Here is a 72,089-nt window from a genome sequence, read left to right on the forward strand (position 1 = left end):
TACTGTCACCACTGTGACTCTTTCTTCTGTAACAACTCTTATGTAACACTTATTTTGTAACACTTAACTGTGTCACACAACTGATCATCTGTAACAATTCTTCTGCAACTGTGACTTCAACCTTTGTAACACGCAAACTGTTATAAATTTTCAATAACATTTGTTTTTACTTCTTTGCGCACGACCCTTCAGTTCTTCACGGCATCATGAGTAGTTTTAAACCAACACTAACATCAGCACTTCAGGTCCTTCACAAAAACAACGATGAAAGCAGTAGCTACTTCTTTATTTTTCTCAACTTCTAAATCCAACCACCATTAATGGCAGCATGATCGATCATTGATCGTACTTCATCATTATCAGCAGCAACTTTTCCTCCCGAGCAACATCTTGACCCACAGACTCTATGTCCGAACAATAACCAGTACCCACACTTTCTAATCAAGCCGGGACATTAAACAATACTCAACATCAAACCATAGAAACCAGCTGCATCCTTCAACCTCATGGAAACAGCAGCAGAACCGTTTTTTTAATACTGTCTTCGTCTTCTGTTCACCCACGACTTGCAGTCTTCAATCTATACACAACAGGTTCCTTTTCTTATCATTCTGTCAAGCAACAACAGCTCGACAATCTCATCAACGAAAGAAGACTCCAATTAATGGCAGCAGACTCCACGGCTTCCTTCTTGTCTTCAGATTCACGTGATAACCCTAACCCTAACGATTCAGCTAACTTATCTCAGTTCTCTTCTCATATTAACAGCAATCACCACCTTCCATCAAAGGAATTCAATGGCATCAATCTAGTTTCAGTCCCTGTTTCACCATCTGAGATGAATTCAGCTCACGTCTTTTCACAGCCTTCTCGTTCAGGTCAATTAATCACAACGGCAATTTTCTTTCGCAGCCTTCTCGTTTCGGAAAAAAACTCAACTACGTAAAGCAGCAACTTCTTTCTTCTGAGAAACATCAACGACTCTCTTCTTCATGTAAAACTCCAAACTGTAAACCTTACTTTCATAACAGCAACACGGCTTGACAAGCCTTCATGAACAAACCCTAAACATCTTTTGCTAAGCAACAAGTCACGAACAATAACCTGATCTTACGCCTTCTTCTCAGCAGGAACCAAACGCAGTTCCAAGACTAACTCTTTTCTCTTTTTTTTAAAAAAAAACTCTCGAACCCTTGTGAAGACACCAATGCAACAACAAACTTCTAACTGAAACCCTAACAGCAGCTTCTTCTCCTTTTAATGGAAAAACAATTCTTTAACACAAATGAAAAACTTGTTATCTTCTCCAACTCTTTCTCCTTTTCCTCTCCCTTCCTCTCACATGGCTCTGATACCAAATATAGGAACGAGTAAGAAAGTGGAAAGAACAACACGGAAGCAATAAAACGACTACATTGATAATCAATTTCGGTGTACATTCTCTCATGGCTTAACAGCCTACTTATAGTCTCACAAACTTGACAATCACTGAAAGTACTTTATTAATAAAATCAAACTCTAAATAAAGCACACTTCTAGAAACACAAAGAAACTCTAAACATAGTAAAACTTTGAAACAAGCAACCGACACAACTTGCTCTTCTAGTTAACTCCAACTTCCAAATATCGCACAGTGTGTCAACATCATATGTTGATCTAATTTGACCGCGTCAACTGCAGCAGTTAATCCACAAACCACATCACCATATCTTGATTTAACTTCCAACAGTTTTTAACCCACTGTTTTCTTATTAATCAAAGTGTTTTAGATTTCTTGGTTTTCTATGAAGTGAGTGTATGTGGTTATTAGATGCATGAGATAATGAGCATGGTGTAACGACATAGCTAAATAGTCAAACTAGGTATATTAGATGTAAATTCGGCTGATTAGTGTGATGTATAGTCTAAATATATTAGGTATATTAGGTATAGTCTAATATATATGCGAAGCTTTATGATCATTAGATCCATTTTATGGGTGATAGTTGCATTAGCCATTTAAATCCCATTATAAGGTCCCCAGCTATTGATTTTCCGAGTGAAATATTTGTTTTCTAGGACGGAAAATGGGTCATTTGTACGAATATTTTTAAATCACGGTTCAAACGGACGAGTAAAAAATAATTTGGCCAAAAAAAAATAGTAAGGATGAAACTGGTTTCATCTTACCTTAAATTTAAAAAATAGTAAGGATGAAACTGGATATATCCTGTGTAAATTAAAAATCAGAAAAAATATTTGAAAATGGGCACGATGAAACTGGTTACATCCTGTCTATTTTTACATTTTTGTCCATTTAAACAGTATCAAAATCTAACTGTCCATTTCACCCAAAAATTATTGATTTTGATCTTTTTAACCAATTTTGTGTTTCTAGGATGTAGTGGACATGGAGATAATGGTAACACCTTCAGTGTTAGTAGTAGTGGATACGGCACAGTGCCCATCGGGGATATCATTAGCTAAGTACCAAATCCCGTGTATCACGTTGTGAACACAAAATTCCTAAATTTAAACGAGGTTTTGATGAGCACTAAGAGCTTTGTGGAATTTCAGACTGAAATGAGGTTAGATTACTAGTACCTGTTGGTCGAGATAGATTATTATGGGGTTAACCTGTTAGCTACAGTACAGTAACGGTGAGCCTGGTAGCTTGATTGTACAAATAGTTAAATCCCGGTGTCTTTATGTCTATTTTTATTGCTTGCTAGGTGGTCTGTGCTGGGTATTGAATAGATATGTGTAATTAGTGGTATTTTTTTTATCGATGTACCGGAGGTGATCGGTTTATACTTTGGGTTAGCTAATCAATTCTAGAAGTAAGGCTGCAGGTTAACTCCAATTCTAGAAGTGGATTCCATGTTTGTCAGATTTTGACAAGCTAATTTTATTTCTTATTAGTAACAATTTTAGTTAGCCTGGGCTAAGAATGTGTTCGTATGAGGTGATTATATCTTTGTACGTAGGGAGACCTTGGCTAGGTGGCTTTTTGTAGGTCACTAAAGAGAGTGAGTTGAAACTCTTTCCTAAAGAAAGGAAAATGCCGATGCGAATGCGTACCTAGTTGGTACAGCATTATACGTACAACCATATAAATATATATAATATGTTCGTTAAACGTTGCGGACATGTCCCGGATATATTTAATGAGATTGCGCATAGGTTCCGGTATTGCATTGAGATATATGATTTTGCTAGAAATGAGTTTTTTTGGTATATTATACTGTTAAGATTGTTAATAGAGAGGATTTAGATTCTTTATGTAGTGACTTCTCTAATTTTAATTATTTTTCTTGTGACATTTTAGATTACGATATATTTGTGCACCATTTTTATTTCACTATGTCGGTGATCGAGTGAATTTACTTGGAGTTTAACTCCCGTTGATTACATTTTTCAGGTGTTGTTAGGGATTGTGAAGGAGTTTGATTGATTCTAGTATCGGTGGATATTCAGAAGATATCTAACTGAGGGTGGACATCTACACTTCTTCTTTTATTTTATATATTTTTTTTCGTTATTTAGTTGTGAGGCAGCGGGGATACTTTTTTTTGGATAGACATCATTATTATTTTTCTCTTGTTACTTCGACGTTATTTAAGGATGGATTATATTGTTGAAGTCAAGAACGCCATAATTACTCGACATCGTTATTTTTTTTAAGAAATAAAATTCCCTTCTGCGTATTCAATTGTAGTGATATTGTGTTCCTAGTTTTCTGTGGGTTATGTACCCCTTTGCAGGAAATTAACAACGTACTTTCTATTTAATCATCGGCCGGGGTTATATGGAAAGTAGGGTTGTTACACTATCTATCACTCAGAAGTCTATTCTATTCTATCTCCTAATGAGACTAAGTCGTATAGCTATATAGACTTTTATATTATACACATTTGATATTTCAAGCTGAGTTTATCTTGCTTATCTGTTTCTCGAAATATGTGTTGGAAGCTTTTTGTTTTATCTATGTTCATCATATTCTTGACGAGTTTAGTTGGAAACAATTTATTTGTTGGAAACTAAATAATAAATCAAAAGATGATCATGTGGATATTGCCTTGAAACATCTTACATGATTTGTGTAAGACAATCATTTGATGTCGTCTTGGAATGTTTCATATTGATCATTCGATCACTTGAAAATTACTTGAAGCTAATAGTTTGTGTGAGACAGCTACTATCGCCTTCTAATGATTTTTCAATGATTAACATGGGAGTTTAGAACAATTAACCTTTGTCTGGATACAACACAGTATGCAAACTGTTTTGGTATGATTTAGGTTCGGGAACCTTGTTTACATACCTAGTATGTGAACGGTTTTAACTGTTAAAGTCCGGGAACCTTGTTTGCATACCAGTATGCGAAGGGTTCTACCTGAGTTAGGTCCAGGACTGCTATTTGTATCAAACGGCTAGACAAGACCAAAGTCTGGAAGCTATAGTTTGCATACCTGTTTGCAAACTTAGTGGTTTAAGTTCTAAAATCGGTTATGTATGTTTTTCATACTCATGAATAAATACATTTATGAATTAAGGAATACAATCTTTGCAAACTGTGGCTTAATATTTATATATTGATTCTTACGAATCAATCTGATTTTGTTTCAATTGATTCATATATATTTCTATGAGATAGTGAACAATTGAACAACTCTATGTGGAACACAATTAGATTCATTTAGTTATCTTTCATGATTGATCATCATAGTTGATCTAGATGTGTTAGATGAATGTGGTTAAGACAAAAGTGTTCATATGGCTAACTTCGGTTAACTGTTATTGAGCCAACTCAATATACACGTTTAGATACGGTTACCCATATCTAAATAAAGGAATATTTCATTTTTGTGTAACAAGCTAAGACCATCTAACGGTGGAGAGATATTGCTTTGGTTTTAAGCAGACTTAGCTTGAATCTTAAATCAGGTTTTGATCTAACGATGAATATTGAATGCTTTGTTACTAAGCTATCTTAGCTTGGATTGAAAGCAAACCCCGATTTGAAAGACTATATTATGGAGAACTCTAGAAACTGGAAAACCCAATCCCGGCACTTTCCTGTGCCCTAGTTGCGACTAGAGTCGATTCTCCTTTAACCTAGGTTTTTCCAAAATAATTATAGGTTAACGACTTGAAACTTCATTTGGGATTCGTGAAGCCATACCCAACTATTTTCTCTGTAGTTACATGTTCTGATTTTACTTGTTCTATCGTATTAAGTACAATCTTCTCTAAGATTTGCTCGAGATTTATCTCCGATAGGCAAGATATAAAAAGTAATCACAAATCTATTTGTCTCATTCTTTGTGATTCCACAATAACTTCTTCTACTATCATATAGTTAAGTTATTGTGAGGTGATTTATATTTTTATCTGCTCTTCGAGAGTATAAGACCGGATTACCAATTGGTTCCTGTTCACCTTGATCTATCAAAAGACGGAACAAAAACTTCATAGGTACTTCTATGGGAAACAGATTTATCTATCAGAATAGACTTATCTGTGGGAGACAACTTTATTTATAAGTCTTTGACTTTGGATCGTTGAAACTCTTAGTTGTGGGTGAGATCAGCTAAGGGAATCAAGTGCGCAGAATCCGGCGTGGTTCTAGAGACGTAAGGAATGCGACTGTATCTTAATCGGCATGAGACTTGGTTAGGGCTCAACTACATTCCAGTCTGAAGTTAAGTTGTAGTAAGCTAGTATCTTTAGCGGCTTAATACAGTGTGGTGTTCAAATCTAGACTAGGTCCCGGGGTTTTTCTGTTGTATATTTTCAATAACATAGAAAATAAAATGATTTTTGTTTTAGTTTGCCGCTATGACCGGGGGAGAGTCTGTGTCTAATTAACACAATGAATGTTAGTTGGAGATGAAGAGGCACCTCTAATGGGTGTGATGGTTCACAAAAGACACAACCATTCTCATTAGACACCTTATGTGTCTTTTGGAAATGAAGAGGCATCTCCAATAGGCATGAGTCCCCTATAAGTATTGATGATTGTTTTCCATTCAAGGATATATAACATCTCAAAACTCTTTGTTTTCTCTCTTACAAGCATCATCAGAAACAAAACCGGTGTGTTCTTGATTGGGTCAAGATCGTACAAGCTTTGAATCAAACACTGTTGTGGGGCTTCAAGTATCCTGACGTCGATATTCATTGACCTGTTTGTACTCGCCAATTCAATTGGATAAAGGTCGAATAATTGTCGAAAAAAATCTTTCATTAGAACCTTGAATCCTAATACAACATTCTTTTCTTCACCCTGTTTTAGTGTCAATTTCCAACAGTTTTCGACAATTGATTTCCAACAGGTGGAGGGTGAAACAATAAGTTTAAGTACGTCTCCGGATTGAGTTTTTGAAAGTCACGGCATCTGGGGGAGACGTTTATGGCATATGTACGTCCGTGATTGGGAGATACAGAGAGTTTTTTGGTTTAACACAAAATTTGAAAAGAATTTTTGATGTTACCAAGGGTGGACAACGCACAACGAAAATGAAGACAAAGGATGGTTGGTGCCTTGGTGGAACATGATTCTATCATCGTGTTTACGATAAGTATCTCATTTCTCTGCCTTATATAAGTTTTTGATATATAAGATGATTCGTGCTTTAGTTCTTATGATGGTGAATCCAGGATCCATGCATTTATGAAATGATGACTAAATGATTTGATTACTAAGATTCTAATTGATTCGTGGCTCCTTCTTCTAGAATGAGAAGTGAATCTTTTACTTGGATTTCATATTGCATGAAGGAACATAGAATTGTTGTTCACTGATTATTGATCAATGGCCATGATAAACATCCGTTCGCATAGGGATACAGAGCCGATAAGATCCATATCCCTATTGAAACATCCTTGCCTCTTCTAGTAACCGTTTGCATCTGTTTGATCTTCTATGTGTTAAAAATATTTGTTAATTATGATGGGTAAATCTAGAATTATCTAAATAGCTAACTATAAACTACCCATGGGCTTACCTTGGATCGGCCCAGTCTAGAGATATCTAGACTCTTCTCATTCTCCTAGTTACGAAGTCCGTCATAGACTCTAGAGTGTTTTATGTCTCTAGGTCATTCGGCCATGGTCTAGAAAGTTCTGTTCTAAACTAGTCTTAGGTCGGCAAATGTTGTCCAGAAAGTTTCATTTTCAGATTTTTCTGTTGGTCGGTGCACAAAGCCTATAAATAGGCGACGATGGGTTCACTTGTAATCATCATAAAAACTCAAGTGAGTTGAGAGTGAGTGAGAGTGAGAACTAAAATAGTAAGAGTCAAAGTGTTTATAAACATAGTGAGTCAAAGTGCTACACTAAAAATTCCCTTTATAATATTTTCATTTCCAAATTAATATAAGCCTCACTTTTCAATTAACCAACATCTCTTTCCCTAATTTCATTTCCATAAACCCATCACACTTCCGCATTGCGCCAACACTATGGATCTGTTTGGCAGCTTGGATATAAAAAACGTTGTCCAGTTTAGGGTATTCCTTGGTTTATCCAAGGCTATCATGGTAATGGTTATTTTAAATGGTGTTTGTTTTCCACATTGGGTTAATGTAGTATGTTGTTTGTCAATAGACTTGTATACAAGCTAAATTAGTTAATTAAAAAATAAATAAAAGCCTGAACCATATAAATTTATGGTTTTGAGCATCAGAAAATTTTAAATAAATAAAGTAGTTATAAAAATAATTGTCTAACCCAGGAAAGGATTAAGGTATTCCAGGTTTTACATGGAATTCCAAAACCCCACCTTTTTAGCCTCCTAAAATTTAGGTAGGATACATTATTTTTATCTTGACACGGAATAAGCACCCACACAAACACAGTATACAATTATTTAAGGGATAACCCAACCTAGATTAGGATATCAAGGCTGCCAAACACGATCTATGTGTTCGTTGATATTGTCTAACTGCTTTTCAACGAAGGGACGTAACGGTTGCCAATATATGTCATTTTTAATTAAATTTTTTACAAGAGATATATATCTGTTGAAGGCTATTGTATTTTTTGGTATGCAAGTGAAGTGGGCTGACTTCATAAAGACGAGATCATGAGAAAGACAATGGGAATAGCAATGGAATCAGATAAGTACATTAATCTCACTTTTATTGTGATATCGTGTCATGAGATGCCATATTCTAAATACACTTAAATTAACATCTTGATACAGAGGTGATATCATTGATCTCTGAATACCTCTGATAATAGTGACAGTGTATCTGATAGCAATTAACTATTTGCGTATAATTGAATAATCAATGATTTGGTGGTTAATGGCCTTATTAGTAATTATTTTCTCCTTGTTTATAATCAAGTATGAACATGTTGATTGAATTAAGTAGAAGATGACCGGAGAAACCTTTCAATAGATTAAGAATGAACAATTTCTTTTTCTATGGTAACGGGATTTGAGGTAGTTGTCAAAACTACTAAGAGAGGTTATGTAGTGGACCATTAGGCCAGAACCAAATCTGAAGATTACTGTCATATGGATTTGAAGATTCCTTCGTGGAATTAAGTGTTGACATAGATCAGTAAGATTTATGTGATGATGCCCATTTAATAATCTGGTTAAGCCTTTACTCCAAACCAGTGAAACAGGTGCCCAAACAAGACTATTTCACTTTGATTTTCCTTTTTTGTGGATGTGCAATTATGCTTCTGACGTACTAATTATTATACTGATATCCATGGGATGTGAACTTACGTACATTTAATTAAATACGCTCTTAATATTTAATCTTGTTATGTAAATTAAATTTTACTGGGATCACACAGTGATCGTTCCCTATGGATATTTAATTTGAGAATTTCTTTTGGAATTGCATGAGTAGGCTTACTCTGTGAATTTTCTGAGATAGAAATATTCTTGAGGGCATTTGATTCATGCTTAGAACCAAAACGGAAAGATACTTTATGGAAGGGTAGCATACAAAAGAGAGCCAAATCCAAGAAGGATGGTATGCGTACCGGTCTTTGGATTTGAAGTGTTTCCTTTTGGAAATGTGAGTGACATGTTTGGTGGAAACTAATACTATATACAAGTCTGTAAGCCCGCTTCATGACATTTAATTGCAACTTGGCAATAGTCATGAAATGGAAGGGAAAGATGCTATATGAGTGTCATGTATACTTTTATTGTGGTTAGTAATTCGTCGATAATCGTTGAGAAAACAATTTTAAGACATGAGCATAATTCTTGCATTAAGAATTATATGGTTCCAAATCTGGAAATTGGCATGTCTTAAATGACATCGAAAGGAAAGTGAAAATTCCGGTTAATATGTAACGTAATGGAAGATCGGACGGCCGACCAAATATCCAACGATGAAGGGTTACGATATTACCGATGCATAAATTATGAACATTTGCATTACATAATGTAATATGTTAAATAGACATTGTCTATGTCTTTGGGTATAAATTTGTAGATGGTTGTGCATGAGTAGAGGAGTTACTCATCATAAATATTATACTTGTTGAGATAGCAAGTACACAAGTTGCCTACAAATTTCTTTTGCCTCTAGTGAATGCAAAGTCTATAATGACTTCTTGTGAATTAACTGTGAATGTTACGATTCCTAAAGAAGTTACAACTATTTTGTAAGATTAAATAAGAACATTTTTTATAATGTTGTCAGAACTAATTGCATAAGTAGATGTAATTAATGAGGAGGAATGGCTTAGAACCTAATTGTAGAGATCCCATTTTGGATGAAGTCATCTCAAGCGGTCTTGATTAATTATGAATCAGGATATGATCTATAACGTAACAAAGACTTATAATGAAAAGTTAAGACGCACAAGTCTTGGATATTGAACGGTAAGTCAATTACTCAAGAAATGAGTAATTGCAGTTAACCATTGAAACGGAGAAAAACTTGGCAGACTTGTTTATGAAGAGTCTCCCAAAGGAAATGATTTCAATGAAGTATAAGGAGATGGGACTCAGGTCTGTGAAAGAAGTTCGATCACCAATAACGGAAACCCAACTTATGTTATATTTTGAAAAAGATAAACTAAGTTCAATGTGGTACTAACAAGTTATTGCAGTGGTTATGGTACACTAAACTAAAATTTCTCATTGTCCTTCTAGTGTAGTGATTTTGCATGATCTTAGGGATGGATGAAGATCCTTAATAAGTCTAACTTTTATCACAGGATGTCCCGCAGAAACACCTTCGAGACTTACCTATATGAGTATTTGGAAATCAGGTCGTTTCCTATGAGAATAAGACCGTTCTCATAAAAGGACTCATGAATCCAGGAATAAGCACAGGGCCATTAATGTGCGAGCTAAGGAACACACTACTTCCTGAAATCAATATGTGTGGAGGTTCCGGTTTTATCACAAGGGGTACTTGGTTCAAGATTAAATTCACCATAGGACCTCGATAAAGCTTTGAATATCTTACACTAAGTGAAGGTTCAAACCCAAAAAGTACCTATCATTTATGTATTGGTTCCAACGATGATGCTTTGTCTCAACTTACCTTGAACTACGCTGGCTTCATCCCACTCGGGTACGTAGGCAGTCACTTGAGTGATGCAGCCACTCCTGTTTTATAGGTTTTACTTTATTTTCGTGTTTTTTTTGTTATTGAAAATAGGGGGAGATTGTTGGATATTTTCAATAACATAGAAAATAAAATGATTTTTGTTTTAGTTTGTCGCTACGACCGGGGGAGAGTCTGTGTCCAATTAACACAATGAATGTTAGTTGGAGATGAAGAGGCACCTCTAATGGGTGTGATGGTTCACAAAAGACACAACCATTCTCATTAGACACCTTATGTGTCTTTTGGAAATGAAGAAGCATCTCCAAAAGCCATGATTCCCCTATAAGTAGTGATGATTTTTTTACATTCAAGGATAAATAACATCTAAAAACTCTTTGTTTTCTCTCTTACAAGCATCATCAGAAACAAAACCGGTATGTTCTTGGTTGGGTCAAGGTCGTACAAGTTTTGAATCCAACACTGTTGTGGGGCTTCAAGTTTCCTGACGGCGATATTCATTGACCTATTTGTACTCTCCAATTCAATTGGGAAAGGGTCGAATAATTATCGAAAAGAATATTTCATTAGAGCCTTGAACCCTAATACAACATTCTTTTCTTCACCCTGTTTTAGTGTCAATTTCCAACATTTCTGCATTTGCGGTTTCCTCGTTAACAAAACTTCTGGTGTATGTGTTAATTCTTTTCCACATTATATTTGTTTATATAATTGAAATATCACAGGTTGTGTGTAGTTCAATCAATTGGTAAATCCGACCTTGATTGTTGGATAGGAATTGATTGGCACTTGAGCCTTGGTCTATAGTACCTCCCAAGTTATTTCTCATATCAATCGGGCTCTCAGATTTCTATTTGTTCGATTGCATATTGTATTGAGAAATTGAGAAATAACTCTTTGATATATTTCTTGATTGAGCTCGCTTTTAAGTTGGTGCTCTCAGAATTATATTGGAGTTAGTCCATACAGATTGTCGAACGAATTATTGGGTGTGGTTGTTATACATATGCCTTTTCAGGTTCCCCATATGGTTATAATCAAATGACAAGGGTTGTGTTTTTCAGCAGTTTCTAAATATAAGCAAGTGTTGTTCTGCATTATACCTTGGCTGAAAAAAGTTGTTCATCCGCCAAAAGAAGTCTCCTATTGACATTAAAGTATCATTTACCAGATCTTTGCATCATCTATTGCCATCAATTCCAGTATCCTGGCAAAACAATAAATATGAAACAGAAACTAAAATTAGATATAGATCTCATAAGAGAGATAGCTTCATTCAGTAATTTGGGTATTTCATCTTACATGTTCATTCTCATTCTGCAACACATACATTCTCATTCTAGCAAGACAAGTAATTAATTCACTACGGATTCCATAGACCAACCAATTGAACCAGGATTTGTTTCATCATTCATTCGCATACCTAAGTATAAATGTGTAGTTTTTATATTGAAAGAACTGCTTGAGGCAAAAAACACACATGGTTCTTATGTTATAAGCAAATGACAAGGTTGTGTATTTCAGCAGTTTCTAATATAAGAAAATATTGTTCTGCATTATACCTTGGCTCAAAAAAAAAAAGATCACCCACCAAACGAAGTCTTCGATTGGCATTAGAGTAGCCTTAACCATCTCTTCGCTTCAGATGTGGCCAACAGTTCCAGTATCTTGACAAAATAACATGTAAGACCCCCCCCAAAGTTTTTCTCAGGTTAAACTGAAACCATTGTTGAACTCAGCACTTACAGTGCCTAGAATACTGAGATTCAAGTCTTCTATACCTCAAGTTTGCCTTAATAGCAATAATATTTTGGCTACTAAATAGAAATGCCTTCCATAGGTGCCTTAATATGCTCTCATTCACTAATACACCTCACATGCACACATGTGAAGTGAAGAGTCTGTCTAGGGCAGCATAGTCATCTGGTTTACAAATTGGACATAAAAGAGAAAATGAATCTTTTTTCTCTGATTATTGTTTTGGGTTTTGGTTTGGTTCTCTCGTATCTCATTCTCTCCATGAAATCTTGTATAAGGAGCTTTGTAAAGATTCAAATTCCATGAATTCCAGTTGAATATGTTGCTGATGGATTTCATAAACGGAGTAGGGGATATCTCTCTTTATTTTTTCCTATGGAAACTATTTTTGAAGTGAATGATTTTTCTTATTCAATTCATCAAAGTTGTAGTTGATTTCATCACTCCAAATAATGATATGGATAACTTGTTATTACCTTCAAATTCTCTGTTTAACAGTTTAATTTTGTTAACTACGAACTAGGGTTCATGATTAGAAATTGGAATTTTTGTTATAGTTCATGTTCTTGTATAAATTGATGAAATGGGTACCTCCTAAACATCATGAATTGCTCTCATATCGATTTGGTTGCAGTAATTATGGGAATTTCTCATGAACACTGTTGCTTGAGCATTTTGTATTTAAGCCCTAGAATGTCTGTTTTCGTTTAACAAGATCCAGTGGTTGGATTGAGATGAAATTTGAGTATGTCATACTTCCTTATGTTATATATGTATGGATAAAATTTCAATACGATCACAGGAACTATTCCAAAAATTTAGTAGACAGAGACTGCAATGTGCTGAATTCAGTCTCTTGACACTCAACTGTTTGTGTGGTTTCTCAATATCTGCTTAACGTATAAATATGAAAATTTAGTATGATGTCCACATACATTTAGGTGACCTACTGTAAAAATTTCATAAATTTATGACCACTTTTGGTACCCCAAAATGTGGGATAATGGTAATTGAATTATGTGTGTTGATATTGAAAGCAGTTATGTTTAGATGTGGATATCTTTTTAATGAGTTGTTATAATATGTTAAATTTTGGATATGTTATATTTATATGAGTTATATGGATCCTGTAAAAAAAATCAAGATGATCAGGCGATTTTTGGTACCTCAAAGATTCAATAAATCGTGGATGCATTTTGAGAATCAGAAATCCAGTGCAGTCCCGTTCATTCTTCTTTACCTCATTAGGTGGTGTTGAAATGTTTGTACTTTTCATGGTGCTAAGATAGATTGTAGACTATGCCTCATCACGATAGGTGTTCTAGTACTGTTCTTTCTGAAATGAGGCATAATGAAGGACATCTTACCTAAAACTAATGTCTACACTCTTCTATTGTAATTACTCTCCCCACATACATCGTCTAATTTATGTGATATATTTTATTTATTTATTTATTATGGATCTTCCTGAAAGTTTATGTGGACATAGAGATCGTTATGTGAAGATGAAGGTGGGTTATGATATGTCAAGGTACAGATTATACACCATTTCACCGAGCTCGGAGTAGCAGGGTAGTGGTGCTTGGTAAATACTCGTAATATACTACTACGAGATGTCTATGAAGGTCTACATAATTGGCTATAGTTTGGATTGTTCTACCGTCGCTATGTGGACAGTTAGCTCGTCACATTAATACCTATTACTATTAGTTGTGAGATAGTGTGACTTGTTCTTGCTTATAATTAAATGTGCTAGAAATGATCCTCGTATCAATTTAAAGGCTTCAGTGTTTGACATATTTGATTGATCTTTATGTTTTGGTAGTCGTAGAAATATGGTAATGATAACTTTAGTGTTCCCACTAGATTTGAGTAGCCTTATAATTTAGATATATTGACTCCACTTTGACAATGGGTTGTGTATTTGAATCGAAAGGCTTTGTTTATTACATTGGGATTGGATGAAGTATCCACTTCAGTTATAAATGGTCGGGGGGTCTTTGAAATTGTGATTTGTTTAGCAGCTTGCTAGTATGCGTATATCTCTTTTGAGCACTGTGATGGCTTATCTTTGTTGTTACAGTAAGGGTATGATATGGAAGTTACATTTGAGGGACAAGTAAATACGTCGACATACTTAGTTTAGTAGGTGTACTTAGTTACTATGAGGACCTGGACTGTGTAGTGCGTAATATTAATCCGTTAGTTGTGGAGTTGTTTCGGTGCCAGACTAAGATTCCGGTTGTTCAAAAATAATAGTGTTATGCAGAGTATTGTTTGAGCAGTGCCTGTTTCCAGTTAAATCACTCTACTCAATGAAATCTGTATTGTTGGTTGTCAATGGAGGTGCTAATCCATTTGGATTTGTATTGGATTTGTTCGGTTCATTGGCTGATTGGTGTATATTTTAACCTTAGTAGTGGATTTAAACACCTTACTATGTTTCATGTTTTATTTCCAATATGATTGGAACTTCTGCCTAATAAATTCCTTTGTAATAATGGTGGTGATCGGCACCTAGTTGATTCACTTAGTTGTTTCATTTGATGTGAACTCTACCTTTTGTACATGTTGGGTAATCTTTAGTTCGCGTAATTAATTACATAACCTAATTACATTTTTTAAAGTGGAACAGGGATGCTGATGATTTAAATATTATATCAACTAAGGTTCTGTTTGAGAAGGCTACTTAGAAAGTGGTCGATATAGTATAAATGGAATTCATCGAATCTTAGATGTATTCCCTTATGTTCATATATTCTGATTGTCTTTGAGCTATTCTATATATTTCTACTAGCAATAATTGTCTATTCGGTTAATACTGATATTGATTATGTATTTCTACTAGCAATAATTGTCTATTCTGTTAATAGTGATATTAATTATGTTGCTATTGGAAATTTAGAAGTTAGGGACAGTTGTTTCTACATAATTGTACTATTCGTTATTAGAGATAATTTCTGCTATGTTCGAGGGTTCGTACTATCTATTGCAAGAGATGATTGCTACTTATCAAAGTAGTTCATACCATCTAGTAAGGGATAGTTACTACTAGTGTGGGTAGTTCGGGTTTAGCGCATTATTAACTAATATTAAATTTTGATTTTGTAGAATTTAGCCCACAATATAAGAGTAGACAAAGTTTTAATATTAAAGTCATTTCTTTTCCTCTCAACATATTTATCTAGGTGAATCAATTATTTCTTTCTAATTACTGATTCGTACCTAAAAATTTAGGTACCCTTGCCAACAAACTACATTCTAGCCATATCCAAAGATAAAATCCAGGTTTCCCCTGATGCATTATAATAATAAAATTTATATATGTTTTTTTCATTTTTGGCAACAATATGACATTTAATAGGGACTAGGATATGACCCGTGCCATTACGACTATGAGTTGTTTTGTTGCGAGACTACCATGAACTGAGCGTGGGAAATTTGGGGGAATGGTAATCTTTCTTAAACTGAATTCGAAGCTTTGATCGGTATTATTAACATTTGCGGGATTGGTTTCTTGTTAAATGGTATTAGGATGTCCATATATGAATATACACTGATATATATACATCAGAGAGTATTTTTTTTTTTGGTTAAGATATCCATGTATGTGTGTACACTGGAACTCTACCCAGATTCATATATGGTAATTAAGATAACCATCCATTAACAGTTGTTGCAAATAATGCCAACAAACTTGAAAACTTAAAGTCCCAAGAGGGAACTTGTAGAAATTCATTGTTTGAATTAACTTGTTGATTACATTCCAAATTACAAATGTAGTTCATTCAATTGTAATTTCTTTTCGAGATTCAAAAAGTTAAATCTGATCTGCGAACCCTTCTTTCATATCCCTAAAAAGTGTTATATCTGCATCAATTATTGAGATAATTGACTGTTTTCAATGTAAAATTGGCATGGTTAGACATTAGTAATACTCGTACCCATGGTAAAAATGTTTAATCGGTTGGGTTAATATAATTGATGGCCAGTCATTTTATGGCCATTAAACATATCATTTGCATAAATATGGTAATTAACATTCATCATTCCCTAAATGTTCTAGGTTTGAGAGACGTTACATTGGTTTATGAAGCCTCTTGTTAAATAATGATGACTATACATTTATGGTTTAAACTAACATATGAAAAACGCCCAGCTTACAGCGTCACAAAATAGAAAAGAAGATAATAATGTAAAACATTGAATCCTACAATATTCCCTTGGTTATTGGTAGTATGAAGCGTCTTTGAATATTTCATAACGGTGAAAAATGATGCACCTGATGAAGTTGCATACAACATATGCCAAGTATGCTTTTCCTTGCAAATTAATAATACAATCTTGTAGTCTTATTATATAGTAAAAGAGTCGCATTAAATAAAATTGCAGATCCAAACAAAAGAAATTTACCACTCTAATATATGAATCGATAAATGATACATGTATATGAGAGTTTCTCTTTGTCAGCATATGCGTTTGAGACCTAAAAGTAAATAAGAGACCCAGTCTAAATACCAATGGTATGAAAACTTGCAAATGGAACTGATATTACACCTTGACCTAAGAGTACATAAGAGACCTAAATTTCAGGCTTAGCAAGATGGTTGACTATGTATAAATAATTTAAGATGATCTTCTAAGATAATAACCATTCTTGGTTTCAACTGCATATAATCATTATTTAACTATGCATGAAGAATCTAGGATAAAAAAAATACTCACTTTGTAAACCATCAAAAGGTTATAAGTATGAAGTGATGTAATTTCAAGGTTTATATGATACAAAGAATTAGAAGAATAACAAATATAATCAAGAAACTTCAATCTATTTGATACCAACATATACACGACTCTAATCAGATTAAGAGTATGAACTCTCCAACGGAAATAACGATACAGTTAAGAAATACCATTTACCGACCCAAATTAAGGGGGCATAACAATGAAACCGTCATTTTCTTCGTCATTTATTTTCACTCCACGTAAACCCTATAATTTTTGGTTGAAGAAGTCAAAGTCGTATTGGACAATTCCGTGTCCATATAAAAATAAAAAGTATTGTGTAATAAAATATAAATTAAACGGTATGATGTGGTATTAAAAAAACACCTAACAAAAGAAAAAAAATGAATACCTAGCAATCATATATTTGATCAGTATCATTTGACTATAAATGAAAAAATAAAATCGAGATAACAAAATAAAATATTAATGAAAAAAATAAAAGAGAGAAATTGAACTGCATAAATGAGACAAAAATTTGGCGCGAGGCACCATGAATCCATGGATGTTAAACAAAAAATTAAAGATAAAAACTAACAACAATTATCTCAATCAACCGAAACAAAAGTGAGTCATACCTTGGAAATAGAGTTGTGGAAATGATGAACCTTGGGAAATAAGTTTGATTATAAAAGCGATTAAGTTAATGGGCGTTTGATTTTGAATAAAAGTAACGGTTGACATTAAATGGGAGGAATAACTCCCAAATAAATGCACATTAAAATCTATTGTGCATGAAGAATCTAAGATAAACAAATACTCACTTTGTAAACCATCAAAAGGTTATAAGTATGAAGAGATATAATTTCAAGGTTTATATGATATAAAGAATTAGAAGAATAACAAATATAATCAAGAAACTTCAATCTATTTGATACCAACATGTACACGACTCTAATCCGATCTCATACTCTCCGACAACAATAACAATACAGTTAAGAAATGCCATTTACCGACCCAAATTAAGAGCATAACAATGGAACCGTCATTTTCTTCGTCATTTATTTTCACTCCATGTAAATCCTATAATTTTTGCTTGAAGAAGTCAAAGTCTTATTGGACAATTCCCTGTCCAGAGAAAAATAAAAAAATATTGTGTAAGAAAATAGAAATTAAATGGTATGGTATATATGGTATTAAAAAAAAACTAACATGAGAATAAAAATGAATACCTAGCAATCATATATCTGATCAATATCATTTGACTGCAAATGAAAAACAAAATCGAGATAACAAAATAAAATATTAATGAAAAAAATAAAAGAGAAATTAAACTGCATAAATGAGACAAAAAGTAGGTGTGAGGCACCATGAATCCATGGATGTTAAACAGAAAATTAAAGAGAAAAACTAACAACAATTATCTCAATCAACCAAAATAAAAGTGAATCATACCTTGGGAATAGAGTTGCGTAAATGATGAACCTTGGGAAAGGAAATTGATTATAAAAGGGATTAAGTTAATGGGTGTTTAATTTTGAATAAAAGTAACGTTTGGCATAATGGAAGGAATAACTCCGAAATAAATACACATTAAAAATCTATTGTAATTCATTGTCTTAAGTAAAATCAATACGTGAATTAATGTGGACCCTTCTTTATATGCCAAAAACGTGTATTTAAAATCTTAAATATGTAGCTCAATCTGGACCATTCTTTATATGTCAGAAATGTAATTGAATAACTTAACTATGTGCCTCAATCTGGACCGTCCTTTATGTGTCCAAACTGTAGATCTCCATCCACATAGAAAAACACCATTGTCAAAAAAAGAATTAACCACCAGGAATTGGTGGACCCTAGGAACTCAAAGTGTATTATTGTATTGTTCCCTAAACCTCTTTTTTTATTGCTTAAAAATAATCTCTTGAAATCAGAAAATGAAAGATTATATGCGAGTTTCAATAAGACAGTTCCGCGTTGCTTGTTTTGATTATAATGCAGTTATTTATATACTGCAGGTTCCAAGTAGATTTGAATGGAGGAGATAATAGATAAAATGATGAACTTACGATTCATGTTAGAGACCAATATTTCTTATTCATATAGAGGTCTGCAGAATAATCTCTTTGTAAAGCTCCTGACTATAGTTTTATGAGCATCAGTTGGAATAAGGTAGTCCATATTTTATCTACGGCCTATTATGCAATTATTATTTAAATGTTCGCCCCCAAAAGTTTATTGCATATACATATTGTTAATGTGGATTCAAAACCAAGATTATATTCAAGCTTTAGTGGAAACAAAATTTTATCATATTGGTTTGGGTTTTTTGAACGTGCACAACTCCATATAACAAAACAATTTTTGGAATTCAAAATAAAAATGTAATTGGATTTGAACTAAAATATGGTTGTGGGATCATTTGCATCTAAATCTAGGATCTAGAGATGAAAACAATGTAACTTTAACAATCTTAAGTATTGTGTGGAATGTATTGTGTGAATGAATATCAAAACCATTATTTTTGCTAATACAGAATGCCATTTTAGCCAAAAAAAATGTGGAGCACTGATGTATCTCCAGACTTGATCATATCATGCATATTTTCTGAAGTTGATTACTTAGTGCATAATTCAAGAATTGGTTGTTAATCATCTGATTTGGGTGAAAGCTTCTTTTTTTCTATGCATGATTAGACATAACCACATATACAAGGGTCAACTGATTTCATTCATATGCGAATTTCAGTGATGATATTTTCGTAGTTACTTTATGTGTTGGAACTATCATATTCCTGATATTTGGTGCGCATTGTATAGGGGCCAGATCACTTCTGATTCACTCTCAGGACTAGAAAGTAGCTCATCGTCGAACAAACTGTAGCGGTTGCTAGATTCCATTGGGTTGCTGATGAACTTGAAATACTTCAATGTGTCCACAAACAAGCTTTAGGGATTCCCTGACAACATTTCTAATTACGGTAATTTTTGGGCTTTCTATTTTTTATCGAGAGTTACTTTATCTTTTCAAATATTAAGTAGGGCTATGCTTTTTAATGCAGATCAATATAGATGGATGTAAGCTTTAACGAAGAGTTATATCATTATGAACCTGGACTATTTTCAGACAAAACAATTTCGGATGTGTAGGCTTGGGGAAAATTGGAATATACGTTCTCTCACTGGGAACATGCACTGTATTAAGTGATAAACCATTTTAAGCACCATCAAAGAAGCAACTTGCAAAAAGTACACTATGGTCGGAGAATGAATGAAAGAGGATTTTCTTTTTTTTTTTAAAGAAAAACTAACATAGGCTTTCACTAAAACTCAAAGATATTACAGGGACCTTTGAAACAAGTACTTGAGTACATCAGGTGGAGTGTACCACCATAGCATAACACAAACAATACCTAGCAGAATTAGGAAGCGTATCAGCTGCTTTATTATGCACTCGACTCACACGCTAAACAGAAACGTTAGACATACTATGAACAAACATTAAACATTACACAAAAAAAGGGATTCTCTTTCCATGGAATTCTTCGTGATTTGAAAAATTGTAATGGATATAAGGCAATTTTCTTATTAATATTAGCAAGGGAGAGATGTCACAATATTAGGCTGAAACCATATGAGGTTGAATCGGAAATACTAAACTATGTTAGATTAGTTTTTGTAAATCGGTATAGCTTTGTGCCAGGTGATTGTTAAGCAAAAATGTCTATATATGCTAATTGCTTACTGGATTAGTATTGTCAATATACAATAATGTAACACTGAGTTGTATGAAATCCACTGTCTTAGCAAATAGGTTAGCAATAATGGAGCTGAGCTATCAGTAGAAGAGCAACACCATTAGGCTGCAAAAGCATCAGATCCAACAGGTTTCTTATGTTGTTCTCCTTTTAGTTTTAGGAAAAACTTACCGTGTGCACCGAAATTTTGATATCCAACTACTATTTTCATGTGTTAATGTGTGAGAAATTCTTCGACTGTTTAACGTGAGGTTTGATTTTGATATTAACTAATAGTAAGGACCGCCCAAAGCCCGTGCCGTCATATCCTAGTAACTCTTACAAAGGAAACAAATTTTTGTATCTAATGAAACGACTTATATTTAACAATCGAAAATAAACTTTGGTTACAAGAAATTCATTGTTTATGTCTTAAGCAATCCAACCTTGATTGATTACTATACATTGGAGACATCAGCCACTGAAAACTCATAATATCTTGTCGATCTAAGGTTCGACTTTGAAAGACTTCACAAGGGATCTGTGAAGCACGTGAAAAACCTTTCTTGAAAAGATAGGTAGTTTCATAACATGTATCTGTATTTGCTATTTTTAATTCTTACTTATTGTAAGGTCATTTTCGTATGATATAAGGATATTCAAGAGTTACTGATCAAATCCAGATTTGATAAGAAACTTAAAAAACGATTGAATATAACTCTTATATATTGAAATCATGTTTTTAAGTTTTCCATAATAATTCATATTGGACTTTGATTTAAATTTATATTTTTGTGTAGGTAGTTGACAGATATCTCTATAACTTTTAAATAGCTAGAATAAGCCATAGTCTTGGGGATTTGAATTCGTCTAAATAAAGGAATAAATTTATATCTCCTGATCTAGCATCAGAGATGAAATCAATGGGCGTCTTGTTTGTTATCCTTGTAATTTATTTATTTCTGATACCGGGGTTGAAATGTTGAATCAGTTGAATAATATTATAAAGAATGTGTGTGGTGTGATTCGATGAAGGGAAATTCGTTGCTAAACATCCAAAAGTAATGAAGTTGCGGGAAAAAAACTTGTACCCAAAATGATGAATTCATATTTGAAGAGATCAAATTTTTGTAATGTATATAGCATCTAGGTTGGGACTTTCTTATAGCCCAAATGCCTGATAGTTTTTCGCGGAAAAGGAATCACCACGTAACGAAATAAAATGTGAAACTTAAAAAAAATAAACAAATTAATAAGCAATTCTCCATATGGTTCATAGAACCACTTTGGTTCCATAAACGAACAACAATCAGTCTTCAACTTATGTGCGCACAACAGCTTTGGCTCCCTTCATTGCTTGCCGCGGCTTTTGGATTGGCAGGCCTCCTTCAAATCTGATACAATTTCATGTTTCATTGGGGATGGTTCACTTGAGGGTTTTGAAATATAAACTTGATTTCCAAGGTTGTCCGGCAACAACTTGGAAACTGTGAAGCTGGGAGAAGTTTTCCTCCTCATGTTAAATGCTGAGTGTGATTTGGTAATCCTTCCTGACATGCACACGTAATATTTAAACAACAATTATATACCAATGGTTTATTATGCTATGAGATTATCTTAAAGAATCTAAATAGGTTTTTGTACCTTTCCCGTCATCACGACCACTGATGTTGTTGCTAAGACAATCTTTTGCATCTCACTATCAAGTGGTACAAAAATGGTTGAACCGGAGCAAGAACCTATGTCAAAAAAGAGGTTAAGTACTGACAAACAAATAAGCATAGTTTTCCTCATTTCCTTATTACCGGATCCGTAGGTATGTAATGATTAATAATAGCACCTGGGTATTGGTTCCTATATCTTTGCTTCTCACTTGGTACTCCATTGGTCACCCTCCTCTTCAACCACTTTCGTGTTCCAGTTGTTGCATCCCCATCAGTACCACCAACCAATGCTCAAATGTTTCAGACCAATGTTCGCCTATAATCTTTCATTTAAAGGGGCACAAGCAAGCTAGGTACTTAAGTCAGAATTGATAGGTACGTGAGGAGGTATTGACAGTCAATTGTATAAGGATTACGCCTTCTACTAGTGGATATCTTGGGCAGCAGAGGGATCTAGTCCTGAGCAGCTAGAGTTCAAAAAGGGTAGAGGTTTCAAGATAGTAAGTCCTAATATTACGGAGTTTTAGTGATCCATGCAGTAACGGGATGCCTTTTGAAAAAGAGAATTTCTTGCTGCTTAAAGAGAGTCTTCTATGGGGTAAGCTCGGACTGAGATAATGAGATATTTAGCATACTCGTATTAACTGGGATGGGCTCTGATTTCAAGAGATTATTTTTAAGCAATGAAGAAAGCGGTTCAGGGAACAATACAATAATACGCTTTGAATTCCTAGGGTCCACCAATTCCTGGTGGTTAATTCTTTTTTTGATTATGAAGGTATTTTCAAATTCATCCGCTTTTCCTTTTTGATGAACATGAGGCTACTCATATTAGCTAATAAAACACATCTTCAAACTTCAGGTGCCTAACATCATCTACCAACTGCTCAATCTGGACCATTCTTTATATGTCAGAAATGTAATTGAATAACTTAACTATGTGCCTCAATCTGGACCGTCCTTTATGTGTCCAAATTGTAGATCTCTGTCCATAGGGAAAAACACCATTTTCCCTTATAGACTAGGGTATGACCCGTGCCGTAAGAGCAAGTCTTATGGTGGAATCCAACCTATTCCAAGTGTGGAAAAACCATGGAATGTCAAGTCTAGTGGCTTCCAAGTTGGGGTTTTCCACATAAAATCCAAGCAAGGTTCCATGGTTTGGTGGAAGGGTCCGTGGAATCCATCTAAACGCCAATAAGAATAGCGTTAAACGCCAATAAGATTGGCGCAGTAGAGGAAAAGAAACGCCAATATGAATGGCGCTGAACGCTAATCAAAATAGCGTAAGTCAAGCGCCAAAAAGAATGGCGTTTACCGCTATTAACAACAACGTTTCCTTAGCGTCATTAACAATAGCGTTAAGCGCTATTAAAAATAGCGTTTCATGTTATTTATTTTTCTTACACTCTTGTCACATCACTCCTGTTTCCTTACCTATAAATTGAAATAAAAAATCTTTAAAAATACAAAACAAAATTTATAAATTTGAAATTGAAACAAGATTTAAATTACCTAATTTTCATTTCATAGATTAAGTTACATGGATTAAAAAAACTAAAAGCGACATTACATGGATTCAAATAACTAATATTTAGAATTTAACATGATCCGATTTTCATTGTCAAGCTTCATCATTTCCGAAAGTGGGATGGTTCTTAAGAATTTGGTACACATGATCATATGCAAAATCTTTGTTGTTTTGTTGAGAATATAGAGTTTTAGCATGTGCCTCCTACAAAATAAATAAACATAATCTCTCATTTAGAAAATTAATGACTTAAAATATGGATAATTGAAAATAAGAGGTTCCATTGAATAATACTTATAACTTCTTCTAACGTCCATCCTCCTCCGATATTTGCATAAATTGAATGTATGATACCCATGTAAACTTTGGTTTGCTTTTTTATCACCGACCACCTATTTTGAATACTTTATCTTGTTCTTCCGTTTTCATTACCACCCGCTTCTTCTACAAAGGCTTGAAGCACCCTTTCCCAATAGTTGTTGACTCCTTGATTTTGTCCAACAATCGATTGGAGACTAATTCTCATCCAAGCTTTGGTGATTGCAACATCTTCATTTGTAGTGTATGCCATACTTGCACTTGATTGAAAGAAGGTTTGGAATTAAAAATATAAAATCAAGAGAGATAAGAAGCAAAGAAAATCTTGAAATTTTGGGATGGTTTGATTTGTGTTGAAGAAGCCAATTTTTATAGATAAATTTTAATTTTGAAAATCTGACCGTTGAAACGCTATTGAGAATAGCGTTAAGCGCCATTCTTAATGGCGTTTATTTTGAGTCGTTGATTAGAAGGAGCCGTTGAGAATCCAATGGTGTAGAATAAAACGCAATTGAGAATATCGTTAAGCGCCATTCTTATTTGCGCCAAACGCCATTGTTAATTACGCTAATCACAAAAAACATCCAGGCGCCACTCGACTTCTCCAATCCTATACTTAGTTTTTTTCCTAGTCTCTCATTTTTTCTTTTTCCTCTTGAACAAACTAGTTTTTTGGTTTCATATTTTTAATCAAATCAAATCAAAAAGAAGATAAAATTGAATGAAATTGAAACTTGATTGATACTAAAAATACTACATTGATTCCACTACATCAAATTGAAAAATAAAAGATAAAAACATAATTGAAGCTACATAGTTCCTTAAGCTACATGGTTTCATATATTGAAATGACGAACATTGCTAGTGCTACGATAACCATAGTTTGCACCAAGTGTTCTAGGAGGATAACCATGTTTTTCCAAAATCTTATTTTGTTTATCCAACATAAATTGTTGCTTCCATTCCGGCAAGGTCTCAACCTCCACATCCAACACTTCGAGTTCATGTTTCTCCAAAGCTAAATCCAAGGATTTCTTGTTCGTTTCTGCAATAGCTAATAAATATTCTTCTTGTCCATCCAATCTTGCCATCTTCTTTGAATTCTCTTCACTAAAATGTTTCAAAATACGGTCGGTTCCGTCATTGATGGCCGATAGCTCCGAAGCTTCCCTTTGTTGAGCCCTTTTTCCCGTTGGTCGACGAGGGCCATCCTCTTCAAGCCATCTTGGGTCGCTTCTTGTCGGAGCACTAATTGTTGAAGCATTAACACTAGGAGCCTCCGATTCATCTTCCTCATTTTGGGTAGGATCAAATTCTTCGGGATTGAATTCGGGAACATGGGCTTTGAAAAGTCGGTACACTCTTTATTTCCAAAAGGTTTTCCCTTGCTAACCTTACTATATTCCAATCTAGCTTTTCTCTCCTACAAAAAAAAAACAAAAACCCAAGTTAGAAATCCTTCAATAAAATAAAATGATATACATTAAGAAATCCTAATAAAACTTACAAGATCATCAATTCCGCATCCGCTTGCATTGTTTCTATGCAAATTTCTTAAGATACCAACCCACTTTTTGACATCTTTTTCAAGGTACCAAATCTATTTTGCAACCTATGAACACTCATATCATACTTATTCCCAAAGCTGCTTACATAGGTATCGAATTCCTGCTCCAAAAACTGGTTTGATTTTTGATCAACTCCGGCAACACCATCAAGTGTAATGCTTATCCAAGCTTTGGTGATTGCAACATCTTCAGGCGTAGCATATTTTTCCATGGTTAAAAAAAGTCTGAATTGCAATGAATTTTAATAAGATGGAGAAAAAAATCTAGAGATTCAAAGGTTTTGGTCTGAGCTGAGAAGTGATCAATTTATAGGGAAAATTTCGAATTCAGAAAAATAGCCGTTGAAACGCCATTGTTATTAGCGTTTTTTTGTGAGTCGTTGATTAGAAGGAGCCGTTAAAGATCTAATGGTTAGAAATGAAGCGCAAATCTTAATATCGTTTGGCGACTTGACCCCAATCTAAGTTACGTCTTTCATTCTCAATGACCATGTTATGCAAAATCAAACAAGCCTTGATAATAAAGTTTATATCCTTCTTATCCTAGTAACATGCTGGATTTTTAGTTATGTGGAACTTGTTTTGGAGAGTTCCAAAAGCCCTTTCAACATCATTTCTCTTCGCTTGTTGGTATTTATTGAACAACGAATTAGCTGGCTGATTTGGAAGAAGAATTTTGAATGACTGCACTATACAAGACAATCGTGGATATATATTATTCTCCAAGTAGTAACCCTTGTCGTAGCTGTGGCTATTGATGCGGTAATTACAAGGAGCTGCTAAACCATTAACCATCTTATCAAAACGTGGAGATTGAGCCAAGACGTTCAAGTCGTTGTTCGACCCTGGTGTTCCAAATAAACCATGCCAAAACCACCGATCATATGATGCCACGACTTCTAAGATCATGGTAGGTTTTTTCTCATGCCCACGGAACGTACCTGCCCATGTTGTTGGACAATTCTTCCACCGAAAATGCATACAATCAACACTTCCAAGCATTCCAGGAAACCCTCTAGCCGCATTTTCTGCCAATAATCTTTCCGTGTCTTCTCTTGTAGGAAGTCGCATGTACCTTGGACCAAAGAGGCGAACAATTACCCTGGTAAACCTCTTCACATACATATAGACGGTTGGCGCTCCCATACGAACATAATCATCTGTGCTATCAGCGGCTATACCTTTACACAAACATTTCATTACGGCATACATCTTCATGTGGGGAGAGTGACCAAGTTTTCCGGTGCAATCAACTTGGAAATCAAAAGCAGGATCCACAACAACAATCTCACTTAGAATACGTAAGAAAAGAGGTCGATACATACCCAAACATTGGTGGAACTTCTTAGGGCCCCAAGTACAGTTAGGTCCAAAGTAGTCATGCATCATTCTTGCATTTCCATCCTCTCGGTGTCTTTCCACAATTTGTCGCGTCAATACTTCTTGAGGCACCGGTTGGAAGAGACTATGCATTCTTTGAGTCATATACTGGTACACCACAATTGTTCTCTCCTCGATATCATCACCAATGCTAATATCGATACCATACGTCATTAGTACATACCTCCTTAGCGTATTTTCATCGTCCATTTTGCACCTGTAATCAAAACTCAAATATTGTAAGCATTCCAAGATTTTTGAATTCATACAAAATAGAAGACATTCATGCACACATTCATTAAAGAAAAGACATTCATACAAGTACATTCCAAGTTCATTGAAGACAAGTTCATTAAAGAAAACACATCCAAGTTTCATACAAAAGAAAAGACAAGTTCCCTCATCCTAATCCTAACATCCTTGACATTTCATCTTCACTTAGACCAATCCCACCACTATTCATCAATTGAGTTAATTGTGACTCTGGAACTACTTCTGGAACTACTTCCTCTTGTGGAACATAATGACCATGTGCATCATCTGATTGACTTGTGGATGGTCTTTTACGGCTAGACCATTGAGAGTTGTCTCCAAGATCATTACATGATTGGGTTGACGTCGATCCTTTCCCAAGAGCACGTGCCCGATCTATTTCAAACCAATACTGGTCCTTTGTAAGATTTAACATAGCCAACCTATGCGCAAAATCTTTCCATTGCTCCTGAAAAGAAACATCAAGATAGCAAATATATTAAGGAACTTTTAATGTGTAAAGAAAATCATAATAATATGGCAAAAAAAAATAATTGAAGGAGTTAAAACCAAAAATTACTAACCCTTGTTCCCCAATTAACATCATACGTAAATGGAGGAGGATCGGGTGCTTGCAAAGGCACTTGAACACGGTTGCCTTCACTGTCTGAACGTACGGTACAGAAAGAAACTCTTGGAAATTCAGGTGAAGCTTGTGAGACGTTGTCATACTTATACCGTGATGGATGTATTGGGAGGACCTGATTCACCAGAAATGTCGGATCTTGAGTACTTGCAGCTCCAACTTCATCTCTGTTTTCTTGACGATATATTTCTGGGAGCAAAAATCCAATAGATTTTTGCTTCCACCACCACACATACATGCTCTCATCAACATTCTTATAGTCTCGTCCTTCAACCACATCAATAGGATCATGGGAGGTAGCAAGGTCTTCCAAACGTTCACGTGGACTTCTTGGAATTGTTATAAATCCCCTTGTTTGCCTTAAAAACCGTTCACCAAGATACATGATACTAGTTTCGCTTTCCGGATTATAGAAAGCCACTCTTTGATTGGAGATTTCACGATCATGCACTATATCAGGATGATATTTATACATAGTAGTAGACCATGGTTTCCATTTCGTTCCAACAATTGTCCTCAACTCAATTTGTTGGCGATCTGTATTAAGAGAGTGTTTGGAAGTACCCCTTTGCAACTTCACTAGACTATCTTTCTTAAATATCATAACTGCAGGCCATACATCAGTCGGTACACCTTCTTGGAGAAAAGGCGTCAAAGTACGAAAATATATGTAAAACCAATATTCTAAAACCATCGCCATTCCACACATGTTTTTTCCACCTCTAGCAACCGCACTCATGCTACTATACAAGTGACTAAAACAAGCCGAACCCCAATCATAATTACCAATCGCATTCAAATCACGCAAGGAAGCGATCCAACCTTTACTTGCTCTTGTAGTGGTACGTGCCATTATAACTTTTGAAATCACCCATAATAAGAAGTATCGAGTCACAATCTCCCAATTTTCATCATTAATTGGATTGTCCTTGGTATAGTTTGCGAGGCAACTAATAGGAAATTCAGGTGAGTGCTTGTTGTAGTGTGCATACCCATGCATAGGTCTAAAGTAGGTATCCTCTAGTTTTTGATTTTCTATACTTTTCCATCTATTTGTAGCGGCGTGTTCCAATCTTCTACGACCATTTTCAATAGGAATTCCGGTTAAGTGAACAAAATCTAAAGGGGTGAAACCAATTTCAAAGTTTGGGAAATGAAACGAACTGGTGCTATACCACCACCTCTCTATGATTGCATAAGCTAGTTGTTGATCATCTCTCTTAATTCTAATTTCAAAAAATCTAGCAAGGTCGGAATTTTGAAGAACTTGACTAGCACTTTCATGAACCACCACACGATTATATAAATCCTCGAGGTCTTCTAGATTACTTCTAAACGTGATATCATGTTGTGTATCAAGTGGGTCTATACTTGTAGAGATATGTTTCTCATCCGATTCTTTTGAACTCAAGATCATATACACATCCATATCCATAATCTATACAAAATCATCAAATAAAAAGAATATATTCACACAATACACTTAAATTGTTTACATAATGTAACTAAAACATGTTAATTAATTCATTATCTCATGGCAATTTCACAATGTTCATCATCTAAAACCCTAAATTACACAATGTTCATCATCTAAAATCCTAAATTACATGTCAAATTCGTCATTGTTAGAATCAAAATTGTTATCATTCATCATACAATCGAGTATCATGCATACAATCAACAACAATATCAACTAAAGCCCTAACATTTCATCAAATCATAAAATAAACTCAAATTATAATTCAACTACCCTCTCTTTGGATTCTCAGTCAAAATGAGAAATTGAAGTATGCTTAGATTCCTTGTGACGCAAAGAACAAACCTTTTAAAACAATTTCATTGATTTGAACCATGCTCTAAGAATTAAACAAGGAGGGTTTTAGGTCTCGGTTTTTCTTTTTTTTCACTCGAGTGAGATGAACTGGGGAAGAAGAAAAAGGGTCGATGGTTTTACTGTATAAAAGAATCAAAAAGCGCTATTAACAATAGCGTTAGGCGCTATTAACAATAGCGTTATTTAAGCGTTGTTAACAATTGCGTTTGGCGCTATTAAGAATAGCGTTCTGACCGTTGACTTGGGTCAAGCGCTATTCTTAATAGCGTTTTCCATGCGCTATTATTATTAGCGTTTTACGCTATTCTTATTGGCGTTTCTTGTATTCCACCGTTACACTTGCACTTCCATCCACAATTCCAAGTGCTGAGGTGGCGTGGAGGATGAAAGATGGATGGATTCCACGATAAGACTTGCTCTAATGGCACGGGCTTTGGATTGTTGCTAGACAACGTAATCTTATATTAACTTATGTTTCTGCAGAGCTTTCTCTTTCTCTTGTAATGTTATTTTTTGGACGATATATTTTTAGGTTATATATTGTTCAAGATACTACACTCCCTGTATTTAGTTCAAGATATATGTTAATAATATGCACCACAGATTTATGTGTAACTGGAAATGTCATCAAGCAAATTTTTAGTTACTCCCTCTGTTTTTGGAAAAGAGATTTTTTCATTTTTTTCATTTTAACCTAAAAATAGGCCAAATTGAAAAAAATGAAAGTATCTCTTTTCCAGAAACGGAGAGAATATAATTTATCGTTGAAAAGTATGAATATCCCTTTGTTACTCTTAACTAATAACAGGATATGGAGAAATATTTACAACAGTAAACCAAGCCCATTTACAAAATCAATATATCAGTAGACATCGATACAATCATGCATGTTTTTCTCCTTTGAAAAGAAAACAAAATTGCATTGTCAACAAATTCAAGTCAGCGGGTCCTGAATCCTTAATAACTCAGAATCCTTGTATATGCTCTTCATGGATCCATTTATCCCGTGAAGGGAAAAAATGTGGACAGCAATCAGAAAGACTATTCCACTAAACACAAACTAAAGTTTTAAATGCACCTAATAAACAGATTATAGCCAAAGATTATTCTTGTAGCCAGCAGAGAAAAATAGTCTTGTTCGAGTTTTTAACTGAAACTAGATTTTATGCCCATGCTACGCACCGGGCGGATCAGAAAACCATCCACCATCATTTTTTCTTGTAACCAAATTTTTTGGTTTGGCGTGATGTGACTTCGCCTTGTCCCATCGTGCATTTTTGATTTGATGTGGCTTGGTTTCGCTCTGTCGCTTAGGATTTTTGATTTGGTGTGTACATTTTTTATTTGGTATTGTGCAGTTTCGACTCGCCTTGTCGCTAAGGATTTTTGATTTGGTGTAGCTCGGCTTCGCCTCGCCCCATCCAGTCTTGATACAATTTTGATTTTGTGTCGCGTGGCTTCACCTTGCTCCGTTCCCATACATTTTTGATTTGGTGTTGCACGGCTTCACATTTTTGACTCTTAACCCAACAATATAATTGTATGTTTTTCGGAACCATATCTATCCGTTTTCGTGTTTAGAAATCTACAATTTCTGGAAATACTGTGACAAAAAAAGATTAAAATCGAGTACAATATGTAAAAACTAAAACTCCAAATATGAATCTACCCGATTAAATCAAAGATTGCCCTGAAACAACATTAAAAATTTATTGAAAGAATAGCCTTGAAGTTCTAGGGGTTTGCACTCTGCATACAGCTGTGTAGCTTAACTCAACTCAATCTGATTATCACAGTTTGTCCCACATTCAACTATAATTGCAAATTCCAGCTTAATGTTATTATCAGTTGAGACTGGATAACACCGAATTAGACAAACTAACTAATAAAGACATAGCTTTAGGATAAAAATGGAGATAAATCGAGCCCTTACCATCCAATATTACTCACTAAAGCTCTGGGTATTACAACAGAACAGAAGATGTAGTTGCAAGTTCTAGCGCACCAATGACCCCAATTTGTAACCTTGGTATCGTTTTTCCCAAATTATCATCATTCATTAGGTGGTACTTTTCAACCTGGCAGCGATGAAGTGGTGGTACTCCTTGTTGTCGTTCTGCAAACACAAACTTAAAATGTTAAAAACCATTTTTTGATGATTATAGGCATTCACATATTTCCGAAGTACTTGAATGGCATCGGGTCTTGTAATATCGAACGAAGATCATGTTATCAAGAAAAATATACCATTAATGAGGAAGAGCTTACCAAGATTATTCTAAATTCCAAGTTGGTTCTGGTTTGCAGCATATTAAAGAATCAGAAAAACGGTGTTTCTTACCAAAAATTCTTATCACTTGGAAACCTGCAAGTGGTGAAAATGCCAAAAATGATTGAAAAGGTTTTAGCCTAAAAAAGTTAATAACGCCATCTGTGGGAGTCGAACCCACAAATACATGGTTGAGCACCATGCGCTCTTCCATTTGAGCTAAGACAGCAAGCACAGTTTCTTAATATACATGGGATTTAATATACAGACACTTTAGCGCATACGATTCATAAGCATAAACAGATTTAAGCCCAAGCTGGCACTCTTGCACAGGCTAGCCGAGGCTCATGCTCTTAACGGTATTAAGACGTCATCTGCAACACTCATGAACTATGTCATACGTCAAGCAACATCATCACACTTCCTAAACCCCCATTACGTCAAGCAACATCATCACACTTCCTAAACCCCCATTAAAGATTATTAGTTGCCATGCAAATATATCGCAAAGAGAAGTCCCTAATCCCCAAGGAACCAAATGCGGTTTGTATGAACCATGCACCTATGAAAAGATAAAATATAAACGTTTTACATATAAGAACAATGAAAATCTTATATGTTCAGAACGGATGGCAGTCCCTGTATCTTTCTAATAGTAAGCATTACTTGAAGATGTTGATAAGAGTAGCAAGAGTAGGCGTTCAAAAAAAATTAAAAAAAAACTTATCAACTGAAATAAACTATAGTAAGTGGCAGTAGAGTAATAACCTTACCTCATTAGAACAACTCCAATCTAATTTGAGGATTTAAATTTTAAGCTAAGTAGTTGTTTCCGCATTGATGAGATGTGAAGATAACCAAAATGTTATATAGAATATATAGGCTTCTATCTGCATGATCTATTCTTATGACAATTTCTCTCTTCATCCTCATCATCGACGTGACTCCAATCATTCCCATGACATGCTGTAACTCTGCTCCTTTTGTTCGTCTGAGATGGAGCACATGGCAATGCATACCCTGAAAAACCACCAAAGGCGTTTTGATTTTGAGCGAACATTCCTCCATAAGGACCAGTTGCAAACCCTCCTACTAACTTTTATTTTACCAAAACTGGCATGTAACTGAACTGCTACGGGCGGCCCCGACTCGATGCAACTAAACCTTGATTGCAGACTCCATGATGTCATCTCTAAAAGGTGTGGCGAGGCCCGCCACGCCCCTTCGCTGTGCATTAAGCCCTGATCTGGTGTGGCGCGGCTTTGTCCCGCCCCGTCGCTATGCACTAAACCTTGATTTGGTGTACTGCAATAAAAAAAAACAGAAGAGTTAGTTGATTAGATCAGACAACCAAAAAGCTAAGAACATATTCCTAAAACAGCAAGTGTATGCTATGCAAGTCAACAACCACTGCTCATAAAATACATCTTTCAAGCTAACATTGAATGTATTACTGTCGTCCTATAGAAAACACACTAAGCCAGGCAAGAAGTCCATACTATACTTGAGTGTGGATAATATGTGATAATAAATAGTAAGAAAAGAATAGCTAAGAACATATTCCTAAAACACCAAGTGTATGCTATGCAAGTCAACAACCACTGCTCATAAAATACATCTTTCAAGCTAACATTGAATGTATTACTGTCGTCCTATAGAAAACACACTAAGCCAGGCAAGAAGTCCATACTATACTTGAATGTGGATAATATGTGATAATAAATAGTAAGAAAAATGGTGGTTCATATAATGTGATGAACAATAAATTATAATATGCATTGTTGCCAACTTCAAAAAGAAAGTTCTTTTCTGTCAAAGGCTCCGCTCCTCATAGATCTGTTTGGATTTCAATCACTCTCTACATACCCAGCTCTATCAAATGTCAACGAATAAACTCCGTTCAAAAAGGATGAAATCATCTATTGGAGATTTATTGAATTTGTTGTATACATTTTAGTTTTTGGAGAATTTACCCTAGATATTTTATACTCTAGAAAGTATCTCGACGCTGAAGTACCAAGTACCATAAAAGAGACTTTCAATGTACATGATTATTGGCTTTTACCTAAAAGGGAACTTATTGCAAATTATACACATGTAGATACTGAGAGGAATTATCAAATTTCCTCCAATCATTATTGCTCTTCCCTTTAACATCAGTAGCTACATTTTTGTGATTTCTAGAACAAAGGACCTCACCTCCATTTTTGATTTGCCCTTCTGCAAATCAAACCCAAGAAACTGAACTTTACTTTCAAGCCTAATGCACACCGATCACCGATCAGTACCACACCAAAGTTAAGAATATATACATATTTGTGGCAAAAAGTATTGAGATCCTCAAATGGCAAATCAAACCTTAATGAACTAAATAAATATGAAAACCTTAAAGAACGTACCAAAAAAAAATGTACAAACAGAAAACTCCAAATCTGAATATTAGAAAGATTAACATAGAAAGCTAATCAAACAAAAGTATTGAACATATAAAAATTACCCTCAAAAGGCATGCGTATATGTACACATACTTAAGCTTCTCCATTACCTGCACCTGAAACACCGTCTACAGCAGCTCATAGCTATTCTCCATTACCTCTTTGAACTCAATTTCTTCATCAATTCCAGACTGAACCCTAAATTCCATCACAAACCCTAACATCTTCATCAATTCCAGACTGAATTCTACTTGATTTCTTTATCTGGTTGCAAATCGAGCTCAACCCAACTCTTATCATCATCCAAGAACTCTCAAACTCCCATCTTCAATTAATCCATAACTTAATCATCAACCTCTTATCTCGACAAACCCATATCAATTTCAGCTCCGGTTCCCTCTTCAGTTTCATCTGCAATTTCTTCTTAAACTCTAAATCACCAAACACCGATCGAAATCCATAATACCATCAACACTTTAATCGAACACCATAGTGATCATCAGAATTTCTGATTCACTTTTAATCTCTGCCGCTGTTTTTCTTTCTTTTCTTCTCGTTTTCGGTTTCAGGTGAATGAGAGAATGAGAGGAAATCCCATCGAGTTTAGGGTTGTGTAAACTCAAAACAAAACTTTGGTTTGGTTCAGTTTTTCACGGGAGTATCATTCACCTTGACGGTGTTATTTAACATCCAGTTAAGTATTCGGTGTAAACAGAGTGTAATAAATTATTTAGGCAGAAACTCTGATAAAAGTATTGTCTACCCACCTTTATATTGACTGTGTTACTAACGTCCGGTTAAATTCATGGTGTAAACAGAGTGTAATTTATATTTTAATGTCTCGACCAATAGAGTCTCGCTACTTGTCGTCACCAGGATTGCTCTTCCTCAAAGCTTTTATCTAATTTAATTTGAGAGGGTGTCACATTCAGCGTGGGACGTGTGAGCTTACATGACTTAGCATTTTAAAGAAGGGGAGATTGGATTACAAATTGGGTGATGGAGAGGCAATTAGTTATCTGTATTTCTTATACAATTGGTAGTCTATATATCCATTAACAGATGCTTTTGACACATACCCAGTTCAATCAGAAGTAGAACTTTTGCCAAAACATATTTAGACATATGAACACCAACCAAGTTCATTTAGAAGTAGAATTTCCATTTAAGTAGCACACATCTATGAGGCATGTAGGATTTCATCCAGCTTCTTCAGTTCCCAACAGACCAGCAAATTACATAATCAACACGCATTTCCTTGAAGTTGGAGATAGCACTGCAAACTGCTGCTACATAATCAACGCGCATTTCCTTGAAGATGGAGATAGTATTGCAAACTGCTGCGAATCGTACATATGAATGAATCAACATCTTATTCAGAAGACATATTAGTCCTTTTTACAAAAAATTTATAATCATAAAGCAATTAACTAAACCAAATCCGACTTCATTTGAATATTTTTGTATAGTTTTGAAACATGTATACCAAACTATTCTTGCAAATATCCAAGAATTTCTTCCACAATACTTAATCTCCTTCAATGAATTCTCCTTCAAGTCCTTGACATCTCTTGCTAAGAAAACATAAACCACTGAAATTGATGTTCTAAAGCCAACCACAAATGCATTTTTGGTTTTAAATCTTTTACGCGCCTTAACTGGTTAGCTAGAAAATTGTGTAGACATGAATATACAATGTCATTCATTTGCTTATCTTCTTCCGTTCTCTTTTACTAAGGCTTTCAAATGGATATTCACAATTCCAATAAAAAAAATGTGGTTTCAGTTCAGTTAACAAACTTCAAACATAAAATAACCAACAATGACCAAAAACAATAGTTACAAAGGTTGGTCGATGATCAGGAGATTACGCTTGGAAACAGAATTTCAATTGCAAGTATGAGAGACGCGGAGAAAAAAGTATGGGGGCAGAAGCATCTGATGCTCAGATATTGTACTTCGGATTAGAGAAACAATATCTATAAAAGACAATCAATGCCGCGGCAGTAACCAAACACAAACTGAAACACGTCTTACCTCCAGTATCAGATGTTGATTTTGTTAAGTAGTTATTGAAATAACAGATATACCTAAATGATCTGCAAGGGATTAAGTCGAGCTATTCACACAAGGAAGGGTTCAAAAGTTTATAGTCGGGGTTGCAGACTAATGATAATGGGTGTCACGGAACAAAATCCTAGAACCATAAAGTAATCTAGTTAATAAATATGGTTATTGTACCTCTTTGAATATCAGATTCCTCTTTCAAATGAACATTCGCACAAATAAGATTCCAGAATGTTACTGGATATCTAGAAGAGAACAATTAGATAAGATAAACTCCTTCCTAGCTTGGATGTCAGCTCATCTAATGCTAGATAAGCAGCAACTTTCAATTATGTTGTACGTGCATCGAAAAAACTACTAAGAGCTTCCAGTGCCACATCTAAGGCTCGAAACTCATAGGGAGTTTCTACATTACACGAACAAATACAATAATTTAGCACATAAATCATATACATCTTAGGATTCCCAATTTTCTAATGCAAAGAACAAAGAGTAGTAAAAGCGAAACACCTCAGAAATAACTTATACTGCCAATTTTATAAAAATTTCAGAAAGTATACATCATTACTAAACATAGTACAAAGCAAAACCTATTTGTTTCGTTAACTCCAAGATCTTCAAAATTCAGGCTCTCGAAACACTAATATGCCTATTTTATTTTGATACAAACTGGAACTCAAACGCTCAATTTTCAGGTAAAAAGAAGTTCATGGAAGGTTTATAGTATCTGGGATCTTGTAGACACATGACTCCGCAGGTCCCCGTGACTCTTGTAGACATGTGACTTTTATCACCAGTAGGACCATTTTTTGGCACCCAATATCTGAAAGCTTTGCGTTGTAAGTATGTGACTTTAACATTGCAATACAGAGATCAATATACGAATCAAAACACAAAATTAATAACCATAGGTGTGAGAGATGAATCTACACTATGAATGGGGAGTCAAGCAAGATGTTTGAACTTTTAAAGCCTCTACAAATGACTTTTTTTTTTTGCACTGTGATGAAATGCAGGTCTCTTAGCTCCTCAAAGAGCAACCTTCACTTGAAGATTCCACAAAAGTGGTTGGAAGTAGACTCGTCCTACATACACAATATCTCAAAACTATCAATGTGCAAAGAACTTCCTCTTGAATAGGTGATTCTCTAAGCTTCCACAGGGTATGAACTCACACAAAGACATAAATCTTTATTATATCATTATTGAATAAAATTGGGAACATGGATCAATCATAACTATAATATACACTCTTATGTCTTTTTATGGGAGATGAAGTTGATGCTAAATATACTTCACATAACAGTTGGTTAACTGTAAAAATAAATCCAAAGATCAAAAAATACAAATATCTAAGAGAAATTAACCTGATATAAGCATTAGTTAAGGCTGCAAGATAAGCATTAGAAAATGGTGTAAAAATAAGCATTAGAAATTGGTGTATAACTATGTACACATCTACAAAAGCCTAGCAAATCTAACATTCGTACTCACAACACATATAATATATTCACGAGTCCAGAAAATCCAACATTCATACCAAAAAAATAGGCCATATATTCATGAGACGAGAAGGTGCACTAGTTTGTACATACATACAACTTGAATTATCCACCTAAGTACCAATGATGCTACCAATATTGAATAAACATAACATGGAAACTCAGATGGATTTGAACCATCAACCTCCGCAAACCTTGTGATAGGCTTGGGCGCTCTAACATTTTGAGTTTATGAGTCCCTAAACTTAATACATATAATATAAACTTAAAACAAATCATGAATTACAGACTATAATACATCTTAGGATTCCCAATTTTCTGATGCAAAGAACAAAGAGTAGTAAAAGCGATACACCTCAGAAATAACTTATACTGCCAATTTTATAAAAATTTCAGAAAGTATACATCATTACTAAACATAGTACAACGCAAAACCTATTTGTTTCGTTAACTCCAAAATCTTCAAAATTCAGGCTCTCGAAACACTAATATGCCTATTTTATTTTGATACAAACTGGAACTCAAACGCTCAATTTTCAGGTAAAAAGAAGTTCATGGAAGGTTTATAGTACCTGGGATCTTGTAGACACATGACTCCGCAGGTGCCCATGACTCTTGTAGACACGTGACTTTTATCACCAGTAGGACCATTTTTTGGCACCCAATATCTGAAAGCTTTGCGTTGTAAGTATGTGACTTTAACATTGCAATACAGAGATCGATATACGAATAAAAACACAAAACTAATAACCATAGGTGTGAGAGATGAATCCACATTATGAATGGGGAGTCAAGCAAGATGTTTGAACTTTTAAAGCCTCTACAAATGACTTTTATTTTTTTGCACTGTGATGAAATGCAGGTCTCTTAGCTCCTCAAAGAGCAACTTTCACTTGAAGATTCCACAAAAGTGGTTGGAAGTAGACTCGTCCTACATACACAATATCTCAAAACTATCAATGTGCAAAGAACTTCCTCTTGAATAGGTGATTCTCTAAGCTTCCACAGGGTATGAACTCACACAAAGACATAAATCTTTATTATATCATTATTGAATAAAATTGGGAACATGGATCAATCATAACTATAATATACACTCTTATGTCTTTTTATGGGAGATGAAGCTGATGCTAAATATACTTCACATAACAGTTGGTTAACTGTAAAAATAAATCCAAAGATCAAAAAATACAAAAATCTAAGAGAAATTAACCTGATATAAGCATTAGTTAAGGCTGCAAGATGATCTGCAACGTCCTTCTTCAGACTCATCTTCATTGCGTACGGATTCTAGAAATTTCATTTATGATTTTCTACAAAAACAAAATCCCTCAAAAATTAATCAAAACACATAACCCACATTCAACTCAACAAATCAAAAAACAAACTAAACCCCACAAATAATCAAGATTCAAAGATCAAAACGTTACAATACAAATCAAAAAAATACCAACCATTTTGGGGTCAAAAATACTTCACATAACAGTTGGTTAACTGTAAAAATAAATCCAAAGATCAAAAAATACAAAAATCTAAGAGAAATTAACCTGATATAAGCATTAGTTAAGACTGCAAGATGATCTGCAACGTCCTTCTTCAAACTCATCTTCATTGCTCTTCCTCCTTAAGATACGGATTCTAGAAATTTCATTTATGATTTTCTACAAAAACAAAATCCCTCAAAAATTAATCAAAACACATAACCCACATTCAACTCAACAAATCAAAAAACAAACTAACCCCCACAAATAATCAAGATTCAAAGATCAAAATGTTACAATACAAATCAAAAAAATACCAACCATTTTGGGTTTCGTGGTTTCAATCGTTTCAGATTGAGGGAAACAAAATTGGAGTAATTCCAGTTATAGAACAACAAAATTTCCAATCAAGCTTGGGTGACCTACAAAAATTTATAAGAAATCAGAAATTTAAAGAGAAATACAAACGTAGATTAGCTTTCGAGATAAAGAATAACAAAAGCAATCGGCGACCTTCTGTACTTCAACCTGGATTTATCGACGGAAATACCTTCTGATTTGGAAACGAAAGAGCAGATCCAGAATGGGAAGGCCAACCCTAAGCCGAAATGTACAAATATAAGAGTGAGAAAGACCTTAGTTTCAATCTTCAAGAATCATATTTAATGTACTCCGTAACATCGATTTCCCAGAGTAACGCATCACGCATTGACGATAAGATTGAATTTAGAAACGGCTAAGGATTAATGAGTATGAAAAAAGAGAAACGGGAATAATCATGTGGTTGAGACCTATCAGATTGGGATAGTGTCATTCGAGTGTCAGAATTATCTGCTCGATCTCGAGCGTTCGTTATATACCTAAAATGTGAGTATCCTTCAAAGGTATAAAAATTTGTTGTTCGATCTTAACCGTCCTTTATGTGTCCAAACTGTAGGGAGCCGTCGATGTAAGAAAACACCATTGTCCCTTATAATATAGATACATACTAACTGCGATAGACTCGGCTAGGTGGCCATAATTCTTCTCATCTTTTAAAAAATCGGTTCGAGGTTTTAGATGTTTCTGTGTTTGACTTGGTTCCTAACTCAAGAAATATAATCAAGAAACTTCAATCTATTTGATACCACCATGTACGCGACTCTAATCCGATCAAGAGTATGAACTCTCAAACAACAATAAAAATACAGTTAAGAAATGCCATTTACCGACCCAAATTAAGGGCATAACAATGGAACCGTCATTTTCTTCGTCATTTATTTTCACTCCATGTAAATCCTATAATTTTGCTTGAAGAAGTCAAAGTCTTATCGGCCAATTCCCTGTCCAGAGAAAAATAAAAAAATATCGTGTAAGAAAATAGAAATTAAATGGTATGGTATTAAAAAAAACTAACATGAGAATAAAAATGAATACCTAGCAATCATATATCTGATCAATATCATTTGACTGCAAATGAAAAAACAAAATCGAGATAACAAAATAAAATATTAATGAAAAAAAAAGAGAAATTAAACTGCATAAATGAGACAAAAAGTAGGTGTGAGGCACTATGAATCCATGGATGTTAAACAGAAAATTAAAGAGAAAAACTAACAACAATTATCTCAATCAACCAAAATAAAAGTGAATCATACCTTGGGAATAAAATTGCGCAAATGATGAACCTTGGGAAAGGAATTTGATTATAAAAGGGATTAAGTTAAGAGTGAGAAAGACCTTAGTTTCAATCTTCGAAATAAAAGTAACGTTTGGCATAATGGGAGGAATAACTCCGAAATAAATACACATTAAAAATCTATTGTAATTCATTGTCTTAAGTAAAATCAATACGTGAACCCTTCTTTATATGCCTAAAACGTGGATTGAAAATCTTAAATATGTAGCTCAATCTGGACCATTCTTTATATGTCAGAAATGTAATTGAATAACTTAAATATGTGCCTCAATCTGGACCGTCAATTATGTGTCCAAACTGTAGATCTCCATCCACATAGAAAACACCATTGCCTCTTATAATATAGATAGATTAGGCAAATCATTCGGTATCCTTATTTGTTTAGAATTTTTCAAAGTGGACTCGAATTAAAAGACAGAGGGAATATATTTTGCCTAACGATTTCCTATAATAACTTTCATATGTATATGTACTAGAAATAACCCGTGCCGTAATGACACGCGTTGTAACATTTATCTTCTATCATGATAAACACTACAACTAACTAGATTACCTATAATATGGTGTTAACGTTCGATAAAAATATTAAAAAAAAAGGTTTATCTTATTTAATTATTGCTTCTAGTGAGAATATAATTGGTATATCCTCAAGATCTGGTTAGGCTGAATCTCACACATTTCGTATTAGTATTTTATGATATTTTTTTAGGATTAATTAGGATGATCTGTACATATATATACAATTACCTATCCTTCCACTTTCCCTATCATTCCAAAATAAAAATGTGAAAAATTAGAAAGAAAATAAGAAGGTCTGCACGGAAGGTATTAAAATAAATACGATATTTCATCCCAAAACATATGTGAGTATATATTTTCTAATCTCCTAAAAATAATGACTTTCTCAAAACTAACAACTTCTCTTAAATATTTATCGATCTCCACTACGTCTTTGGTCTTTGACGCAGATTAACTGAACGTATTGGGATCGTTAGGAACTGTTTATTATAAACTTTTTATTAAATGATTGTGATCGTAATATATGTTTCATCAGTTTTCAATTTACGATATATTCTTAAATTCTATTATTGATATACGTGATTTGTAGCGTGGCTACCAAATAAGGCAAATGTTAACTCGTATACCGTGGCAGATGTTAAGGAGGATTAAAAGAGCAATCAATTACCTTGATTTTCTACTTGTATTCTTAAATTTTGGGAAGATTACGGGTAAACAACCCACTGTAATAAATAACTAGATATTTCCATGAATAGCCCCGAAACTTAATTAGCTGACTTGATAATTATGACATGGATTCCACTTTTTTTAGCTATTAGTTGATTATGATTAATGAGTAATTAATACAGTAAAATTATATTTCCATTTTTTCTCTGTAGTCCTGCATGATTAATGGCCAAACTTGTTTGATTAATGGCCGAATCTGGTACCACGATTTCCATCATAGAACGAAAGTCTTGTGTAAACGGCATTGTTTGATCGAAATACCTAGATTATTGACAAGCATGAAGGCAAAAAGATTGCTGGTTTAAACAGTCAATCAAACGGAAGTAATTCACTTTGATCATAAATTGATAAACAAATTTTTTTTGCTGGTTTTTAAGATAACAAAACCGATAAGAAAACAGAGAAAGGGTTTTCAAACCCTAAATTTTAGTTATCTTAAATTTTATTGGAGTTTACATCCACTAAGTAAAAAACCATTCTTTCTTGATGGAAAGTTCGATCTTGATTAACCTCAGTTTTGGTGCAATAGAAATTTTATCGATTGAACCATAAGTAGATAAGATGAAGATGAAGTTATCAATCGGTAGGTAGTAGTTATTTGATAAGATGAAGATAAAGTTACACGAGATATTTGTAGAGATACAATAATTTAATTAAACACTTAAACAAGCCTCTGAATTACTTTAGAAACAGTGACATTATGATAAAAATTGAGAAGAAGAAGATAAAACGGAAAAACCAAGATAAAAAGGAAAGTCAGAGACGTGATTAACAAAGATTAAGGGTATTAGTGGAATTTTTATTTCACTGATAAATATGATTAACTTATTATTATCCCAACCACTGATTTATGTTCCTCGTATGAGTGTAGGACGAATATACCCATGTTAACGTGTATACGGGTACACACGTTAACAGGACCCACCAAGTAATGGTAAGTTATATCGACGACAATTTCTCTCACCAAGGTCTGTACGAGTCACGACCACTCTCATTTATCTCTCTAATCCTTATAATTCGTGCCTTTTACCTCTGGTAGTGTTCTTATGTGATAATAGCAGATTTACAAATATAGCATTTTATGATAATGTATCTGCCAGTAACCTCTCAAAAATGTGGAGGTCAGCTGCATGTCTAAATAGAATAATATGAATTAAAGCCAAATGCAAGCCTTGCCTGCCTTATTAACTTGAGATATTATTTTTTGATTAGATTAATATCATTGCCTAGCATGAAAGTTCGATATTTTTTTATATCTTTTTTCTGGTGTATTTTTTTTTTTTTGAAGCATGAAATTTACTACTAAAGAACTATTATATGAGGGTATATAATACCCCAAGATTCATCAATTACACTCATAATAGTAAGCCGAGAATCACAGTAACATGATACTGGATCATAAAAGCAATTTTCGGATCAAAATTGTATCGGCGACGGATGTTGGTGTCCAAGGTCGAAAAGCCCTCGGTCAATGCTTTCCACAAGAAAAATGATATTTTTGATGGACATGGCGGTGCCCATAGAAACTTGGATGGAGGTAGAGTTGTCTGATGCAATCGAGTGAAGTTGCCAGGCATGCCTTTGTATCTTGTTGATGCAGTTAACTTCCTGAATGATGTGTCTGCACTTTTGTTTTCCGTCTTGATCCATAGATTCAAAAGAGTCTTTAGATTTGATGGAGTCTTGAAGTAAAAACTACTCTCTGCCCTTAAAATGCTAAAGCTAATAATGTTATTACAAAAGCTACTAAAAGTATATAACTAAGAAAACAAATTACTTGACAAGTACAAAATAATACAAAAGGCTGTGAACTGAGCTGGAGAATAGTGTGCCGGCCCAAAAAAAAAAACACAACGAATAAGCTTCTTTTACTAGGTATTGTTGAAGTCTGTTCTAATCCATGAAATCTTAAACTGATGTTGTTGTTGAGTGTGTTGTTGATAGTTTTACTGTGATTGCTGCAAGTCTTGTAGAAGCCAGATATTGATGATGAAAAAAGCTGCTAGGTTGAAAGCATGCTTGAAGGGTAGCCACCAGAGTACTGTCTTGCAAAAATCCATATAGGTCTCCTCATCTGCCCTGTTTCTCTGTCCTGTTTGAATAGGAAGAACATGAAACCCTCACGAAATCTAACTAAAATTCTCCTTCCTTAGTCAGCGTGAGAAACTGTTGGAAACAAAGCACTATAATCAAATCACACAAAGAAACCGCTGAGTCGCGTACTAGGTCGCTATCTTTAAGGTGTTTCGCGACTCTGCCTCTTGATTGTGCTAGCAGTCAGTTTTTTGTCGAAACCCTATGGGATAAAACAGCTTATCTTTTTCGATTTCTCTGCACTGAGAAATCGAATCAATAATAACTCTTTCAACAACACTTGCTCAGAAAACTTGACGAAATAAAAATAACGTTCTATTTTTTTCTCTTCCAGAAACCAGTTTTTTTTTTATAATCAAAAAGAATCAATGGAATTAATGGAAAATTAATTTTCGATTAAATGCCAATTAAATTTCTTTGTAACAGCAAAAAAACGGCCGTATTAAAATTTCAACATTAACTGTAATTAATCATGATATAATTATCTTAATACGTTTTGAAAATTTAAGTTAAAAACAGCAAAAAAAATTGTTTATGGATCAGCAGACCTCCCAAGACCCCCAAGGCCCCGCTCCCGGACTAATGTAATATAATATATAGTATAAATAGTATATACCCTAGTGAAATTGTGTGGGGTGGGAATTGAACCCATGCCTATAGTGTGGGAGCTCAAAACAATGCCACCATACTATCTCTCTAACTTTGGCATATTATTACAAAACTATGTTTTTTAAATATATACCCCAACAATCCCCCACTTATATTTTAAAACATTGAGCAAGTGCTATATAGTTGTGCATAAGCAAAGGTGCCTTTCGACTTGAACCTCTACATAGTGTTGAACTTTCTAAGTATCAGGTAACTAGAGTGACTCTCGTCTTGAACTCTAACTAATAATAGATTATACAACACACACAACTATATCTTAGAGTAAAGTTCTTAATTTTGCACATTAGGGCCATGTGCTTATCCCTTTCTTAACGAACGATCTAGAGAAATGCCCAAGTTCTCATAGAAGGCGGCCACACCTTCACATTCGTATAGGTGAGTCTATCAAGGATACTCCTGTATATCCCACTCTTAACTTAAGAGCTATAGACATCATTAAGAGTTTAAACACTCAACCTGTTTCCCACTTCAGGATATCATGCTATGGGAATGCATGACTCTATCATATTATTTGTAACTTCGTCTAGTCCCTTTGAACCTATTTCTAGGTTGGGTATCCATTACAAATGACTCAACTTCTCACGGGCAAAAGTCCCATACTTTTAGAGATATTCCATACCTTTTCTCTTGCTAATCCTTTCGTCAAAGTATCAGCTATATTTCCTTCAGACCTTACATGATCTACTCTAACAACACCAGTTGTGAGAAATTCTCTAACTGTGTCGTGCTTTCGACGTATCTGTCGATTCTTGCTGTTATTATAACAGTTCTCTACTACTCCGATAGCCGCGGTACTATCGCAGTGGATCAAAGTGGCTGGTATCGGTTTTTCCCATACTGGAATGTCTGATAACAGACTCTTCAGCCATCCTGCTTCTTCACTAGCTGCTGCTAGTGCCATCAATTCAGCCTCCATCGTAGATTGGGCTATAATTGTCTGTTTCTTTGATCTCCAAGATACAGCGCCCCCAGCAATAGTAAAAACATATCCACTGGTGGCCTTGGAATCATCTGAAAGAGTATTCCAATTAGCATCGCTAAATCCTTCAAGGACTGCGGGATGCCTCTTATAGTGTAATCCTAGGTTTGTGGTTCTTTTCAGATACCGCATAACCCTCTCAATAGCATCCCAGTGTTCCAAACTAGGATTACTGGTAAACCTGCACAGAACTCCCACTGCATATGCAATGTCTGGTCTTGTACAATCAGTTGCATAACGCAGACTTCCAATTATACTAGCATATTCAGATTGTCTAACACTTTCTCCAGTGTTCTTAAACAATTTCACATTAGGATCAAACGGAGTACAAGCAGGCTTACAATCAAAATATTCATACTTTCTCAGAATTTTTTCAATGTAGTGAGATTGATCCAAACAAATACCACTACTAGTTCTAGTTATTTTGATTCCCAAGATTACACTAGCTTCACCCAAATCTTTCATGTCAAAATTCGAACTAAGCATACCTTTAGTTTCATTGACAACAGATAAATGGAACCAAATATCAGCAAATCATCCACATACAAGCAAACAATCACACACACATCATTCTCAAATTTATAATAGATGCATTTGTCACCCCGTTTATTCTGAAGTTATGTGAAATCATTAAATTATCAAATTTCTCATGCCACTGTTTAGGAGCTTGTTTTAAACCATAAAGGGATTTTTCTAGCTTACATACTTTCTGTTCTTGTCCAGGAATTACAAAACCTTCAGGTTGTTCCATATAAATTTCCTCTTCTAGTTCACCATTCAAAAAGGCAGTTTTAACATCCATTTGGTGAATAACAAGATTATGAGCAGCGGCAACAGCAATCAAAACACGTATAGATGTTAATCTAGTAACAGGAGAATAAGTATCAAAGAAGTCTACGTTCTCTCGTTGCTAAATCCTTTAGCAACCAGTCTAGCTTTGTGCTTCTCTATTGTTCCATCAGGCTTTAGTTTCCTTTTCAAAACCCATTTACAACCTATAGGCTTACAACCAGGAGGTAAATCTACTATACGCCAAGTTCCATTAGACATATGAGAATCCCATTCATTATCTACAGCTTCTTGCCAGAAACTAGACTCTACAGAACTGAACGCCTCTTGTAAATTAGAAGGTTCTTCCTCTACGGCATAAAATTCAAAATCAGGATCTCTTGTGTCAGTCCTAGCTCTTTTACTTCTTCTAGGTTCAACTTCAGTGATCCTAGTTTCTGCACTTCTAGGTTCTTCTAATCTATGTTCAGAATCAGCTCTAGGTAAAACACTAGATAAAGAACCCCCACTATTACCCCCCATTTCTAGATTTAAAAGGAAATCTCTCTTCAAAGAAATCAACATCAATAGATTCAAAATAACCTTATTATTAATAAAAGAACCTATAAGCTTTACTGTTTTGAGCATAACCAATAAAAACACATTCATAAGCTCTACTTTCTAACTTATGTCTTTTAGGATCAGGTTTTCTAACAAAAGCTAAGCAACCCCAAACTCTAAAATAAGAGACATTAGGTTTTCTATTTCTCCAAAGTTCATAAGGAGATATCATGGTTTTATTATTAGGAATGCGGTTCAAAACATGGCAAACAGTCAGCAAACATTCACCCCACCAATGAGAAGCAGCACCAGAGCTAAGCAAACAAGCAACAGTCAATTCAGTAAGAGTACGATTCTTTCTTTCAGCTTTCCCATTCATTTGAGGATTATATGGTGCAGTTCTTTCATGTATAATGCCATTAGTTTGATAAATTTCAGTAAAAGGAGAAGAATCATATTCAGTGCCTCTATCACTACGAAATCTCTTAATTTTCCTACCAAATTGATTTTCAATTTCAGCAATAAAAATCTTAAATTTTCAATAGCTTCGTTCTTATGGCTCAACAAATAAACATAAGTATAATTAGAACAATCATCAATGAACGTCATGATATACCTCTTGCCATTTCTAGTTAGGATACCTTCATATTCACACAAATCAGAATGTATTAAGTCTAGTGGTTTCGATTCTCTTACAACAGATTTATGTGAAGTCTTGGTTATTTTTGCTTGACTACAGTATTCACATTTTTCAAAATCATTTTCAGAAAATTCAGGGAGGACACCTAACTTACTCATGTTATTTACTAACTTTTTACCCACATGACAAAGCCTACCATGCCAAACATTAAAATTGCAAACCATATAAGCAGAAGAATCAATTTTATTCATAGCATCAACATTAAGCTTAAACATTCCATCATAGCATAACCCTTTCCTACAAAATTCTTATTCTTAGTTATAGTGTAAATATCAGACCCAATAGTTTGATACAACCCAGCCTTGTTGAGAAGATAGCCGGAAACAAGGTTCTTTCTCATTTCTGGAGTGTGAAGGACATCTTTCAGCATGAGTGTCTTCCCAGAAGTAAACTTCAACTCTACCGTACCAGAACCTTTCACCATAGTGCTGTGGGAGTCTCCCAATAACACTTTCTTGTCCTTGGTTTCAGCATAAGTCTTAAACATGGACCTATCAAAACAACAATGACGCGAAGCACCACTGTCTATCCACCACCCATCAGATCCACCAACCATGTAGAACTCTGGATCAGAGACCATGGCAATTATAACGTCACCCACAGCATTAGCTTGTGCGTTATTCTTTTCCTTGTTAAATCTGCAATTCCTAGCCATGTGGTTTGGTTTATTACAGATATAACAAAGAAATTCAGAATTGGAATTCTGTCCATTTTTCGATGGGTGTTGGTTCTTGTTTTGATTAGGCCTTCCTCCTTTCTTCTGGTTCGGGTTAGGTTTCATATCCCTTTTCTTAGGTTTTAAATTCGGATGAGTCTTATTGTTAGAAACAATGAGAATCTCTTCCTTCTTATCTTGTTTCCGAGCTTCTTCCTCAACCCTGAGCTTAACAATCAAACTTTCAAGAGAAAATTCTTTAGTCTTGTGACGCAAAGTATTACGAAAATCTTTCCAGCTAGGTGGTAACTTGTCAATCATTACAGAAACTTGAAATTGTTCATCAGTTTTCATACCTTCGGCCACAATTTCGTGGTAAATTTTTTGAAGTTCATGAGCCTGTGCAACAACTGATCTATCATCCACCATTTGGTATCTCACATACCGGCTCACAGCATATTTCTTTGAACCCGCTTCCTCGGTGTCATATTTTTTTTCTTCAACACCACCGGTAGGAGGTGGATCTGTAGCAGCACCACCGCCAGCAGCAACAGCAGCAGCAACAGCAGCAGTCTTATCAGCAGCAGGTTCCAGGGTTCCAGGATGAACACTCGACACAATCATATGCAGCTTCATCAGTTTGAGATAAAAGAACATCTTCAGCTTCCATCTTCTGAAATGCAACCCTTCAAATTTGAAAGGCTTGTTGGTATCATCAACGCGCTTCTTTTCATTCTCCATAGCAGAAAAGAAACACCTTAAAATTGTTGGAAACAAAGCACTATAATCAAATCAACACAAAAGAAACCGCTGAGTCGCGTACTAGGTCGCTATCTTTAAGGTGTTTCGCGACTCTGCCTCTTGATTGTGCTAGCAGTCAGTTTTTTGTCGAAACCCTATGGGATAAAAAGCTTATCTTTTTCGATTTCTCTGCACTGAGAAATCGAATCAATAATAACTCTTTCAACAACACTTGCTCAGAAAACTTGACGAAATAAAAATAACGTTCTATTTTTTTCTCTTCCAGAAACCAGTTTTTTTTTTATAATCAAAAAGAATCAATGGAATTAATGGAAAATTAATTTTCGATTAAATGCCAATTAAATTTCTTTGTAACAGCAAAAAAACGGCCGTATTAAAATTTCAACATTAACTGTAATTAATCATGATATAATTATCTTAATACGTTTTGAAAATTTAAGTTAAAAACAGCAAAAAAAAATTGTTTCTGGATCAGCAGACCTCCCAAGACCCCCAAGGCCCCGCTCCCGGACTAATGTAATATAATATATAGTATAAATAGTATATACCCTAGTGAAATTGTGTGGGGTGGGAATTGAACCCATGCCTATAGTGTGGGAGCTCAAAACAATGCCACCATACTATCTCTCTAACTTTGGCATATTATTACAAAACTATGTTTTTTAAATATATACCCCAACAATCCCCCACTTATATTTTAAAACATTGAGCAAGTGCTATACAGTTGTGCATAAGCAAAGGTGCCTTTCGACTTGAACCTCTACATAGTGTTGAACTTTCTAAGTATCAGGTAACTAGAGTGACTCTCGTCTTGAACTCTAACTAATAATAGATTATACAACACACACAACTATATCTTAGAGTAAAGTTCTTAATTTTGCACATTAGGGCCATGTGCTTATCCCTTTCTTAACGAACGATCTAGAGAAATGCCCAAGTTCTCATAGAAGGCGGCCACACCTTCACATTCGTATAGGTGAGTCTATCAAGGATACTCCTGTATATCCCACTCTTAACTTAAGAGCTATAGACATCATTAAGAGTTTAAACACTCAACCTGTTTCCCACTTCAGGATATCATGCTATGGGAATGCATGACTCTATCATATTATTTGTAACTTCGTCTAGTCCCTTTGAACCTATTTCTAGGTTGGGTATCCATTACAAATGACTCAACTTCTCACGGGCAAAAGTCCCATACTTTTAGAGATATTCCATACCTTTTCTCTTGCTAATCCTTTCGTCAAAGTATCAGCTATATTTCCTTCAGACCTTACATGATCTACTCTAACAACACCAGTTGTGAGAAATTCTCTAACTGTGTCGTGCTTTCGACGTATCTGTCGATTCTTGCTGTTATTATAACAGTTCTCTACTACTCCGATAGCCGCGGTACTATCGCAGTGGATCAAAGTGGCTGGTATCGGTTTTTCCCATACTGGAATGTCTGATAACAGACTCTTCAGCCATCCTGCTTCTTCACTAGCTGCTGCTAGTGCCATCAATTCAGCCTCCATCGTAGATTGGGCTATAATTGTCTGTTTCTTTGATCTCCAAGATACAGCGCCCCCAGCAATAGTAAAAACATATCCACTGGTGGCCTTGGAATCATCTGAAAGAGTATTCCAATTAGCATCGCTAAATCCTTCAAGGACTGCGGGATGCCTCTTATAGTGTAATCCTAGGTTTGTGGTTCTTTTCAGATACCGCATAACCCTCTCAATAGCATCCCAGTGTTCCAAACTAGGATTACTGGTAAACCTGCACAGAACTCCCACTGCATATGCAATGTCTGGTCTTGTACAATCAGTTGCATAACGCAGACTTCCAATTATACTAGCATATTCAGATTGTCTAACACTTTCTCCAGTGTTCTTAAACAATTTCACATTAGGATCAAACGGAGTACAAGCAGGCTTACAATCAAAATATTCATACTTTCTCAGAATTTTTTCAATGTAGTGAGATTGATCCAAACAAATACCACTACTAGTTCTAGTTATTTTGATTCCCAAGATTACACTAGCTTCACCCAAATCTTTCATGTCAAAATTCGAACTAAGCATACCTTTAGTTTCATTGACAACAGATAAACTGGAACCAAATATCAGCAAATCATCCACATACAAGCAAACAATCACACACACATCATTCTCAAATTTATAATAGATGCATTTGTCACCCTCGTTTATTCTGAAGTTATGTGAAATCATTAAATTATCAAATTTCTCATGCCACTGTTTAGGAGCTTGTTTTAAACCATAAAGGGATTTTTCTAGCTTACATACTTTCTGTTCTTGTCCAGGAATTACAAAACCTTCAGGTTGTTCCATATAAATTTCCTCTTCTAGTTCACCATTCAAAAAGGCAGTTTTAACATCCATTTGGTGAATAACAAGATTATGAGCAGCGGCAACAGCAATCAAAACACGTATAGATGTTAATCTAGTAACAGGAGAATAAGTATCAAAGAAGTCTACGTTCTCTCGTTGTCTAAATCCTTTAGCAACCAGTCTAGCTTTGTGCTTCTCTATTGTTCCATCAGGCTTTAGTTTCCTTTTCAAAACCCATTTACAACCTATAGGCTTACAACCAGGAGGTAAATCTACTATACGCCAAGTTCCATTAGACATATGAGAATCCCATTCATTATCTATAGCTTCTTGCCAGAAACTAGACTCTACAGAACTGAACGCCTCTTGTAAATTAGAAGGTTCTTCCTCTACGGCATAAAATTCAAAATCAGGATCTCTTGTGTCAGTCCTAGCTCTTTTACTTCTTCTAGGTTCAACTTCAGTGATCCTAGTTTCTGCACTTCTAGGTTCTTCTAATCTATGTTCAGAATCAGCTCTAGGTAAAACACTAGATAAAGAACCCCCACTATTACCCCCACTATTTCTAGATTTAAAAGGAAATCTCTCTTCAAAGAAATCAACATCAATAGATTCAAAAATAACCTTATTATTAATATCAAAGAACCTATAAGCTTTACTGTTTTGAGCATAACCAATAAAAACACATTCATAAACTCTACTTTCTAACTTATGTCTTTTAGGATCAGGTTTTCTAACAAAAGCTAAGCAACCCCAAACTCTAAAATAAGAGACATTAGGTTTTCTATTTCTCCAAAGTTCATAAGGAGATATCATGGTTTTATTATTAGGAATGCGGTTCAAAACATGGCAAACAGTCAGCAAACATTCACCCCACCAATGAGAAGCAGCACCAGAGCTAAGCAAACAAGCAACAGTCAATTCAGTAAGAGTACGATTCTTTCTTTCAGCTTTCCCATTCATTTGAGGATTATATGGTGCAGTTCTTTCATGTATAATGCCATTAGTTTGATAAATTTCAGTAAAAGGAGAAGAATCATATTCAGTGCCTCTATCACTACGAAATCTCTTAATTTTCCTACCAAACTGATTTTCAATTTCAGCAATAAAAATCTTAAATTTTTCAATAGCTTCGTTCTTATGGCTCAACAAATAAACATAAGTATAATTAGAACAATCATCAATGAACGTCATGATATACCTCTTGCCATTTCTAGTTAGGATACCTTCATATTCACACAAATCAGAATGTATTAAGTCTAGTGGTTTCGATTCTCTTACAACAGATTTATGTGAAGTCTTGGTTATTTTTGCTTGACTACAGTATTCACATTTTTCAAAATCATTTTCAGAAAATTCAGGGAGGACACCTAACTTACTCATGTTATTTACTAACTTTTTACCCACATGACAAAGCCTACCATGCCAAACATTAAAATTGCAAACCATATAAGCAGAAGAATCAATTTTATTCATAGCATCAACATTAAGCTTAAACATTCCATCATTAGCATAACCCTTTCCTACAAAATTCTTATTCTTAGTTATAGTGTAAATACCAGACCCAATAGTTTGATACAACCCAGCCTTGTTGAGAAGATAGCCGGAAACAAGGTTCTTTCTCATTTCTGGAGTGTGAAGGACATCTTTCAGCATGAGTGTCTTCCCAGAAGTAAACTTCAACTCTACCGTACCAGAACCTTTCACCATAGTGCTGTGGGAGTCTCCCAATAACACTTTCTTGTCCTTGGTTTCATCATAAGTCTTAAACTTGGACCTATCAAAACAACAATGACGCGAAGCACCACTGTCTATCCACCACCCATCAGATCCACCAACCATGTAGAACTCTGGATCAGAGACCATGGCAATTATAACGTCACCCACAGCATTAGCTTGTGCGTTATTCTTTTCCTTGTTAAATCTGCAATTCCTAGCCATGTGGTTTGGTTTATTACAGATATAACAAAGAAATTCAGAATTGGAATTCTGTCCATTTTTCGATGGGTGTTGGTTCTTGTTTTGATTAGGCCTTCCTCCTTTCTTCTGGTTCGGGTTAGGTTTCATATCCCTTTTCTTAGGTTTTAAATTCGGATGAGTCTTATTGTTAGAAACAATGAGAATCTCTTCCTTCTTATCTTGTTTCCGAGCTTCTTCCTCAACCCTGAGCTTAACAATCAAACTTTCAAGAGAAAATTCTTTAGTCTTGTGACGCAAAGTATTACGAAAATCTTTCCAGCTAGGTGGTAACTTGTCAATCATTACAGAAACTTGAAATTGTTCATCAGTTTTCATACCTTCGGCCACAATTTCGTGGTAAATTTTTTGAAGTTCATGAGCCTGTGCAACAACTGATCTATCATCCACCATTTGGTATCTCACATACCGGCTCACAACATATTTCTTTGAACCCGCTTCCTCGGTGTCATATTTTTTTTCTTCAACACCACCGGTAGGAGGTGGATCTGTAGCAGCACCACCGCCAGCAGCAACAGCAGCAGCAACAGCAGCAGTCTTATCAGCAGCAGGTTCCAGGGTTCCAGGATGAACACTCGACACAATCATATGCAGCTTCATCAGTTTGAGATAAAAGAACATCTCCAGCTTCCATCTTCTGAAATGCAACCCTTCAAATTTGAAAGGCTTGTTGGTATCATCAACGCGCTTCTTTTCATTCTCCATAGCAGAAAAGAAACACCTTAAAATTGTTGGAAACAAAGCACTATAATCAAATCACACAAAGAAACCGCTGAGTCGCGTACTAGGTCGCTATCTTTAAGGTGTTTCGCGACTCTGCCTCTTGATTTTGCTAGCAGTCAGTTTTTTGTCGAAACCCTATGGGATAAAACAGCTTATCTTTTTCGATTTCTCTGCACTGAGAAATCGAATCAATAATAACTCTTTCAACAACACTTGCTCAGAAAACTTGACGAAATAAAAATAACGTTCTATTTTTTTCTCTTCCAGAAACCAGTTTTTTTTTTTATAATCAAAAAGAATCAATGGAATTAATGGAAAATTAATTTTCGATTAAATGCCAATTAAATTTCTTTGTAACAGCAAAAAAACGGCCGTATTAAAATTTCAACATTAACTGTAATTAATCATGATATAATTATCTTAATACGTTTTGAAAATTTAAGTTAAAAACAGCAAAAAAAATTGTTTCTGGATCAGCAGACCTCCCAAGGCCCCGCTCCCGGACTAATGTAATATAATATATAGTATAAATAGTATATACCCTAGTGAAATTGTGTGGGGTGGGAATTGAACCCATGCCTATAGTGTGGGAGCTCAAAACAATGCCACCATACTATCTCTCTAACTTTGGCATATTATTACAAAACTATGTTTTTAAATATATACCCCAACAATCCCCCACTTATATTTTAAAACATTGAGCAAGTGCTATATAGTTGTGCATAAGCAAAGGTGCCTTTCGACTTGAACCTCTACATAGTGTTGAACTTTCTAATTATCAGGTAACTAGAGTGACTCTCGTCTTGAACTCTAACTAATAATAGATTATACAACACACACAACTATATCTTAGAGTAAAGTTCTTAATTTTGCACATTAGGGCCATGTGCTTATCCCTTTCTTAACGAACGATCTAGAGAAATGCCCAAGTTCTCATAGAAGGCGGCCACACCTTCACATTCGTATAGGTGAGTCTATCAAGGATACTCCTGTATATCCCACTCTTAACTTAAGAGCTATAGACATCATTAAGAGTTTAAACACTCAACCTGTTTCCCACTTCAGGATATCATGCTATGGGAATGCATGACTCTATCATATTATTTGTAACTTCGTCTAGTCCCTTTGAACCTATTTCTAGGTTGGGTATCCATTACAAATGACTCAACTTCTCACGGGCAAAAGTCCCATACTTTTAGAGATATTCCATACCTTTTCTCTTGCTAATCCTTTCGTCAAAGTATCAGCTATATTTCCTTCAGACCTTACATGATCTACTCTAACAACACCAGTTGTGAGAAATTCTCTAACTGTGTCGTGCTTTCGACGTATCTGTCGATTCTTGCTGTTATTATAACAGTTCTCTACTACTCAGATAGCCGCGGTACTATCGCAGTGGATCAAAGTGGCTGGTATCGGTTTTTCCCATACTGGAATGTCTGATAACAGACTCTTCAGCCATCCTGCTTCTTCACTAGCTGCTGCTAGTGCCATCAATTCAGCCTCCATCGTAGATTGGGCTATAATTGTCTGTTTCTTTGATCTCCAAGATACAGCGCCCCCAGCAATAGTAAAAACATATCCACTGGTGGCCTTGGAATCATCTGAAAGAGTATTCCAATTAGCATCGCTAAATCCTTCAAGGACTGCGGGATGCCTCTTATAGTGTAATCTAGGTTTGTGGTTCTTTTCAGATACCGCATAACCCTCTCAATAGCATCCCAGTGTTCCAAACTAGGATTACTGGTAAACCTGCACAGAACTCCCACTGCATATGCAATGTCTGGTCTTGTACAATCAGTTGCATAACGCAGACTTCCAATTATACTAGCATATTCAGATTGTCTAACACTTTCTCCAGTGTTCTTAAACAATTTCACATTAGGATCAAACGGAGTACAAGCAGGCTTACAATCAAAATATTCATACTTTCTCAGAATTTTTTCAATGTAGTGAGATTGATCCAAACAAATACCACTACTAGTTCTAGTTATTTTGATTCCCAAGATTACACTAGCTTCACCCAAATCTTTCATGTCAAAATTCGAACTAAGCATACCTTTAGTTTCATTGACAACAGATAAACTGGAACCAAATATCAGCAAATCATCCACATACAAGCAAACAATCACACACACATCATTCTCAAATTTATAATAGATGCATTTGTCACCCTCGTTTATTCTGAAGTTATGTGAAATCATTAAATTATCAAATTTCTCATGCCACTGTTTAGGAGCTTGTTTTAAACCATAAAGGGATTTTTCTAGCTTACATACTTTCTGTTCTTGTCCAGGAATTACAAAACCTTCAGGTTGTTCCATATAAATTTCCTCTTCTAGTTCACCATTCAAAAAGGCAGTTTTAACATCCATTTGGTGAATAACAAGATTATGAGCAGCGGCAACAGCAATCAAAACACGTATAGATGTTAATCTAGTAACAGGAGAATAAGTATCAAAGAAGTCTACGTTCTCTCGTTGTCTAAATCCTTTAGCAACCAGTCTAGCTTTGTGCTTCTCTATTGTTCCATCAGGCTTTAGTTTCCTTTTCAAAACCCATTTACAACCTATAGGCTTACAACCAGGAGGTAAATCTACTATACGCCAAGTTCCATTAGACATATGAGAATCCCATTCATTATCTACAGCTTCTTGCCAGAAACTAGACTCTACAGAACTGAACGCCTCTTGTAAATTAGAAGGTTCTTCCTCTACGGCATAAAATTCAAAATCAGGATCTCTTGTGTCAGTCCTAGCTCTTTTACTTCTTCTAGGTTCAACTTCAGTGATCCTAGTTTCTGCACTTCTAGGTTCTTCTAATCTATGTTCAGAATCAGCTCTAGGTAAAACACTAGATAAAGAACCCCCACTATTACCCCCACTATTTCTAGATTTAAAAGGAAATCTCTCTTCAAAGAAATCAACATCAATAGATTCAAAAATAACCTTATTATTAATATCAAAGAACCTATAAGCTTTACTGTTTTGAGCATAACCAATAAAAACACATTCAAACTCTACTTTCTAACTTATGTCTTTTAGGATCAGGTTTTCTAACAAAAGCTAAGCAACCCCAAACTCTAAAATAAGAGACATTAGGTTTTCTATTTCTCCAAAGTTCATAAGGAGATATCATGGTTTTATTATTAGGAATGCGGTTCAAAACATGGCAAACAGTCAGCAAACATTCACCCCACCAATGAGAAGCAGCACCAGAGCTAAGCAAACAAGCAACAGTCAATTCAGTAAGAGTACGATTCTTTCTTTCAGCTTTCCCATTCATTTGAGGATTATATGGTGCAGTTCTTTCATGTATAATGCCATTAGTTTGATAAATTTCAGTAAAAGGAGAAGAATCATATTCAGTGCCTCTATCACTACGAAATCTCTTAATTTTCCTACCAAATTGATTTTCAATTTCAGCAATAAAAATCTTAAATTTTTCAATAGCTTCGTTCTTATGGCTCAACAAATAAACATAAGTATAATTAGAACAATCATCAATGAACGTCATGATATACCTCTTGCCATTTCTAGTTAGGATACCTTCATATTCACACAAATCAGAATGTATTAAGTCTAGTGGTTTCGATTCTCTTACAACAGATTTATGTGAAGTCTTGGTTATTTTTGCTTGACTACAGTATTCACATTTTTCAAAATCATTTTCAGAAAATTCAGGGAGGACACCTAACTTACTCATGTTATTTACTAACTTTTTACCCACATGACAAAGCCTCCATGCCAAACATTAAAATTGCAAACCATATAAGCAGAAGAATCAATTTTATTCATAGCATCAACATTAAGCTTAAACATTCCATCAGTAGCATAACCCTTTCCTACAAAATTCTTATTCTTAGTTATAGTGTAAATATCAGACCCAATAGTTTGATACAACCCAGCCTTGTTGAGAAGATAGCCGGAAACAAGGTTCTTTCTCATTTCTGGAGTGTGAAGGACATCTTTCAGCATGAGTGTCTTCCCAGAAGTAAACTTCAACTCTACCGTACCAGAACCTTTCACCATAGTGCTGTGGGAGTCTCCCAATAACACTTTCTTGTCCTTGGTTTCAGCATAAGTCTTAAACATGGACCTATCAAAACAACAATGACGCGAAGCACCACTGTCTATCCACCACCCATCAGATCCACCAACCATGTAGAACTCTGGATCAGAGACCATGGCAATTATAACGTCACCCACAGCATTAGCTTGTGCGTTATTCTTTTCCTTGTTAAATCTGCAATTCCTAGCCATGTGGTTTGGTTTATTACAGATATAACAAAGAAATTCAGAATTGGAATTCTGTCCATTTTTCGATGGGTGTTGGTTCTTGTTTTGATTAGGCCTTCCTCCTTTTCTGGTTCGGGTTAGGTTTCATATCCCTTTTCTTAGGTTTTAAATTCGGATGAGTCTTATTGTTAGAAACAATGAGAATCTCTTCCTTCTTATCTTGTTTCCGAGCTTCTTCCTCAACCCTGAGCTTAACAATCAAACTTTCAAGAGAAAATTCTTTAGTCTTGTGACGCAAAGTATTACGAAAATCTTTCCAGCTAGGTGGTAACTTGTCAATCATTACAGAAACTTGAAATTGTTCATCAGTTTTCATACCTTCGGCCACAATTTCGTGGTAAATTTTTTGAAGTTCATGAGCCTGTGCAACAACTGATCTATCATCCACCATTTGGTATCTCACATACCGGCTCACAGCATATTTCTTTGAACCCGCTTCCTCGGTGTCATATTTTTTTCTTCAACACCACCGGTAGGAGGTGGATCTGTAGCAGCACCACCGCCAGCAGCAACAGCACAGCACACAGCAGCAGTCTTATCAGCAGCAGGTTCCCAGGGTTCCAGGATGAACACTCGACACAATCATATGCGCTTCATCAGTTTGAGATAAAAGAACATCTTCAGCTTCCATCTTCTGAAATGCAACCCTTCAATTTGAAAGGCTTGTTGGTATCATCAACGCGCTTCTTTTCATTCTCCATAGCAGAAAAGAAACACCTTAAATTGTTGGAAACAAAGCACTATAATCAAATCACAAAGAAACCGCTGAGTCGCGTACTAGGTCGCTATCTTTAGGTGTTTCGCGACTGTTCCTCTTGATTGTGCTACAGTCCGTTTTTTGTCGAAACCCTATGGGATATAAAACAGCTTTCTTTTTCGATTTCTCTGCACTGAAATCGAATCATAATAACTCTTTAACAACACTTGCTCAGAAAACTTGACGAAATAATAATTAACGTTTTTTTTTCATTTTTTTTTTAGAAACCAGTTTTTTTTTTATAATCAAAAAGAATCAATGGAATTAATGGAAAATTAATTTTCGATTAAATGCCAATTAAATTTCTTTGTAACAGCAAAAAAACGGCCGTATTAAAATTTCAACATTAACTGTAATTAATCATGATATAATTATCTTAATACGTTTTGAAAATTTAAGTTAAAAACAGCAAAAAAATTGTTTCTGGATCAGCAGACCTCCCAAGACCCCCAAGGCCCCGCTCCCGGACTAATGTAATATAATATATATAAATAGTATATACCCTAGTGAAATTGTGTGGGGTGGGAATTGAACCCATGCCTATAGTGTGGGAGCTCAAAACAATGCCACCATACTATCTCTCTAACTTTGGCATATTATTACAAAACTATGTTTTTTAAATATATACCCCAACAATCCCCCACTTATATTTTAAAACATTGAGCAAGTGCTATACAGTTGTGCATAAGCAAAGGTGCCTTTCGACTTGAACCTCTACATAGTGTTGAACTTTCTAAGTATCAGGTAACTAGAGTGACTCTCGTCTTGAACTCTAACTAATAATAGATTATACAACACACACAACTATATCTTAGAGTAAAGTTCTTAATTTTGCACATTAGGGCCATGTGCTTATCCCTTTCTTAACGAACGATCTAGAGAAATGCCCAAGTTCTCATAGAAGGCGGCCACACCTTCACATTCGTATAGGTGAGTCTATCAAGGATACTCCTGTATATCCCACTCTTAACTTAAGAGCTATAGACATCATTAAGAGTTTAAACACTCAACCTGTTTCCCACTTCAGGATATCATGCTATGGGAATGCATGACTCTATCATATTATTTGTAACTTCGTCTAGTCCCTTTGAACCTATTTCTAGGTTGGGTATCCATTACAAATGACTCAACTTCTCACGGGCAAAAGTCCCATACTTTTAGAGATATTCCATACCTTTTCTCTTGCTAATCCTTTCGTCAAAGTATCAGCTATATTTCCTTCAGACCTTACATGATCTACTCTAACAACACCAGTTGTGAGAAATTCTCTAACTGTGTCGTGCTTTCGACGTATCTGTCGATTCTTGCTGTTATTATAACAGTTCTCTACTACTCCGATAGCCGCGGTAGTATCGCAGTGGATCAAAGTGGCTGGTATCGGTTTTTCCCATACTGGAATGTCTGATAACAGACTCTTCAGCCATCCTGCTTCTTCACTAGCTGCTGCTAGTGCCATCAATTCAGCCTCCATCGTAGATTGGGCTATAATTGTCTGTTTCTTTGATCTCCAAGATACAGCGCCCCCAGCAATAGTAAAAACATATCCACTGGTGGCCTTGGAATCATCTGAAAGAGTATTCCAATTAGCATCGCTAAATCCTTCAAGGACTGCGGGATGCCTCTTTAGTGTAATCCTAGGTTTGTGGTTCTTTTCAGATACCGCATAACCCTCTCAATAGCATCCCAGTGTTCCAAACTAGGATTACTGGTAAACCTGCACAGAACTCCCACTGCATATGCAATGTCTGGTCTTGTACAATCAGTTGCATAACGCAGACTTCCAATTATACTAGCATATTCAGATTGTCTAACACTTTCTCCAGTGTTCTTAAACAATTTCACATTAGGATCAAACGGAGTACAAGCAGGCTTACAATCAAAATATTCATACTTTCTCAGAATTTTTTCAATGTAGTGAGATTGATCCAAACAAATACCACTACTAGTTCTAGTTATTTTGATTCCCAAGATTACACTAGCTTCACCCAAATCTTTCATGTCAAAATTCGAACTAAGCATACCTTTAGTTTCATTGACAACAGATAAACTGGAACCAAATATCAGCAAATCATCCACATACAAGCAAACAATCACACACACATCATTCTCAAATTTATAATAGATGCATTTGTCACCCTCGTTTATTCTGAAGTTATGTGAAATCATTAAATTATCAAATTTCTCATGCCACTGTTTAGGAGCTTGTTTTAAACCATAAAGGGATTTTTCTAGCTTACATACTTTCTGTTCTTGTCCAGGAATTACAAAACCTTCAGGTTGTTCCATATAAATTTCCTCTTCTAGTTCACCATTCAAAAAGGCAGTTTTAACATCCATTTGGTGAATAACAAGATTATGAGCAGCGGCAACAGCAATCAAAACACGTATAGATGTTAATCTAGTAACAGGAGAATAAGTATCAAAGAAGTCTACGTTCTCTCGTTGTCTAAATCCTTTAGCAACCAGTCTAGCTTTGTGCTTCTCTATTGTTCCATCAGGCTTTAGTTTCCTTTTCAAAACCCATTTACAACCTATAGGCTTACAACCAGGAGGTAAATCTACTATACGCCAAGTTCCATTAGACATATGAGAATCCCATTCATTATCTACAGCTTCTTGCCAGAAACTAGACTCTACAGAACTGAACGCCTCTTGTAAATTAGAAGGTTCTTCCTCTACGGCATAAAATTCAAAATCAGGATCTCTTGTGTCAGTCCTAGCTCTTTTACTTCTTCTAGGTTCAACTTCAGTGATCCTAGTTTCTGCACTTCTAGGTTCTTCTAATCTATGTTCAGAATCAGCTCTAGGTAAAACACTAGATAAAGAACCCCCACTATTACCCCCACTATTTCTAGATTTAAAAGGAAATCTCTCTTCAAAGAAATCAACATCAATAGATTCAAAAATAACCTTATTATTAATATCAAAGAACCTATAAGCTTTACTGTTTTGAGCATAACCAATAAAAACACATTCATAAACTCTACTTTCTAACTTATGTCTTTTAGGATCAGGTTTTCTAACAAAAGCTAAGCAACCCCAAACTCTAAAATAAGAGACATTAGGTTTTCTATTTCTCCAAAGTTCATAAGGAGATATCATGGTTTTATTATTAGGAATGCGGTTCAAAACATGGCAAACAGTCAGCAAACATTCACCCCACCAATGAGAAGCAGCACCAGAGCTAAGCAAACAAGCAACAGTCAATTCAGTAAGAGTACGATTCTTTCTTTCAGCTTTCCCATTCATTTGAGGATTATATGGTGCAGTTCTTTCATGTATAATGCCATTAGTTTGATAAATTTCAGTAAAAGGAGAAGAATCATATTCAGTGCCTCTATCACTACGAAATCTCTTAATTTTCCTACCAAATTGATTTTCAATTTCAGCAATAAAAATCTTAAATTTTTCAATAGCTTCGTTCTTATGGCTCAACAAATAAACATAAGTATAATTAGAACAATCATCAATGAACGTCATGATATACCTCTTGCCATTTCTAGTTAGGATACCTTCATATTCACACAAATCAGAATGTATTAAGTCTAGTGGTTTCGATTCTCTTACAACAGATTTATGTGAAGTCTTGGTTATTTTTGCTTGACTACAGTATTCACATTTTTCAAAATCATTTTCAGAAAATTCAGGGAGGACACCTAACTTACTCATGTTATTTACTAACTTTTTACCCACATGACAAAGCCTACCATGCCAAACATTAAAATTGCAAACCATATAAGCAGAAGAATCAATTTTATTCATAGCATCAACATTAAGCTTAAACATTCCATCATTAGCATAACCCTTTCCTACAAAATTCTTATTCTTAGTTATAGTGTAACCAGACCCAATAGTTTGATACAACCCACCTTGTTGAGAAGATAGCCGGAAACAAGGTTCTTTCTCATTTCTGGAGTGTGAAGGACATCTTTCAGCATGAGTGTCTTCCCAGAAGTAAACTTCAACTCTACCGTACCAGAACCTTTCACCATAGTGCTGTGGGAGTCTCCCAATAACACTTTCTTGTCCTTGGTTTCAGCATAAGTCTTAAACATGGACCTATCAAAACAACAATGACGCGAAGCACCACTGTCTATCCACCACCCATCAGATCCACCAACCATGTAGAACTCTGGATCAGAGACCATGGCAATTATAACGTCACCCACAGCATTAGCTTGTGCGTTATTCTTTTCCTTGTTAAATCTGCAATTCCTAGCCATGTGGTTTGGTTTATTACAGATATAACAAAGAAATTCAGAATTGGAATTCTGTCCATTTTTCGATGGGTGTTGGTTCTTGTTTTGATTAGGCCTTCCTCCTTTCTTCTGGTTCGGGTTAGGTTTCATATCCCTTTTCTTAGGTTTTAAATTCGGATGAGTCTTATTGTTAGAAACAATGAGAATCTCTTCCTTCTTATCTTGTTTCCGAGCTTCTTCCTCAACCCTGAGCTTAACAATCAAACTTTCAAGAGAAAATTCTTTAGTCTTGTGACGCAAAGTATTACGAAAATCTTTCCAGCTAGGTGGTAACTTGTCAATCATTACAGAAACTTGAAATTGTTCATCAGTTTTCATACCTTCGGCCACAATTTCGTGGTAAATTTTTTGAAGTTCATGAGCCTGTGCAACAACTGATCTATCATCCACCATTTGGTATCTCACATACCGGCTCACAGCATATTTCTTTGAACCCGCTTCCTCGGTGTCATATTTTTTTTCTTCAACACCACCGGTAGGAGGTGGATCTGTAGCAGCACCACCGCCAGCAGCAACAGCAGCAGCAACAGCAGCAGTCTTATCAGCAGCAGGTTCCAGGGTTCCAGGATGAACACTCGACACAATCATATGCAGCTTCATCAGTTTGAGATAAAAGAACATCTTCAGCTTCCATCTTCTGAAATGCAACCCTTCAAATTTGAAAGGCTTGTTGGTATCATCAACGCGCTTCTTTTCATTCTCCATAGCAGAAAAGAAACACCTTAAAATTGTTGGAAACAAAGCACTATAATCAAATCACACAAAGAAACCGCTGAGTCGCGTACTAGGTCGCTATCTTTAAGGTGTTTCGCGACTCTGCCTCTTGATTGTGCTAGCAGTCAGTTTTTTGTCGAAACCCTATGGGATAAAACAGCTTATCTTTTTCGATTTCTCTGCACTGAGAAATCGAATCAATAATAACTCTTTCAACAACACTTGCTCAGAAAACTTGACGAAATAAAAATAACGTTCTATTTTTTTCTCTTCCAGAAACCAGTTTTTTTTTTATAATCAAAAAGAATCAATGGAATTAATGGAAAATTAATTTTCGATTAAATGCCAATTAAATTTCTTTGTAACAGCAAAAAAACGGCCGTATTAAAATTTCAACATTAACTGTAATTTCATGATATAATTATCTTAATACGTTTTGAAAATTTAAGTTAAAAACAGCAAAAAAAATTGTTTCTGGATCAGCAGACCTCCCAAGACCCCCAAGGCCCCGCTCCCGGACTAATGTAATATAATATATAGTATAAATAGTATATACCCTAGTGAAATTGTGTGGGGTGGGAATTGAACCCATGCCTATAGTGTGGGAGCTCAAAACAATGCCACCATACTATCTCTCTAACTTTGGCATATTATTACAAAACTATTTTTTAAAATATACCCCAACAATCCCCCACTTATATTTTAAAACATTGAGCAAGTGCTATACAGTTGTGCATAAGCAAAGGTGCCTTTCGACTTGAACCTCTACATAGTGTTGAACTTTCTAAGTATCAGGTAACTAGAGTGACTCTCGTCTTGAACTCTAACTAATAATAGATTATACAACACACACAACTATATCTTAGAGTAAAGTTCTTAATTTTGCACATTAGGGCCATGTGCTTATCCCTTTCTTAACGAACGATCTAGAGAAATGCCCAAGTTCTCATAGAAGGCGGCCACACCTTCACATTCGTATAGGTGAGTCTATCAAGGATACTCCTGTATATCCCACTCTTAACTTAAGAGCTATAGACATCATTAAGAGTTTAAACACTCAACCTGTTTCCCACTTCAGGATATCATGCTATGGGAATGCATGACTCTATCATATTATTTGTAACTTCGTCTAGTCCCTTTGAACCTATTTCTAGGTTGGGTATCCATTACAAATGACTCAACTTCTCACGGGCAAAAGTCCCATACTTTTAGAGATATTCCATACCTTTTCTCTTGCTAATCCTTTCGTCAAAGTATCATATTTCCTTCAGACCTTACATGATCTACTCTAACAACACCAGTTGTGAGAAATTCTCTAACTGTGTCGTGCTTTCGACGTATCTGTCGATTCTTGCTGTTATTATAACAGTTCTCTACTACTCCGATAGCCGCGGTACTATCGCAGTGGATCAAAGTGGCTGGTATCGGTTTTTCCCATACTGGAATGTCTGATAACAGACTCTTCAGCCATCCTGCTTCTTCACTAGCTGCTGCTAGTGCCATCAATTCAGCCTCCATCGTAGATTGGGCTATAATTGTCTGTTTCTTTGATCTCCAAGATACAGCGCCCCCAGCAATAGTAAAAACATATCCACTGGTGGCCTTGGAATCATCTGAAAGAGTATTCCAATTAGCATCGCTAAATCCTTCAAGGACTGCGGGATGCCTCTTATAGTGTAATCCTAGGTTTGTGGTTCTTTTCAGATACCGCATAACCCTCTCAATAGCATCCCAGTGTTCCAAACTAGGATTACTGGTAAACCTGCACAGAACTCCCACTGCATATGCAATGTCTGGTCTTGTACAATCAGTTGCATAACGCAGACTTCCAATTATACTAGCATATTCAGATTGTCTAACACTTTCTCCAGTGTTCTTAAACAATTTCATCACAAAGGATCAAACAGGTACAAGCAGGCTTACAATCAAAATATTCATACTTTCTCAGAATTTTTTCAATGTAGTGAGATTGATCCAAACAAATACCACTACTAGTTCTAGTTATTTTGATTCCCAAGATTACACTAGCTTCACCCAAATCTTTCATGTCAAAATTCGAACTAAGCATACCTTTAGTTTCATTGACAACAGATAAACTGGAACCAAATATCAGCAAATCATCCACATACAAGCAAACAATCACACACACATCATTCTCAAATTTATAATAGATGCATTTGTCACCCTCGTTTATTCTGAAGTTATGTGAAATCATTAAATTATCAAATTTCTCATGCCACTGTTTAGGAGCTTGTTTTAAACCATAAAGGGATTTTTCTAGCTTACATACTTTCTGTTCTTGTCCAGGAATTACAAAACCTTCAGGTTGTTCCATATAAATTTCCTCTTCTAGTTCACCATTCAAAAAGGCAGTTTTAACATCCATTTGGTGAATAACAAGATTATGAGCAGCGGCAACAGCAATCAAAACACGTATAGATGTTAATCTAGTAACAGGAGAATAAGTATCAAAGAAGTCTACGTTCTCTCTGTCTAAATCCTTTAGCAACCAGTCTAGCTTTGTGCTTCTCTATTGTTCCATCAGGCTTTAGTTTCCTTTTCAAAACCCATTTACAACCTATAGGCTTACAACCAGGAGGTAAATCTACTATACGCCAAGTTCCATTAGACATATGAGAATCCCATTCATTATCTACAGCTTCTTGCCAGAAACTAGACTCTACAGAACTGAACGCCTCTTGTAAATTAGAAGGTTCTTCCTCTACGGCATAAAATTCAAAATCAGGATCTCTTGTGTCAGTCCTAGCTCTTTTACTTCTTCTAGGTTCAACTTCAGTGATCCTAGTTTCTGCACTTCTAGGTTCTTCTAATCTATGTTCAGAATCAGCTCTAGGTAAAACACTAGATAAAGAACCCCCACTATTACCCCCACTATTTCTAGATTTAAAAGGAAATCTCTCTTCAAAGAAATCAACATCAATAGATTCAAAATAACCTTATTATTAATATCAAAGAACCTATAAGCTTTACTGTTTTGAGCATAACCAATAAAAACACATTCATAAACTCTACTTTCTAACTTATGTCTTTTAGGATCAGGTTTTCTAACAAAAGCTAAGCAACCCCAAACTCTAAAATAAGAGACATTAGGTTTTCTATTTCTCCAAAGTTCATAAGGAGATATCATGGTTTTATTATTAGGAATGCGGTTCAAAACATGGCAAACAGTCAGCAAACATTCACCCCACCAATGAGAAGCAGCACCAGAGCTAAGCAAACAAGCAACAGTCAATTCAGTAAGAGTACGATTCTTTCTTTCAGCTTTCCCATTCATTTGAGGATTATATGGTGCAGTTCTTTCATGTATAATGCCATTAGTTTGATAAATTTCAGTAAAAGGAGAAGAATCATATTCAGTGCCTCTATCACTACGAAATCTCTTAATTTTCCTACCAAATTGATTTTCAATTTCAGCAATAAAAATCTTAAATTTTTCAATAGCTTCGTTCTTATGGCTCAACAAATAAACATAAGTATAATTAGAACAATCATCAATGAACGTCATGATATACCTCTTGCCATTTCTAGTTAGGATACCTTCATATTCACACAAATCAGAATGTATTAAGTCTAGTGGTTTCGATTCTCTTACAACAGATTTATGTGAAGTCTTGGTTATTTTTGCTTGACTACAGTATTCACATTTTTCAAATCATTTTCAGAAAATTCAGGGAGGACACCTAACTTACTCATGTTATTTACTAACTTTTACCCACATGACAAAGCCTACCATGCCAAACATTAAAATTGCAAACCATATAAGCAGAAGAATCAATTTTATTCATAGCATCAACATTAAGCTTAAACATTCCATCATTAGCATAACCCTTTCCTACAAAATTCTTATTCTTAGTTATAGTGTAAATATCAGACCCAATAGTTTGATACAACCCAGCCTTGTTGAGAAGATAGCCGGAAACAAGGTTCTTTCTCATTTCTGGAGTGTGAAGGACATCTTTCAGCATGAGTGTCTTCCCAGAAGTAAACTTCAACTCTACCGTACCAGAACCTTTCACCATAGTGCTGTGGGAGTCTCCCAATAACACTTTCTTGTCCTTGGTTTCAGCATAAGTCTTAAACATGGACCTATCAAAACAACAATGACGCGAAGCACCACTGTCTATCCACCACCCATCAGATCCACCAACCATGTAGAACTCTGGATCAGAGACCATGGCAATTATAACGTCACCCACAGCATTAGCTTGTGCGTTATTCTTTTCCTTGTTAAATCTGCAATTCCTAGCCATGTGGTTTGGTTTATTACAGATATAACAAAGAAATTCAGAATTGGAATTCTGTCCATTTTTCGATGGGTGTTGGTTCTTGTTTTGATTAGGCCTTCCTCCTTTCTTCTGGTTCGGGTTAGGTTTCATATCCCTTTTCTTAGGTTTTAAATTCGGATGAGTCTTATTGTTAGAAACAATGAGAATCTCTTCCTTCTTATCTTGTTTCCGAGCTTCTTCCTCAACCCTGAGCTTAACAATCAAACTTTCAAGAGAAAATTCTTTAGTCTTGTGACGCAAAGTATTACGAAAATCTTTCCAGCTAGGTGGTAACTTGTCAATCATTACAGAAACTTGAAATTGTTCATCAGTTTTCATACCTTCGGCCACAATCGTGGAAATTTTTGAAGTCATGAGCCGGTGCAACAAACTGATCATCCCACCATTTGGGTATCTCACATACCGGCTACAGCATATTTCTTTGAACCCGCTCCTCGGGGTCATATTGTTTTTCTTCAACACCACCGGTAGGAGGTGGATCTGTAGCAGCACCACCGCCAGCAGCAACAGCAGCAGCATCATCAGCAGCAGGTTCCAGGGTTCCAGGATGAACACTCGACACAATCATATGCAGCTTCATCAGTTTGAGATAAAAGAACATCTTCAGCTTCCATCTTCTGAAATGCAACCCTTCAAATTTGAAAGGCTTGTTGGTATCATCAACGCGCTTCTTTTCATTCTCCATAGCAGAAAAGAAACACCTTAAAATTGTTGGAAACAAAGCACTATAATCAAATCACACAAAGAAACCGCTGAGTCGCGTACTAGGTCGCTATCTTTAAGGTGTTTCGCGACTCTGCCTCTTGATTGTGCTAGCAGTCAGTTTTTTGTCGAAACCCTATGGGATAAAACAGCTTATCTTTTTCGATTTCTCTGCACTGAGAAATCGAATCAATAATAACTCTTTCAACAACACTTGCTCAGAAAACTTGACGAAATAAAAATAACGTTCTATTTTTTTCTCTTCCAGAAACCAGTTTTTTTTTTATAATCAAAAAGAATCAATGGAATTAATGGAAAATTAATTTTCGATTAAATGCCAATTAAATTTCTTTGTAACAGCAAAAAAACGGCCGTATTAAAATTTCAACATTAACTGTAATTAATCATGATATAATTATCTTAATACGTTTTGAAAATTTAAGTTAAAAACAGCAAAAAAAATTGTTTCTGGATCAGCAGACCTCCCAAGACCCCCAAGGCCCCGCTCCCGGACTAATGTAATATAATATATAGTATAAATAGTATATACCCTAGTGAAATTGTGTGGGGTGGGAATTGAACCCATGCCTATAGTGTGAGAGCTCAAAACAATGCCACCATACTATCTCTCTAACTTTGGCATATTATTACAAATCTATGTTTTTTAAATATATACCCCAACAGAAACAAAATGAAGAGCTCCAAGAAGGCCCATAAATCCTATAGATACCACTCCATAATACGCTTGGAAGTAGTATGAAATGATGAGCTGCAAACCCTCTTTAAAAGAAACTACAAATGCTGAAAGACAGCAAACTGAAGTAGCTGCAATAAGAATACCTCATACGAAATCCTAAAGATACCATTCTATGACCACTGAAAAACATTGCTTCTCCAAAAATTTCCTGAATCCAATCTTCAACAAAAGGTCTCTTCAAGTCATGCTTAACAGAAAAGCCTAAAACTAAAGAATCGTGACGAAGAAAACATGCTTAACAGAAAAGCCTAAAACTAAATGAGAAGAAAAACCCCAACCTTCTGACACAAGGCAATTCCGACAACTTGAATGCCTTTCAAAACTTCAAATCATGGAATAATAAAGGGACAGTAAAACCAGAAACCAACACCATTTGGACATGGTTCAAGCAGCAAACTAGACTATAGCCAACACTTTTTTTTTTTCCAATATAACCAACATACAGAGACTTCAAGGACACAGGAAGTAAACTCAAACACAACAAATACCCAGAAGAAACTTGGAAAAGGAAGGGAATATGTTTATGAGTTTGGGTTAAAGAGTTGAGATGCAAAGGTTTATTTGAAATGGTATCATAGTCAGATTTTAAGTGGGATCTGAATTGAAAAGGGTTCAGATTTGAGGCATCAATTCATGATAATGGTATTAGAAAGCTTCAAGAACACACAGCACTTCCGGAAATTAAAGAACATAACTGGTAATGATTTCTGGATCAGCAGTAAAGCAATAATAAGGCTCTAATTAGTTCGGGATCAAGATTACCTTATTGTAATGGATACTGTATCCAGAAAAATCAGGCATAGGGAGTGGCGGGTGTAATCGGAATACCGCCATGAATCAGATATTCATAGCAGTCCCATACCACAACACAACAACAATGAGGAAGAAATCTCGTTGAATAGAAAGAATTAGCCGAGAATCAGCGAATTAGACATGATGAGTTTTAGGGTTTGAAAGAAATAGGGAGAATTCTAATTTTTTTTATCTAATCTACTGGGAATAACTAAAACTAATAAAGCTATAAAATTTATACTAGTAATGCTCAAATATGTTCAGATCCTTGAAGATCCAAGCAGATCTGAGCAGCTCAGAGCTTGCCGGATTAAGTTTTCAGCCAGAGATTTAGGGAGGAGAGAGAAAGAGTCGGTCGGGAAAGTTGCTTTATGGATCCAAGCGACAGATGATATGAAGAAGATGTGCCCTGCTGAATTTCCAAAATGGTGTATGTATTAGGGACCATCTCCATATTCGAATTGGAAAAGATGATACCAGATTATTGTATAACAGAATACAAAAGGTATTCTCTATCTACACGAGGATTCCCAAGCTAAGGATATGCCTTCTCTGCTGGCCTGAACTGAAATTGGATTCTCTGCCAGCTTGAAATCAAGCAAAACTTTTAAACAAGCCATTTAAAAAAAAATTGTATGTTGCATTTGCAGTGGATA

The 72,089-nt window shown here is 35.3% G+C and overlaps 1 protein-coding gene and 2 long non-coding RNA genes across 11 annotated transcripts; all 3 read right to left on the bottom strand.

The window, feature by feature from the left end:
* Positions 1–26,380: 26,380 nt before the first annotated feature.
* LOC113273133 lies at positions 26,381–27,427 on the bottom strand. Its single transcript, XM_026522900.1, has one exon. The coding sequence runs from the start codon at positions 27,425–27,427 to the stop codon at positions 26,381–26,383; it is 1,047 nt and encodes a 348-aa protein (XP_026378685.1).
* A 5,026-nt stretch (positions 27,428–32,453) lies between these two features.
* On the bottom strand, positions 32,454–35,216 carry LOC113274261. Its single transcript, XR_003322910.1, has 3 exons — positions 34,716–35,216; positions 32,992–33,523; positions 32,454–32,780 (listed from the first exon to the last, which is right to left on the bottom strand). It is a non-coding gene; the product is annotated as an uncharacterized LOC113274261 (long non-coding RNA).
* Positions 35,217–35,647: 431 nt separating this feature from the next.
* LOC113276574 lies at positions 35,648–40,499 on the bottom strand. 9 transcript variants are annotated; one of them, XR_003324562.1, is made up of 6 exons: positions 40,254–40,464; positions 40,025–40,125; positions 39,770–39,883; positions 39,436–39,535; positions 38,795–38,890; positions 35,648–35,990 (listed from the first exon to the last, which is right to left on the bottom strand). It is a non-coding gene; the product is annotated as an uncharacterized LOC113276574 (long non-coding RNA). The 9 variants fall into 9 exon arrangements; XR_003324560.1 differs by having other exon boundaries at positions 35,648–35,993; XR_003324561.1 differs by lacking the exon at positions 35,648–35,990 and adding an exon at positions 37,217–37,543 and having other exon boundaries at positions 38,088–39,153; positions 40,254–40,499.
* Between the last annotated feature and the right edge of the window lie 31,590 nt (positions 40,500–72,089).

Source organism: Papaver somniferum, chromosome 4 (genome assembly GCF_003573695.1).
Source record: "Papaver somniferum cultivar HN1 chromosome 4, ASM357369v1, whole genome shotgun sequence".
In the NCBI taxonomy this organism is placed as follows: domain Eukaryota; kingdom Viridiplantae; phylum Streptophyta; class Magnoliopsida; order Ranunculales; family Papaveraceae; genus Papaver; species Papaver somniferum.

Bases quoted from the DNA above. Each gene is read 5' to 3' on its own strand.
- LOC113273133 (XM_026522900.1), bottom strand. From the start codon at position 27,427: ATGGACGATGAAAATACGCTAAGGAGGTATGTACTAATGACGTATGGT.